Below are 72,089 nucleotides of genomic sequence, written 5' to 3'. Positions count from 1 at the left end.
CTTCCTGCCATTAAGTTAAAAATCCTGGATATACAAGAGTTTCATGCATTTAGTAGAGTGGTTTCCAAACATTTTTCATTAGGTGCTGCCATCCTAAAAAATGTTGAAGTACACACCCCTAACATTTGAATATTTATTTAGAAATAAAGTGCAGTCAGAACGATAGAAAAATTAAAGGAAGAAACGGCAAACATTTTACTTACTAATGGTACATTGTTAATTATAGTGGATGTCAATTTCCAATAGATAGTTTTTTTTTTTTTTGCCTCTGCCTTCTTATCAGCTGTTGTTCTAATGACAGTGTGGCAGACAAGGAGATCATGTAAAGAATGGGGGGTGTGCCAGTGCTGTCATTTTCTTGAAATTGTGCGTTTTTAATACCAAATTCAAATCATAGTTTCTTTGCAGGAATTATCTCAAGCCACTTGTTTGTTCTGTGAGTCACTTGTTTGTTTTGTGAGTTGTTCTTGAAAATGAAACAGCTTAATTCATAAATAATGGCAATACATAGCTGGCAAACAAGAGAGGTGCCGTGTCAACCCTTCCACACTGTGAGCCCCCCATTCTGTCCCAGGATACACAGGGTGATTTTTCCTATGTGGTGAGTGAACAGCAATGCAGAGATTAAGGAAGAACATGAGTGTCAGTCCATACTTTAAATATTATTAAAGCTTAATTTCTTCTCTTTTTAAAGGTTTTATGTGTATATACACATTTATTAATGTAAGTTCATATATTTCCGTCCCACCTCTCAACACACACACCCACTCTGAGTTTCAGATATCCCACTTTGGCGATCACTCACCAAATGTAACAGAAGTAATGACATCAGTAGTAGTGTAAATTAAAAATGATAACTACCGTTTAATGAGCACTTACTAACCGCCAAGCCCTGAGCTAGGCAATTACAGATATTCAATTCTTACAACATCCCCAAGCAGTGTATTTTTTTTTAAACTACATTTTATAGAGTAAGAGAAACGGAGGCTTAAAAAGAGGAGAATTAGGCCTAGAGTAGTTGAGTGTTTTATCCAAGATCACATAGTATTTAGTGGCAAAGCAGAACCAAAATATTCTGTCCGCCATGATACCATGTTCTTTCTGTGCAAAGGAGAATTTAGCAGAGAATATGCCGCTTCCCTACGTAGAATTCTCTTCAGTGGAGGGTCAGCTTTACACAATGTCTGAATCAGGAATCCTGATCCTTCGAAGTCTGCCCAGTCACCTGTTGCTTTTGCAATTTTTTTAACAGAGATTAAACTTTTCCTTTCACAATTAAAGAAATGGTAACATCCAGACTGACTCATTTGTATTTGCATGTAAATGAGAGATACCTGATCCCATCTTCCATTGAGAAAAGGGGGAAAATAGGGGAGCAGAAGGCTATTGGGTACTGAAGTTTGGAGAAAGTGTCAGAGCCCAAGAGGGCACAAAATGGGAGATTTGGATGCTTGAATACAATCTATGTCTAATTTTCACTTTTGCCTCAAGCCAGGTCTACAAAGCAAATATGTCATAAATTTGATGTCCTTTTATATCCATTCTCTTGACCTGTGTTATTCGTCTTTCTGTGTAAACCTCTGATCGCCCTGGACATTTGACTCTTCTATTTCCTTTATCAAAAGGCCATCAGCCTGCTAGGTTTTGTGGTTCTGTGGTTTCTCCACTGTGTTTTCATCAGATTCCTCTTGTCCTTTTTGTCCCCTTGTCATCTGTCCATGGGAGGGAAGGTTTCTTCTAATTTTAGATTGAAATTAATTTACATCTCCCACAAACCCGATATTTGCCTCACTTCTCTTATAAATTATTTACACTGGAAAGGCTGAATCATGAAACTGAAGCTAAAAATAATGTCATTTTCATGTGCTGATTTTAAAATGGATGCATAGATCATATTCTACTCCCTACATTTTTTTTTTTTTTTTTTTTTTTTTGGCCTCAGTTTGCCTTTGCGCATGTGGCTCCCTGGTCTTTGTATATGATAGGAGAGGATATGACACTCTTCACATTCATTGACCAGTCATAGTTACTTTTTAAACTCAACAACTGGTCTTTAAATGGTCTATGGGCCAGTACCTAGTAGATTCAGTGGGGAATATATAAAAGAAAGGCAAAACTCCCTGCATTCTAGAACTTTTCTAGAGGTGATAATAGACAAGGCCATCACTATAACACAAAGCAAAGTTTCCTGAGGGCCGTAAAAGGGGACAGAGTTCTGGGTTTCTGGGAAGGGAACAATCACATTTGACTGGGAAGATTGGATGAATGCGCTAGAGGTACCTCTTGGCCTGCCGAGCTCTTCACAGCTCCCCCAAAACACAAAGGGCCACCTTCTTCTACATAGTAACCTTGGCCATTAGTCTGAGGAAGTCGATCCAAATGTGGACACCTGATCCAAGCTAGAGCCGTAAGCATCGCTTTTTCGAAATTTTGTAATTTTGAAGTGAACCACAGAACCTGGGGGTTGTTTGAAGGGGAACCATGTGATCCTGTGGTTGCTTAAGTACTTGGGCTCTCATACCTGCTTGACTGAATTCAGTGCCGTGTTCTACCACTGACTAGCACAGTAGTCTTGGGAAATCTATTTAGACTCTTTGTCTTTAGTTTTGTTATTTGCAAAACAGGAAAAAGTAATGTGAGCTTTCTCATACAACTACAGTGAAATGTACATAAGGGAATTTATTTAAGATGTAACATACTGCGTATTCAATAGTTATGGAGCTCTTAAGATGATTATGATTGCCATTGTTATTATTATCTCATGAATACCACTGGTAGGTCCCTGAAGCAACCCTGGGGCCTCCCCTCATCAGGGATTGGTTAATTATCAGCTCCTTTTAGGGTCTCTTAATATCCTTTTCCATGGACAGAAAAAACGAAACACTTTTTCAGAAAAAAAGCACTTTTTTTTTTTTTGCTAAAGTTTATTCTGAGTTGTCTTTTGTTGTTTCAAACTAAAAAAAAAAAATCTGATAAGGTAGTATAGCTTGAATTCTTTTTCTCCTTTCTTATTTTCTTTCTGTCATTATTGTTATTCCTTGTGGTCATTTTCATGACATTAAGATTTTTTTTTTAATTCAACTTTCTCCACATTTTGGTTGTATATCCATATGCATTAACAAAATCTGTTAGCTCTGTAAATTTTCTAACACAGATGGCAAAATAAAATAAAAACCAAACCAAAACAAACAGATGGCTGCAGATGACCTAAATCTGTAATGGAAATTTATATATATATATATATATATATATATATATATATAAATGACCACATTCTATATATCATTCAAAATTAGAAGCTTCCTTGTGCTACCCATCCATAGAAGCCTTACATTATTCAGAAAGGGAAATACACATAGTGTTTGGCATCATCCACATATGACTGCCTTTGAAAAGGGGTGAGGAGGTACAGCTATATGATGAAAAGTACCAGATTACATACACAGGCACACGCATGGACACATGCACAGGTCATCAAATTAAATCAACCTCATGGCTGTAACTGAGGCATTATTTTGGAATCAGTGGTTATTATGCTCCCACAGAATTTTTGCCCTAGAAAACCCACCCTTAAGAGTTACAATAGATACATAGAATCGTATACCCAGAAACCATACTCTGGTTGGATTTATATGAAATAACTGAATCAATCACATTTTATAATTTTCATTATGTATTACATAATCCTTCATGAGGGAATTACCTCCTTACTTTATGAAGTAATCCAGTTCTGGCTTTATCATACCCTGGCCTAAGTGTTTATCTTTTCCCTGTTTATTTGTCTAGACCTGGCTTCAGTCTTTACCAAAGAACAAAATAACAAGGAAAACAAAATAAGAAACTAAAAGCATGGGATTTACATTTATCGATAGATAATTCTTATTAGATAAATACTCCAGAAGAGATAGTGCATTTTAAGAATTCTGGCTGTTTGAAAAACAAACAATAAAAACCAAAACCAATATCAACAATTACAGTTGTGTTAGGACTTTTTCTGTGGTAAAGGAAAGAGACCCAACTTAGAGTAATATTTAAAATAAAAATGAGGGCTTCCCTGGTGGCGCAGTTGTTGAGAGTCCGCCTGCCGATGGAGGGGACACGGGTTTGTGCCCCGGTCTGGGAGGATTCCGCATGCCGCGGGGCGGCTGGGCCCGTGAGCCATGGCCGCTGAGCCTGCGCGTCCGGAGCCTGTGCTCCGCAACGGGAGAGGCCACAACAGTGAGAGGCCCAAGTACTGCAAAAAAAAAAAAAAAAAAAAAGAGAGATTTGCTGGTATTAGTGATTATAAAGTCCATATGGCAGCTGCCTTAAGCTCCAGCTGGATTCAGGTGGCGCACAAAGTCCCCAGGGCTACCTTACACCTCAGCTCTGTCTCCCCATCTCCAGAGTTACCTTGACTCCAGGTGGTTATTTCAGCTCCTTGGGTTCCTGCTGCATGGGACACAGTGAAATGTTGTCCAAGGGCAGGGAGAAAGTTAAGGGGGTGAAATGCTCTGACAGCGATAAATGGATGATACTTCACGTTTCCTTTTTTGTTGTTGTTGTTCCATAAATATGTGGATATCGTGCAATGAAAATAGCTGCCATTTGTCAAAAGCTTACTCACCCCCAGCATGATGCTAGGTCTGTGGGGTGCATGTCGGAGTTCATGAAGATGACAAGGGGATCAGAGCCATTAGAGGAATTCGAGAGGAGAAGCCAGAGGCAGGGTCCTTCCTTTGGATCTGGAGCATTGGCTTTAGAAGGGCCGGTGAAGATTAGCCAGGTTTCAGCCTGTGGCCGTGTTTCCATCACACTGTCTCCACATCTCCCCATCTTTTCTCCAGACTTCTCCCCAGGAAACTCAAGCCATATTCTTCTTAATGTAGCCACAAGTTTCTATAGAAATACTGGATATAAAAACCAATTAACTAGGTATTGAGCAAAATAATAATAATAATAATTTATTAACAATTTAAATTCCCACCCGAAAAGGGGAATTTTTTTGATGTACTCTATTTAGATTGCACAGCTTTTTATTCCTTTACAATTTTTCAAAATTTCATGTTCTTCTTTCAAACAAGTGAGAATATATATTTTAAAACTACAAATTTATTTTATATTGGCTGAACATGCAACTTGTTGCATTCAAACTTCCACAAGTTATGTGTAAATCTAAAAGAAAATATATCCGTCCATAATGCATTTTAAATAGAATGTTAAAACAATTTCAGCAGATACGAAGTAGCATGTTTTTGCTAGAAAATAAAAGTATTTTCACTCTGTAAGTATGTGGTTACCCTGGAATACACAAAAGTCCCATCTTAGACAATAACTTAGTCATAAAGACAATTTAGAAAGAGATTTTTTATTCCATGAGAAAAATATCCAGATTTAAATTACTTCAACCAAAGGAATTTCTTCAAGTTCGCCAAACTCAAGGCATTTACTTCACAAGGTGGTTAATTTTCTGAAGGAAACCACTTCTCTATATGGAATTTCTTTTGCATATACATTCAGGGCTTCAGAGGAACAATTCTGACTATATGAACTGATCAGAAGCATTTTTTCTGTCTGAAAATATTTTTATGCTGGAGAAAAAAACCTTATTTTTTCCCCTTTAAAGAATTTGGAACTACATTAAAATTTTAAATTCTTGATTCAGGACTGTCAGCCTTTTTTGATAAAGCTGTCAAGTATTTCTTACCTTAAAAGAACAATGAGATTTATGAGGAAGATGAAAGCCAGACCATGGGCAACCTTGCTATGCAGAAATTTAAATATTCACCACCATGACATGGTTGGAATCTATCTAGCGGGTACACTGTCCTATATATTAGGGCCATTCCTTTCAGCCTCTTGTGATCAGCTGCACAGTTACATAGAGTGGAGCATTGGTCGGCTGATATTCCTGCAAGGGAGTGTCAGCTCACTGAGGTATCAATATATTGTACAGTCGGAGAGACTGCAGGAAACTAGTTGAACGTAAGTCATGTTATAACCCGATAGTGATTTTTAAAATATTATATTAGATACATATAATCATGAATTTCCTAAATTTACTTCTTGGTTATAAATTTCATGTGCTAGATTGTCAGAATAATTCCATTTGTAACTTATTCTGGCCTCATTCTGTACTCCTCCCTCCTGACCAAGCCCCCAAAACTCCCAACAAACTGACCATAATGGGGGCTTGGATTTGTTATAAATATAATACTGATCATAGTCAAATCCTTAAACTGCTTGTTGGTTATCCTTTGTTATCATGTTGTGTAATACTGAGTGTGCACTAACCATGTGTCAGATTAACATTTTTGTAGGTTATATTTGGGTACAAAATGAAAATTGTTCATGCATGCTCTGACCTGGAAGTTCCTCATTTGGATGGCTTTGGTAATGGGTGGCCACTTTAATGAATTAGAAGCGGCCAATATAACCTCAAATATCAATTGGTTCCGCTTTCCCAACTTCATGAGCGTTAGAATGTAAGTTCCCACAGACGAGGAAATTTTTGTCTGCTTTGCTCTTGCCATGTTCTCAAAACTGAACAGTCAGTAAATGCAGGTTGAATGAATAAATGAATGAGTGAACTACATAAAAGAATCATTTTGTTTTAGCAAGATCTGTATGGAAAGGAATTATGAGAAGATGCTAGGAAAGTGTCTTCCCTAAAGGTTCACCAAATGTGCTAAAGTAAAGGTAAAAGATGGGTTTCATTTTGTTTAACAACCTGAATGATTAATGGTGACTTTCTTGGATGTTATGCTGAGAAGAATCGTGTGACTCATCCAAGCTCAGTGGAAAAGAGTGCCGTAATCAATTGATGATGTCTGCTGTGGGACCATGGTGGCCCACATGATAAATACTTGCTGTTCCTGGGATAGTTTCCCACCTTGCTGGGTGAATACTATCCAGACTCTGCCATTCTGAGGATAGTTTCTTATCTGATTGAATGAATCCCATCCATTATAGATGTATGTTGATCCAAAAGTTTTATACAGAAATTATTTTAATTTTCTTTTCCCTATAAGATTCTGTCACGTTGACATAGTACCAGAAGAAAAATCTCTTGAAGAAACCCTGTCTGCTATAGAAACCTGCATTCTACTTGAGGGTGCAAGGGGGTGTAAGATTCTTTTCTGTGCTGCAAGTTCTGTGAGGATATTAATGTAACACACAGGGCTCCAGCCTCATTTCAGCATTATTCCCAGGTTCCAGGAGAGTTATCCAAGTCTGTTGAAACCTGCTTTCTTACAATACATTTTCCCTATTTTCATTGTTCTTTGCCAGAATGAACAAAACTGATTTTTATCATCTGTCAAATGGAGCAAGATATTATGGTGGGGGAAGGTTTTCCATACTTTCCATTTCTGTAACAAAAACAATTAGGCCAGTGGTTGTCTGCTGTGGGGGAGGTTTATGTTTCTAATATCGAGTAGCACACTCCTATCTAAGCAGATTAGAAACAGGGCTAAGGTCAACTCCACGGTTGGCAATTTTGCTTAATTCAGATGGAGCCAATAAGCTATTGGAACCTTGGGAACAGCACTCTGAAAATCCTGACTCCTTTAGAAGTGTGGCCTCCCTTTTAGGTGGTATTGAGTGATTCTAAGAGGCTTTCTTGGCATTTTCAGACACATTGAAGGATGTGCTGTTGTTCAGTTCTCAGGTCATGTGTGTGAATATGCAAGGCAGCGACAGCCCATGTATTCCACTGCAGATGTGCTTTGGCAACATCTTAGCTTTGCTAAGTGATTCAGACTATTTATTCAGTCACAAAGTTGAGTCTTCTCTAAGTTAGAAAACTACCACTAAGGCAAAATATGGCAGTTCACAGAGTGGTTTATAACCATCTTAGCCTATAAATTCAAACCAATATTTTTTTTATCAGAATTAGATCAGTCCTGCCCCCTCAACTTTCCCTTAGCGAATGTTATTTCTATGACACTCTGTTTTTATTTCCACTGAAATTGACTCAGACTACATAAAGCTGCAGAACATTTGCACACTTTTGATATGAAGAGTATTTTTCCTATCTTTTTTAGGACGTGTATTTAATTTGTGTTTTAATTAGACCATGTATAAATGTGGCTGCAGTCTCCAGGATGGTCTCCTTCCCTTCACAAAAATGGCCTGCGGGAAATTGAATGCATCCTCCTAGGGAAAAGATTAACCTAGAAACAAAGGCAGCCTCATCTATTGCTGTTTCACTGGCTTGTATTTGCAATAATACAATGTTTATCTCACAAAAATGGGCTCCCTCGGTCCCACCAATCAGATATTTTGATTGTGAAACTCATGCCTTTTATTGTCCTAGTAAGGTATCCCTTATTGGGGCTTGTGGCGTATAAGTAAATACTCCTTATGGGCTGACCTGTATTCAGATGTTGTTTGATTGGCATCAGAAAGTGTATCTTTATTCTGCTCTGCTCCCACAGGTAAAAGCAGCACCCAGGTAACTTTCCCAGTTGCTGCTAACATGTTGCTATGCTTCAACGTCATCTGGGATGCTTGTTGGAAATGCAAATTCTTGATCTTACGTGATAAATACTTAACTGCTGCTTTCAGCAGTAGAAATCTCTTAATTGTAGAAATCCCAGAGAGAATGACCCGGATGTGCCTTTACTTGGTCTAGATTAATTTTCAATCTTGTTTTATACTTGGGATTGACATTCAGCCTTCACAGACAGATATAGCTAAACAGATTGTTAAAATATCAAACTATTTCCAATCAGGTTTCTAAACAGCACTTCCTGGAGTCCTGAGTAGCCTGTTTCCACACCAGTGTCTCCACTGGAATCCCTCTCTCCAGCTCACACTCCACCAACAAAAGGCTTCATGCGAGGCACAGCAGTTCCCTCTTAACTCTTGGCTTTTCTCAGCGTGCCCTCTTGGGAGATTTTAATCTCATTTCTATAACAATCAAATATTTGGTGACTAATCATCAATTTCCATCTTCTGGTCACGTCTTCTTCTGAGCTTAGAGCTCAGCTCCAAATATCTGTCTGCCTGGTGGGCGTTTCATTGGCACGTTCATAGCTAACAAAACCACAACTGTGTCAAAAAACAAATTCATCATCTTTCTGCCTGAATTCAGCTCCTCCTCCCAATTTCTATCCTCATCCTTGGTTCTCATTCATTCTGTCACCATTTGCCCTGTCAACTAAGCATGAAACTGAGTCATGCTTGACTCCTTGCTCTCTCTATCCAGTTAGTCATCCAATTAGTTGAATTTTACTCTAAAATTTATCTTGCCTCCATCATTTCCTTTCCATTCCCACTGCCACCACTTCACTGCAGACTCATTGCCTCACTTCTAGATAAACAGTCGTTTCCTTACTTACCACAGTCTTTTCCTTCATGCCACCTCCAGGTGAATCCTCTGTAAACATCATTTGACCATGTCAAATTTCTATTCGAATCCCTTCAATGGCTCACTTCCTAAAAAGAAAAAGCCGGTTGTCTTAGACTGGCATGTAAAAATTGTGTGATTCCCACAAAACTCTTTCAGACCTCTCTAGCCTAGTGCTTTGTGGCAGATGTTTTATTAAATACTATGCAGTTTAACTACAACTCTTATTCTCCGTAGAAGAAGTTTAACTCCAGCAAAAAGTACTGAGTGGTGCGGGCATGATAATAATCCAGTTTTTCTGACTCACCTACTACACCATGTTCCCGCCAAGCCCCCTACAGAAGCTCCAGACCTAGCTTTGTCACACATCCCCTTTGGTTTCTACTCCTTTACTATGTTTCTCTTATGGATGCTGCCTTCACCTTTCTCTTCCCTTCCCCCCATTGCTTGTTCTGATGCAGTTCTGCCTGAATCTTTCTCTCATTGCATCAGGGACCTCATATCACTCTTAGTTGCCTGGTTGAAATTGGATTTGTGTCTCTTGTATATCACCTGAAATCACAATACTTCCTCTTAGCTGCAGACTTTGCTTCCGACTTCATGGAAAAGCACTGGGGCGATCATGATAGGATTTCTATGTTACAGTGGTTCTCAATCTGGAAGGCACCCTAGAATCTCCTGCATACTAAAAACACAAAGACAAAAAAACCCAACCCAAGCTAACTAAATAAGAAACTCAGGGTGTTTCTAGTGGGAATTTAGGCGTTAGTATTTTAGAATACTATACACGTGCTTCCAATGTACAAAGATGAGAACCACTGTTCTACAGATCACCATCACCATATTTATCTACCTATCTGTATCTATTCTCATATACTCTGCCTTCTCTTTTGATGAACTCTGAGCTTATAGTTGATGTCATCCCTTCCCTGTGTACACAAGATTCATACCCTCTCATCTGCTCACAGATATCGCCTCAATATCTATCCACCCTCCCTCATTCTTATCAACATACAAATATGCTATGGTTTCTCCTCTTTGGAAGAATAATAAATGAACTAATTCAACTTCTCTTGACACCCACGTCCCTCAGCTATCATCCTATTCCTCTGCTCTCCTTTACCACGAAACTCCTCCACTCTCCTACGTGAATTACTTTTCTCATTGTCTGCATCCATTTCCATGTTGGTAAATCCCATGGTAACGTTCAGTCCTTATCTTACTCGACTCAGCATCGGTATTTGCTTCAGTTGATCACACCTTTTGCTTTGATACACTTGCTACCCTTGAGTTACAAACCCTTCACTCATTCCCAGATTTCCTCTTACCTTATTGGCCGTTCCTCTTCCGTCCCCTTTGGTTGTCATTCCTCATCTCCCCATCTCTGAACATTGCAGTTTGCCTGGAACCAGTCTTGGACCTTTGCTCCTCTTTTACTACACTCATTCCCTTGGTGATCACATCGAAGTTTTTAAAAACTTTTTTGAAGTTCAATTAAACTGCAGGTATTTAAACTGTACAATTCGATCAGTTTTGACATATGTATACACCCATGAAAGGATCACCACCACATCTAAGATTACAGACATTTCCATTCCTTCTCAAAAATTTTATTTCTCTTTATAATCTTTGCATTCTTCCACTCCCATTCACAGGCAACTATTGGTGTGATTTCTGTTCCTAGAGATTAGTTTGCATCTTCTAGAGTTTTATATGCAAAGGGAACTATACAGTAAGTACTTGTTTTTTTTTGGCTTGGCTTCTTCCACTCAGAATTATAATTTTGAGACCCACCCATGTTGTTGTAGTCATCAATAGGTTTTTGCCACTTATTACTGAGTAATAATTTATACCCATACTATTGCATGATAATGCCATAATTTATCCACTTAACTGTTGCACCTTTAGGTTGTTTCTAGTTTAGGGCTATTACAAATAAAGCTGTTACAAATATTTGCGTACAAGTCTTTGTGTAAACATATGTTTTAATTTCTCTCGGGTAAATTCCTAGAAGTGGAATGATTGGCTTTTATGTTAGATATATGCTTAACTTTTTAAGAAACTGACCAACTATTTTCCAAAATGATAGTACCATTTTATATTCCCATCAGCAGTGTGTAGGAATTCCAGTTGCTTATATCTGTGCGGAGACTTTATATTAAGGCAAACTGTGCTCCGAGATCTCAATCTGGCTTGCCACTTGTGTTTGTAAACAGTAGCGCTATGCCCATTCATTTTCTTATCATCTATGGTTGCTTTCATGCTATGACTGCAATGTTGAACAGTTTTGACAGAGACCATACGGCCAGTGAAGACTAAAATATCTGGAATCTTCATGCAAAAAGAAAAAAAAAAGAAAAAAAACAAAAATGTTTACCGACCCCTGCTTTATACAGTCATTTTTTTTCTAATTTAACTATTCTAATAGGTTATAGTGATTTCTAATTGTGGTTTTAATTTGTATTTCCCTGATGATTAATGAGATTTAACATCTTTTCATGTGCCTATTTGCCATTCACTTATGTGAATCTCTGTTTAAATCTTCTTTCAATTTGCATTTTTTTGTTTGTTGCTTTGTTTGGTTTACTTCTTATTGAAGTATGAGTCTCTTGTGTACTCATGAAACAAATCTTTTATCTGATATAAGTGATAGGAATATTTTTCCCCATTTGGTGGCTGGTATTTTAATTTTCTTCATGACATTTTTTCATATGATAAAGCTTTTAATATTAAGGAAGTCCAATTTATCAGTTTTCTTCTTTATGATTAATGTTTTATATTTCTATCTAAAAAAATCTCTTACTATGCTAAGGTTACAAAGATTATATCCTGTGTTTTCTTTTATTTGTTTTATCTGTTTAGGCTTTACTTTAGGCCTAATGTCCATTTGGAGTAAATTTTTGCGTATGTGAGATAAGGGTCAATGTTCATCTTTTTCCCATATGGATAGCCAGTTGATCCAGCAAGATTTGTGGAAAAGTCGTTTTCTTCCCCCAATTGAATTGACTTAGCAACTCTAACAAAACTCAATAGATATAAGTGTAACTGTTTTTCTGGATTTTATTCCATTCCATTGATACTTATGTCTATCTCTTGGCCATTACAAAACTGTCATAATAGCTTCATAATAATCCTTGAAATCAAGTAGGGTCCTTTTTTCCTAAACTTACTTTCTCAGAAGGCTTTGGGTTTTCATATATATTTTAAAATATTTTGTCATTTTTTACAAAAAAAGCATGCTGTGGTTCTGACTGGTATTATGTTGACTCCACATACAAATTTCAAGGGAATTGTCATCTTAACAATTTTGAATCTTCCACTTTGCGAACATGGTATATATTTCCACTTATTTAAGCCATCATTAATTTTAATTTTTCTAGCATCGTTTTTTCAAAGTAGAGAACACAGAGCTCTTTTATTAGACTTATTCCTAAGTATATAGCAAAAGCGTATTTTTTTGGCATAACTGTAAATTATATTATTTTTATAATTATATTTCCCAATTGTTCATTGCTAATATGTAAAAATATAATTTATTTTTGTATATAACCTTGTGTCTTGTGAATTTTCTGTTTTCACTTCCTAGTCTAGTTTTTGTTTTGAAGATTCCTTAGGATTTTCTATTTAAAAGATTATATCATCTGCAGATAAAATTTTACATCTTAATTTCTGATCTTTATGATTTAAATTTTCTTATTTTCTTGCATTGGCTAGGACTGCCAGTACAGTGTTGAATAGAAGTGTTAAAGTGAGCATCCATTCTTTGTTCTTGATATTAAGGAGGAAAATATTCAATTCTTTACCATTAGCTATGACATTAGCTGTAAATTTTTTCTAGCTTCCCCTTAACTACTTTGAAAGTGTTCCCTGGTATTCCTAGTTTATTTATTTCTTAGCCTTTGATTTTTAACAGTTTGCTTGTGATGTATCCCAGCATAGTTTTCTTTGAGTTTATACTGTTTGAGATTTGCTGAACTTTTAAAATCTGTAAATGTATGTGTTTTACTAAACTTGGGGAGTTTTCCACCATTATTTGTTCAAATAATTTTCCTTCCTTCATCTCTTTCTCCTTTCTCTATGACATTTTATCACACATCTTCGATTGATAACTATTGTCACACAGATCCCTTAGGCTCTTGTTTAGTTTTGTTCATTTCCATATATTTGTTTCTCCGACTTTTGAGGTCTTTGCATATTCTGCCTGCTTTTGTGTACTTTTCATTGTTCTCAGGTGGTTGTCTGCAGCACTTTTTAAAAGAGTTTTTAGTTGTTATCAGAAGAAAGGTTGAATTGTAGTAGATTTATCCTGCCGTAGGAGAATCAGACCCCCATTATCCAGTTTTATGGCCTTAGATGCCATCCTGTATCTGATGACTTCCAAATGAATATATCCAATTCAGACCTCTCCCTTTCCCTCCAGATATTTGTGTCCAACTATCTTCCTTCCATCTCTAACTTTAATGCCTAATAAGCATTTTAAAAATAAGTAAAAATGGGCTTCCCTGGTGGTGCAGTGGTTGAGAGTCTGCCTGCTGATGCAGGGGACGCAGGTTCGTGCCCCGGTCCGGGAAGATCCCACGTGCTGCGGAGCGGCTGGGCCCGTGAGCCATGGCCGCTGAGCCTGCGCGTCCGGAGCCTGTGCTCCGCAACGGGAGGGGCCAAAACAGTGAGAGGCCCGCGTAACGAAAAACAAAAAAAGTAAAAATAAGACTGAGCCCCTGATCCACCTAAATTCCTAAAACCTGCTCCTTCATCCTTTCAATTTCTTTGGAGTCATCCTTAACTCTTTTCTCTAATGTGCCACATCTGACCATTAGCAAATCCTGTTGTCTCTATTTTCAAAATTTTTGAGTATTTCTGTCACCTTCCTCACATCACCACCCTTGCTCATGCCATTACCATATCTCACCTGCATTATCGCCATTGTAGTTGAACTAATCTCCTGTTTATAAATGTTTGTTGCATTAATGGTCTACCAGCCCTAGATGCCTGAGATATTTGCACAATATTTAATTGCCAGGACTTGCCTTACAGTGTTGACAAGTAAATGATGGAAAAGGTGAATATCACTTACAGCTAATTGGATCTGTAATTATAAATCAGGAAGCTAAAATCCACAAATCTTACTAAAGTGGGTGGGACTCTCTCCTAGGGCTCAGCCTAAGTGATACTCCTGAATTTAAAAATTGCTTAGGAAGGTTGTATTCATATAAATCATTCATTGTATTTGCTCTACTTAGAATTGGGTCACACACCCATAAACTGGGAGTGTGTGCTATCCTTAAATGTTTAAGATCATATAATCAGAGTCTCATTATCAAATCTCCTTCAACTTTGTATGGTGTTTGAGAGGCCTTGAACTATTTGATTGACTAGTGGATTTATTAGTGACTCTTCATAAGACTGTCTACCAGTAATATCAATTAGAAGTTATAAGAATCACTTGAGGAATTTTCTGAACTTACTCATGCCCCTTTCCTACTCTCTCCCTCTCCACTTTTACCAGCATTCTGGCATGTTCCCTAGAGGGTATCTCCTAATCTCTGAGAGAGAGGAAAGTTTGGAAAACTTCCCTAAATAGTTTTTTATAACTGCAAAACCCTTCTTCCCTCACCCCAACCACATTAAGTACCACTGGTGACAATGCTGTTTCTTTAATGGCCCTTGTTAAAACTTCAGATAGGTAGACAGATAGATAAATAGATAGATAGATATCTGTATATATGCAGTTAAAGTATGCATGTATGTGTACCAAAAGATACACAAAGCTATACACACGTTATAAGATTATCTTTTTTAACATTAAACCATGGAATCCATAAGAAAAAAACACATGAAATTATTCATGTGCAGAGAGACTGTAAATACTGGGAAATTTTACAATCCATTATACTTGTTAATAATACTTCTTATTCTTTCTGTAGAAAAAATATTGCTTCACTTTTTCCATTTTATTTCTTGGTCTCTGTGAAGGGATTTAAGTTTATCACGTTTATACTAGAATCTTTTGCCTTCATTTATATATATATTTATATATTTATTCGATCATTTGCAAATATATTACTGAGCAGTTCCTTTTAAAAGGTCTAAAATAAAGATCATAATAATCAAAAGTAAAGATAAAAGCTGATTATTTACTCCCACCTCCAGTTACAGTTTTTCCTAAGGGTATATTTCTATTACATGAAGTCACTGCTTCAAAAATTTTAATTAAATCAGCTGACCTTTTAAAAATTTATTTTTGGAGGAGGGGGATGAAGTAGGGTCATCTTCTTAAAGTGAAAAATAACCTAAGTGCAAACCAGAGATTCAGCACAAGATCATGTGATATATTTTCTACGGAGGAACATTAATGCACACAAAAACTGGGAAAGAATGTATGTAAGAAGCATCATTTGATTTTAAGTTTGAAGGACAAGAGAAAAAAAATGAAAAAGCTAATATAATTTTCTAAGCCTAAAACTAGGATTATAAAACTTTCTTTTCAACCAATATAAAATGTGTGCATTTCAAAGAGGGAAACACATGAAGTGACAAGGGGAATAAGGAAAAGCCAAATTAAGAATATCAGAAACTGATAAGATCAGAGGAAAAAAATCCTAAAGATTAAAAGAAAGCGGCATCAGTGTCAAGAGGGAATAACATGGACAAAGCAAGAGATGGGGAGATGTTGATGGCAAAGAAAGAAGGAACAAGAGACATGCCATTTCTAGACAGTTCTTCTTCCAACTTTCACTAAACCTCCTCTGGAAGAACTCTTTTTCTCCAGTTCCTCTTCCTACTCTTCATCCTGCTATCATTTCCCACCAATTCTCTAAACTAACTTATTCTATCAAAACAAACTCAGTCCAGACCTTTAGACTGCCTATTCACGTTTCAGCCAGCAACTTTTAGGATCCAAATTAAGTATAATTTTGTCTCCTCTAGAAGCTTAACCACTCCAGTGACTCGGTTAGTTTAAGGCTTTTGTTGTACTAGATTATCCCACATAAAGAGTGTACTGTAACTAAATCAACAAAGACTTCTTTGAAGTTTGTGGGGGAATTTGATGGGAAACCATAACTCTTCCATTCCTAGGAAGAGTTCTATATAATAAAGCTTCTCTTAAAATCTATTATATCATCACTTTGTTCTAGTTACAAACATTTCTCATTTCTTTACCACTTAGCTATTCTAGGCTTATAACTTCCAGAAAGACCAACATCAGATGTTCCAAAGTACTGTGTTTATAAGATCTGTATTCACAAGAGCTCCTTTTAGTTGTTTAAATGTATTTCGAATTTGATTTTCATACGTGTAAATAAGCTCTAGTTAGTAAGAACCTATGAGAATTCAGGAACAAGGAAAAGCAGTAAAAATCCTATGGCTACCTTAACTGATCCTTCCATTTTTAAGAACAGATTGTAGAATTGGGGATTAAGATGAAAGATGAACCATCATTTGGGTTGGTTTCTTTTGATTGTAGAATTGTGGATTCCTCCGTTCTGAAATCTGCAGATCATTTAGAACCCTTATATAAATACAGTGCATGTTATAGTAATTAAATGCACTTTTGATAGATGCTTAAAGACCAAAAGCATGGCTACTGAAAACAATTCAGTCTAAGATTTTTGCTTTATTTAAGGTTAAGTGCTTAAAAAATTAAGCACTATACAGTTTCATTTAAGTAGATTATAATCAAGATTCTATATGTCTGTGTGATGCCTAATATATTTAAAAGGGATTTAACTTTATATATGTGTGTGTGTGTGTGTGTGTGTATATATATATATATAAGTTTTCATTTTGAAACATTTACCTTGAAACTATAAGAGATGACTATGCAGATCTCTGAATATTTAGAAAAATAGCATATATTAGGCACACTATTAGGTATAATTTTGATATTATTAACTTTTAATGTTTTATAAAAAACCTTTATTGAAATATTGCTATTTCATTTGGTGATGGCAATGGAGATGGATACATGTAAATGGAATCAGTTACATTTTGGAGACAGAATTACAGGATTCGTGATAGATTTTATCTAGAAGGTGGTGATAGAGAGTGTTTATAAAGAATGACTAAGTTCTGGCTTGAACATTCTAGTGGATGGTGATACCATTTAATTAGATGGGAAGAACCAAGGAAGAATAGGTTAATACTAAGGAAAATGGAGAATAACTTAATGAAACTAAAGAGAGATCAAAAATGAATTTACATATAATGATTTTAATGATCAGGCTGTCTACCATTTGTCATGTACAGTACCGAGCATTTTTACGTCCATCATCTTTTTCAGTGACGTCAATAATCCTATGAGCGTGATGATGCTCATTTTATAAAAGAGGACATCAGGACTCAGAGAGGTAAAATAACTTGCCTGAGACTAGTAAATGGTGGAGCAGAATTCACATTCAATTTTTTTTTTTTTTTTTTTTTTTTTTTTTTTTTGCGGTACGCGGGCCTCTCACTGCTGTGGCCTCTCCCATTGCGGAGCACAGGCTCCGGACGCGCAGGCTCAGCGGCCATGGCTCACGGGCCCAGCCACTCCACGGCATGTGGGATCTTCCCGGACCGGGGCACGAACCTGTGTCCCCTGCATCAGCAGGCGGACTCTCAACCACTGCGCCACCAGGGAAGCCCTCACATTCAAATTTGGGTGAAACCAAAAACCAGCTTCTTCATGATAAATCTATCACAAATATCACATGACAAAAAAGGTAATGTGTTACCTATATTATTTTAGTTTAGAGATTATGAAGATAAATATAGTAACTAATTTATGGAAAGGAAAGAAATTTATTTCATAACCAACAAGAATTTTCATGGTAATTCTGAGCAGTGAGGTACCACCCATTATTATTTCAATACATAAAGAAAAGTTGATTGATGCCAGTTGCAGATCCTGTGTTACAACTAGTGAAAAAAATAGAACATAAAGTCAGAGGATTAGCTTGGCTATCCTTGATTAGATCAACCCTCACAGTGATGTTTTAAAATTATTCACCAGAAATTAATTTGAATGTATCAATTAATAAAGCTCTAAGTATTTTGAGTAAAATTCAGAAATATTCAGAAAATAATCATTTCAGAATTCACTGGAATAGAGTCATAAAGCCAGATTGACAAAGCTCTGGCCAACAGATCTGACATTCAGCTCTTTGTAAAACTAATAAACAAATTTGCTGAAACTAATAAAGCAACATGGAACATTGAAAATCATCTTGGCCTGGTAAAATGATAGACCTGAGTTTGCCCCTGAATTTATTCATTGTTGGCTGTGAGACTTTGAGCAACTAACTTTACTTCTTTGAACACCTACTAAGCTGTTGGTGAAATAGTATGATAACTCTTACAGGTACCCCTGAGCATTAGAGAGAGCATGTATACAGTGGCCGGCAATATAATTTTAATTAACTCATTTTTATGACAATTATGATAATAATGGCAATGATTATTATTATATCTTAGAAGAAATGTGGTTAGGAACATGGAGTCTTTCATTCACAACTCATTTTGGTCACTTACTAGAGCATCTATAAAATGGTAATAATAGCCATTCACAGGATTTTCATAAAGATGTGAATTAATTAATATACAGTGATTAACTTTGTGCCTGGTGTTAAAAAAAGTGCTTAGTAAGTGTTGCTATTGGTATTTATTGTCATATTAGAGTCAGTGTAATAATGTTAACAATTATACATCTCAATAGAAAATAGTAAGTACTGTATAAAGAGCTCTGTTAATGGTAAGTAGTAAATTTCTTAAAGAAAGATCTTAGAATTACCTCTTAAACATACTTCACAAGTCTTGGTGAATCTGCCTCAATTTCTATGAGAGTAACTAACTTTATTTCTATGTTTCTTAGTTTCCACATTTACTTTATTTATCTTTAATGAATTTATGTTAAGAAATACATGTGAATATGGTTCTAGTGCCGTCAAGGACAAATTAATCATCTATCACCTATCACCAGTCTATTTACCTACCCACCTATCTTATCCATCATGTTTTTTTCTTTTCATCTTTAAAAGCAGTTTCATGTAGTGTATTATTTTGTACTTAAAATAATGCTATAAAATAAGTAGGTAATAATTATTATCTCCTTTTTATAGATAAAAGATGAAGCACAAGAGATTAATTAAAATACCCACATTTACAAAGCTTATTTCATGGCAGAATGTTACCTGCAAATCCAGATCTCTCCCTTGCTTTTTATCAGAATAAACCTGCTTTAATCCATATTTTACAACTGCTTTGAGCCTTCCATCATATTCTATTCATTCACGCATTCATTTATTTAATTCTTCTATTCTTTTATTCACTTTGCTCATTCAACGAACAAGCGCAGACAGCACTTGGTATACCCAAATCGTAATAGTTAAGGAAACACTTATCAAGAACGATGGAATAGAAATCAGAAGACCTGGGTATAATTCCTGTCTACCATTAACCGTCTGTCTAATATGGGTCTTCTCCATGTAGATGGCCCACCAGCATCTTCTAGCTTAAATGCCATCTCCTCTTTTGTGAAACCTTTTAAGATCATCCCATATACACAGTTCTTCTGTGCTCCCGTGGCACATTATTTCTATCTCCTATCTCATCACCCATTTAATGCTGTCTTGCATAATGTAGTATTTGTTGTAAGTAAGTTAGATTTTCACAGTAGAGGATTAGGAGAGTGAGAGGGAACTAAATAGGCAAGAGGGAAAAAAGGCAAGCCAAGAAGGAGAATAATATGAGTATTAATTATGTGGAATTGAAATCCTATAAGCAAGACATTTTTTAGCTGCAACAGAAGCCCTAGTCAAACTGGCAAAATATTATCTAGTGGTTACAAAAAGCAGAGACTCACTCAAGGTTTCTCAAGTAATATCAAGTTTATTCTAGGCAGATAGGGTGTGTGGTAGGCATAATAATTTCCCTTCCCTTATGGATGTCTACATACCCAACAGCAGAAACTGTGAAGATGTGGTATTGCGTGGCACCGGAGATTTAAGTATGCCTTCTTAATAAAGAGGAATTAAAGGGGATTTAAATAGAGTAAAATTGCTAATCAGTTGACCTTGAGATGGGGAGATCGTTTACAAGTTTCTTTATGGGCTCAAATGTACAATAGTCACAAGGGTTCTTATAAGTGCAAGAGAGAAGCAGAAGAGTCAGTGTCAGTCAGAGAGATTTGAAGATGCTTTCCTGCTGGCTTTGAAGAAATAAGAAGAGGTCATAAGCCAAGGAATGTGAGCTACCTCCAGAAGCTGGAAAAGTCAAGGAAACAAAATTTTCCCTAGAGCCTCTGCGGAAGGAACACAACCTTGCTGACACCTTGATTTTCACCCACTGAGACCCATGTTCTTCTTCTGACCTCCAGAACTCTAAGATTATAAATTTGTGTTGTTTTAAACAATTAAGTTAGTTGTAGTTTGTTACAGTAGCAACAGGAAATAAACACAGGTAATAATAAGGCTATAGACAACTAAGTCATACATCTAAGCATTATAGAAACCCAAGGGCAATGTTATGGCCCAGCCCCAAAGAAAGACCAGTTTCCCTGGGGCTTGAATGTGGAACAGTTTCCTCAGTGACTAGGAGATTCTTTAAGATCCACAGTTGCTCTAGTTTTCAGTTTATCTATAGTCTTTGCTATAGGAGGATTTTGTGGATACTTACTCATATTTTATCAATAATATGAGTCAGCCTTTCTGTGTTTTGCTTTTCTGTCTATGTCTTTCCAATTCTAGTCTCAGTGCCAACCAGCTACCTCACCCTCTCCTCTACTTGCTCATTGATCCTGTTGGCTACAGGCCTTTGCTGCCTGCTTTCCTCAGTGTGTTTTCAATTTTTGCCTTCTTCTACCAGTAGCTCTGTCTCCCGTATGACTATTACCAAATGAACTTCATTGATTTAATTAATTAATATTGGCCATAGAGATCGGAGTTCTGGTACCAGGCAACTTCAGTAGTTGTTGGCTAGACTATACTGACTGCTGTTGGATCAGGCATCTACTGCTGGTGCAATAATCTTAGCAGATGGGGAAGTGAAATGAGTTACAAAACATGGTCACAGAGGGAGCTTACTCAACAGGGACTCTGTGTGAATGTGTGTGTGTGTGTGTGTGTGTGTGTGTGTGTGTGTGTGTGTGTGTGTGTGTTCAACACTTGGAGCAAAACAGACCCTCTTTTCCAGAGGTTAAAAACATGGTTCTAGAATCAAACACCCTCTTTCAAATCTTGGCTCAGCTATGAGACAAGTTACTTAACTACTCTAAGTCCATGTTTCTGCACTTACAGAATAGAGATAGTTTTAGTGTCTACACCATAACTGTTGTGAGGATTAAATGAAATAATCCAATTAAGATGCTGGACATAAAATAAGCCTTCAACAAATGCCAGATGCTATTGTTATTGTTTTTGTGGCCTTATAATTCTTGTGAGGATGAAATGAACAAGTTTATATTCTTTACTGCTGTGTGTGAGAAGGCTTTGTCTCCCAAATAGAGCAGATGATACTTGGAGATGGTATCTCATATTGCTTTGGAATCACTCAAAGAAACACACAGTTTTTTTGTTGTATAGATGTTACCCAATTAATTCCCTCATTTAGCCAATAGTCATTGAGCATCTATTCTGTACCAGAATCTGTTTCTAGACACTGAGATACAAAGATTAATAGGATAAAGTATCTGGCCTCAAGGGACACCTCAGTGTTCAGAATGATAGGGAGAAAAATAAAAGAAGGGATTATGGAGACATATGGAAGGTAGATTCAATCACCCCAATTCATTGACCCTCGAACTTTGAGAGAAAAGAAAGGGGAGCAAAAAAGCTGTAGTGACCTTACAGATCATGGAATTCAACTCTTTCATTTTATAGATGATGAATCTGAGTTTATGTATACAAGCATCTTTCCCTCAAGGAACCTCTGGGCCACTTTACCACAGTGAATTCAGCAGTGTATGAGTTCCTTGGATTGGCTTAGAAGCAATCGCCTGAGTTCTTCTTGTGAGAATCTGTCAGTGCTCAGTTCATGGTACCATTTATTTTTTAAAATTTTTATTGAAGTATAATTGATTTACAATGTTGTGTTAGTTTCAGGTGTACAGCAAAGTGAATCAGTTATACATATACATATATCCACTCTTTTTTAAAAACAATTCTTTTCCCTTATAGCCATTACAGAGTATTGAGTTGAATTCCCTGTGCTATACAGCAGGTTCTTATTAGTTATCTATTTTATATGTAGTAGTGTGTATATGTCAATCCCACTCTCCCAATTTATCCCTCCCCCCATCTCCTGATAACCATAAGTTTGTGTTCCACCTCTGTGACTCTATTTCTGTTTTTGTAAATAAGTTCATTTATATGCTTTTTTTAGATTCCACATATAAGCGATATCACATATTTGTCTTTCTCTGTCTGACTTACTTCACTCAGTATGACAGTCTCTAGGTCCATCCATGTTGCTGCAAATGGCATTATTTTGTTCTTTTTTATGTCTGAGTAATATTACATTGTACATATGTACCATGTCTTCTTCAGCCATTCCTCTATCAGGTTGACACTTAGGTTGCTTCCATGTCTTGCTTATTGTAAATAGTGCTGCAATGAACATTGGGGTGCATGTATCTTTTCGAATTATGTTTTTCTCCATGTACCTTTTAAAATATCTATTCGCCAGATAATGCAGCATGGGTCTTCTTGCCATTGGCTGAAATTGTGAGTATCCAATGCTTTGGAAGGTGTGAGATCAAATTTGATGCATTGTTGTCATTTCTGTGAGAAGAAGATGCTATAAATCATAAATGTTCCCCAAGTCTGACTAAAGAAATCCATACATAACCATCATGGCTTTCCCCAGTTTGGCACATGTACCTTCTAGCATCATAATTCTTTATTCTATGTCCAAGGTATCCATCTATCATGCTCCCAAAGAGTTCATAAGAGTCTAGTAGTTTTTTGGTATTGTGTAGTTAAAGTCTTCATTCATTCTTTTATTTTTTTTTCACATTCACAAAATTTTAATGAGCAAAAGTATAACTGTGGTGGACAGATTCTAGTAAGCCCAAGAACCTTCCCCACCCCCCACCCCACAGTGTGGGTGAGACCTGTGATGTGCTTCTAACCTATAGACTATTGCAAAGGTGATGAGACATCATGTCTGTAACCACATTGTTATATGAGACTGCATCTTGCTGGAAGGCTTGCTCTGCAGACTGTCTCCCTGGCTGGGTATAAAGACCATGGGCTGGGACCCATGTGGCAAGGAGCTGAGGGAAGCCTCTGGGGGCTTAGGGAAGCTGATCACCAACAGCCAGAAAGAAGCTGGGGCCCTCAGTCCCATGGCTGCAAGGAAATGAGTTCTACCATCAACCTGCATGAGCTTGGAAAGTGGATTCTTCTCCCCAGTCAAGCCTCCAGATGAGAATGCAGCCGAGTTGCCTCCTTGATTGCAGCCTTGTGAGACCCTGAGCAGAGGACTAAGCTGTACCTGGGTCCTAACCACAGAAACTGTGAGACAGTAAATGTGTGTGGCTTTGAGCAATTAAGTTTGTGTTAATTTGTTACATAGAGAGAGTTAACTGACACAGTGGCCTTTTCTGCTTTTTTTCCTACTTTACAAAGCTGAGGTAATTACATAAAGGCATAAATATGTACAGCCTGGTGAATTTTGATCTATATGTACACCCATGTGACCATCACTCATATCAAGACAGAGCATTTCCCATGCCCCAGAGGCTGCCCATGGCTCACTCAGTCAGGGCTGCTGCTCTCTAGAGCAAAACCACTGTGCTGACTTCTGTCTTTATGTTGCCTGTCCTTGAAATTTTTGTCAGTGGCGTAATACAGTATGCCCTTCTTTCACTCACAGATTTATCTGCATGTTAGATGATGTATCAGTAGTTTGTTCTTTTTCATTTATTCATTTTTTATGGTAAATATTATCTTGATTTTTTTTTTTTTTTTTTTTTTGCTGTACGCGGGCCTCTCACTGTTGTGGCCTCTCCCGTTGCGGAGCACAGGCTCCGGATGTGCTGGCTCAGCGGCCATGGCTCACGGGCCCAGCCGCTCCGCGGCATGTGGGATCTTCCCGGACCGGGGCACGAACCCGCATCCCCTGCATCGGCAGGCGGACTCTCAACCACTGCGCCACCAGGGAAGCCCAATCTTGATTATTTTTTAATTTTTATTTTATGTATTTTATTTTTGGCTGCGTTGGGTCTTTGTACCTGTGTGTGGGCTTTCTCTAGTTGCAGTGAGCAGGGGCTACTCTTCGTTGTGGTGTGCAGGCTTCTTGTTGTGGTGGCTTCTCTTATTGCAGAGCACGGGCTCTAGGTGTGCAGGCTTCAGTAGTTGTGGCTCACGGATATACCACAATTTACTTACCTGTTCTATTGTGGATGAGAATTTGAGATGTTTCAAGTTTTTGCCTTTTATGAGCAAAGCTGTCATAACAAACTCGTGTACATGTCTTTGGTGGACATATTCACTCATTTCTGTTGGGTGCACATCCAGGAATAGAATTGTTGGGTTATGCCATATGCTTTAAAACATCCTGTGAAACAGTTTTTCCAAAGTGGTTATATCAAAATATACTCCCACCAGCGATGTATAGGATGAGCTCCCCAAATTCATCAACATTTGTATAGTCAGTCTTTTTTTTTATAACAACTTTATTGGTGTATAATTGCTTTACAATGTTGTCTTAGTTGCTGCTGTATAACAAAGTGAATCAACTATATGTGTGCATATATCCCCATATCTCCTCCCTCTTGCGTCTCCCTCCCACCCTCCCTATCCAACCCCTTTAGATGGACACAAAGCACCAAGCTGATCGCCCTGTGCTATGTGGCTGCTTCCCACTAGCTATCTATTTTACATTTGGTAGTGTATATATGTCCATGACACTCTCTCACTTCATCCCAGCTTACCCTTCCGCCTCCCGGTGTCTGCAGGTCCATTCTCTATGTCTGCATCTTTATTCCTGTCCTGCACCTAGGTTCCTCAGAACCATTTTTCTTTTTAAGAGTCCATATATATGTGTTAGCGTACAGTATTTGTTTTTGTTTTCTGACTTACTTCACTCTGTATGACAGTCTCTAGGTCCATCCACCTCACCACAAGTAACTCAATTTTGTTTCTTTCTATGGCTGAGTAATATTCCATTGTATATATGTGCCACATCTTCTTTATCCATTCATCTGTCGATGGGCACTTAGGTTGCTGCCATGTCCTGGCTATTGTAACTAGAGCTGCAATGAACATTGTGGTACATGACTCTTTTTGAATTATGGTTTTGTCAGGGTATATGCCCAGTAGTGAGATTCCTGGGTTGTATGGTAGTCCTATTTTTAGTTTCTTAAGAAACCTCCATACTGTTCTCCGTACTGGCTGTATCAATTTACATTTCCACCAACAGTGTAAGAGGGTTCCCTTTTCTCCACAAACTATCCAGCATTTATTGTTTGTAGATTTTTTGATGATGGCCATTCTGACCCATGAGAGGTAATAACCTCATTGTAGTTTTGATTTGCATTTCTCTAATGATTAGTGATGTTGAGCATCCTTTCATGTGTTTGTTGGCAATCTGTATATTTTCTTTGGAGAAATGTCTATTCAGGTCTTCGGCCCATATTTGGATTGGGTTGTTTGTTTTTTTGATACTGAGCTGCATGAGCTGCTTGTATATTTTGGAAATTAATCCTTTGTGTGTTGCTTCTGTAGCAAATATTTTCTCCCATTCTAAGGGTTGTATTTTCATCTTGTTTATGGTTTCCTTTGCTGTGCAAAAGCTTTTAAGTTTCATTATGTCCCATTTGTTGTTTTAAGTTTTTATTTCCATTTCTATAGGAGGTGGGTCAAAAAGGAGCTTGCTGTGATTTATGTCATAGAGTGTTCTGCCTGTGTTTTCCTCTAAGAGTTTGATAGTGTCTGGCCTTACATTTAGGTCTTTAACCATTTTGAGTTTATTTCCCTGTATGGTGTTAGGGAGTGTTCTAATTTCATTCTTTCACATGCAGCTGTCCAGTTTTCCCAGCACTACTTATTTAAGAGTCTGTCTTTTCTCCATTATATATTCTTGCCTCCTTTTTCAAAGATAAGATGACCATATGTGTGTGGGTTTATCTCTAGGCTTTCTATCCTGTTCCATTGATCTATATTTCTGTTTTTGTGCCAGTACCATACTGTCTTGATTACTGTAGCTTTGTATTATAGTCTGAACTCAGAGAGCCTGATTCCTCCAGCTCCATTTTTCTTCCTCAAGATGGCTTTGGCTACATTAAAAGGATCATACAACATGATCAAGTGGGGTTTATCCCAGGAATGCAAGGATTCTTCAATATACACAGATCAATCAATGTGATACATCATATTAACTAAATGAAGAATAAAAACGATATCACCTCAGTCAATGCACAAAAAGCTTTCGACCAAATTCAACACCCATTTATGATTTAAAAAAAAAAAAAAAAAAAACGCCCAGAAAGTACGCATAGAAGGAACTTACCTCAACAAAATAAAGGCCATATATGACAAACCCATGGCCAACATCATCCTCAGTGGTGAAAAACTGAAACCATTTTCACTAAGATCAGGAACAAGACAAGGTTGCCCACTCTCACCACTGTTATTCAACATCATTTTGGAAGTTTTATCCACAGCAATCAGAGAAGAAAGCGAAATAAAAGGAATCCAAATCAGAAAAGAAGAAGTAAAGCTGTCATTGTTTGCAGATGACATGATACAATACACAGAGAATCCTAAATATGCTACCAGAAAACTGCCAGAGCTAATCAATGAATTTGGTAAAGTAGCAGGATAAAAAATTAATGCACAGAAATCTCTTGCATTCCTATACACTAATGATGAAAAGTCTGAAACAGAAATTAAGGAAACACTCCCATTTACCATTGCAACAAAAAGAATAAAATAACTAGAAATAAACCTACCTAAGGAGACAAAAACCTGTATGCAGAAAACTATAAGACACTGATGAAAGAAATTAAAGATGATACAAACAGATGGAGAGATTTACCATGTTCTTGGATTGGAAGGATGAACACTGTGAAAATGACTCTACTACCCAAAGCAATCTACAGATTCAATGCAATCCCTATCAAACTACCACTGGCATTATTCACAGAACTAGAAGAAAATTTTTCAGAATTTGTATGGAAACATAAAAGACCCCGAATAGCCAAAGCAATCTTGAGAAAGAAAACCGGAGCTGGAAGAATCAGGCTTCCTGACTTCAGACTATACTACAGTGCTATAGTAATCAAGAAAGTATGGTACTGGCACAAAAACAGAAATAGAGATCATTGGAACAGGATAGAAAGCCCAGAGATAAACCCACGCACATATGGTCACCTTACCTCTGATAAAGAAGGCAAGAATATACAATGGAGAAAAGACAGCCTCTTCAATAAGTGGTGCTGGGAAAACTGGACAGCTACATATAAAAGAATGAAATTAGAGCACTCCCTAACACCATACACAAAAATTAACTCAAAATGGATTAAAGACCTAAATGTAAGGCCAGACACTATCAAACTCTTAGAGGAAAACATAGGCAGAACACTCTATGACATAAATCACAGCAGGATCCTTTTTGATCCACCTCCTAGAGAAATGGAAATAAAAACAAAAATAAACAAATGGGATGTAAGGAAACTTAAAAGCTTTTGCACAGCAAAGGAAACCTTAAACAAGACCAAAAGACGACCCTCAGACTGGGAGAAAATATTTGCGTATGAAGCAACTGACAAAGGATTAATCTCCAAAATTTACAAGCAGCTCATGCAGCTCAATATCAAAAAAAAAAAAAAAGAAAAAAAGAAACCCAATCCAAAAATGGGCAGAAGACCTAATTAGACATTTCTCCAAAAAAATATAGATTGAAAAACAAACACATGAAAGGATGCTCAACATCATTAATCATTAGAGAAATGCAAATCAAAAGCACAATGAGGTATCACCTCACAGCAGTTAAAATGGCCATCATCAAAAAAATCTACAAACAATAAATGCTGGAGAGGGTGTGGAGAAAAGGGAACCCTCTTGCACTGTTGGTGGGAACAGTATGGAGGCACTGTTGGTGGGAATGTAAATTACCAAATTCATTGATTAGCTCTGGTAGTTTTCTGGTAGCATCTTTAGGATTCTCTATGTATAGTATCATGTCTTCTGCAAACAGTGAGTTTTATTTCTTCTTTTCCAATTTGGATTCCTTTAATTTCTTTTTCTTCTCTGATTGCTATGGCTAAAACGTCCAAAACCATGTTGAATAATACTGGTGAAAGTGGGCAACCTTGTCTTGTTCCTGATCTTAGTGGAAATGCTTTCAGTTTTTCACCATTGAGAGTGATGTTGGCTGCGGGTTTGTCATATATGGCCTTTATTATATTAAGTTCCCTCTATGCCTACTTTCCATTGGGTTTTTATCATAAATGGGTGTTGAATTTTGTTGAAAGCTTTCTCTGCATCTATGGAGATGATCACATGATTTTTCTCCTTCAGTGTGTTAATATGGTTTATCTCACTGATTAATTTGTGTATATTGAAGAATCCTTGCTTTCCTGCAATAAACCCCACTTGATCATGCTGTATGATCCTCTTAATGTGCTGTTGGATTCTGTTTGCTAGTATTTTGTTGAAGATTTTACATCTATGTTCCTCAGTGATATTGGCCTCTACTTTTCTTTTTTTGTGACATCTTTGTCTGGTTTTGGTATCAGGGTGATGGTGGCCTCGTAGAATGAGTTTGGGAGTGTTCCTCCCTCTGCTATCTTTTGGAAGAGTTTCAGAAGGATATGTGTTAGCTCTTCTCTAAATATTTGATAAAATTTGCCTGTGAAGCCATCTGCTTCTGGGCTTGTGTTTGTTGGAAAATTTTAAATCACAGTTTCAATTTCAGTACTTGTGATTGGTCTTTTTATAGTTTCTATTTCTTCCTGGTTCAGTCTGAGAAGGTTGTGCTTTGATAAGAATTTGTCCATTTTTTCCAGGTTGTCCATTTTGTTGACGTATAGTTGCTTGTAGTAATCTCCCATGATCCTTTGTATTTCTGCAGTGCCAGTTGTTACTTCTCCTTTTTCTTTTCTAATTCTATTGGTTTGAGTCTTCTCCCTTTTTTTCTTGATGAATCTGGCTAATGGTTTATCAATTTAATTTATCTTCTCAAAGAACCAGCTTTTAATATTATTGATCTTTGCTATTGTTTCCTTCATTTCTTTTTCATTTTTTTCTGATCTGATCTTTATGATTTCTTTCCTTCTGATCACTTTGGGGGTTTTCTGTTCTTCTTTCTCTAATTGGTTAGGTTGTTTACTTGAGATGTTTCTTGTTTCTTCAGGTAGGATTGTATTGCTATAAACGTCCCTCTTAGAACTGCTTTTGCTGCATCCCACAGGTTTTGGGTCATTGTGTTTTCACTGTCATTTGTTTCTGGGTATTTTTTGATTTCTTCTTTGATTTCTTCAGTGATTCCTTGGTTATTAAGTAGTGTGTTGTTTAGCCTCCATGTGTTTGTATTTCTTACAGATTTTTTCCTGTAATTGATACCTAGTCTCAGAGCGCTGTGGTCGGAAAAGATACTTGATACGATTTCAGTTTTCTTAAATTTACCAAGGCTTGATTTGTGACCCAAGGTATGACCTATGCTGGAGAATGTTCTATGAGCACTTGAGAAGAATGTGTATTCTGTTGTTTTTGGGTGGAATGTCCTATAAATATCAATTAAGTCCATCTTGTTTAAAGTATCATTATTTTGATCTTGGATGATCTGTCCATTGGTGAAAGTGGGGTGTTAAAGTCCCCTACTATGATTGTGTTACTGTCGATTTCCCCTTTTATGGCTGTTAGTATTTTCCTTATGTATTGTGGTGCTCCTGTGTTGGGTGAATAAAGGTTTACAATTGTTATATCTTCTTCTTGGATTGATCCCTTGATCATTATGTAGTGTCCTTCCTTGTCTCTTGTAATAGTCTTTGTTTTAATGTCTATTTTGTCTGATATGAGAATTGCTACTCCAGCTTTCTTTTGATTTCCTTTTGCATGGAATATCTTTTTCCATCCCCTCACTTTCAGTCTGTATTTTTCCCTAGGTCTGAAGTCGTCTCTTGTAGACAGCATATAAACAGGTCTTGTTTTTGTATCCTGATTCATCCAGTCTATGTCTTTTATTTGGAGCATTTAATCCATTTACATTTAAGGTAGTTATTGATATGTATGTGCCTATGACCATTCTCTTAATTGTTTTGGGTTTGCTATTGTAGGTCTTTTCCTTCTCTTGTGTTTCCTGCCTAGAGAAGTTCCTTTAGCGTTTGTTGTAAAGCTGGATTGGTGGTGCTGAATTCTCTTAGCTTTTGCTTGTCTGTAAAGGTTTCAATCTCTCCATCAAATCTGAATGAGATGTTTGCTGGGTAGAGTAATCTTGGTTGTAGGTTTTTCCCTTTCATCACTTTAAATATGTCCTGCCACTCCCTTCTGGCTTGCAGAGTTTCTTTTTAAAGATCAGCTGTTACCCTTATGGGGATTCCCTTATATGTTATTTGTTGCTTTTCCCTTGCTGCTTTTAATATTTTTTCTTTGTATTTAATTTTTGATAGTTTGATTAATGTGTGTCTTGGCATGTTTCTTCTTGAATTTATCCTGTATGGGACTCTCTGTGCTTCCTGGACTTGATTAACTATTTTCTTTCCCATATTACAGAAGTTTTCAACTATAGTCTCTTCAAATATTTTCTCAGTACTTTTTTTCTCTTTTTCGTCTGGGACCCCTGTAATTCGATTGTTGGTGCATTTAATGTTGTCCCAGAGGTCTCTGAGACTGTCTTCAATTCTTTTCATTCTTTTTTCTTTATTCTGCTCTGCAGTAGTTATTTCCACTCTTTTATCTTCCAGGTCACTTATCTGTTCTTCTGCCTCCATTATTCTGGTATTGATTCCTTCCAGAGAATTTTTAATTTCATTTATTGCGTTGTTCATCACTGTTTGCTCTTTAGTTCTTGTAGGTCCTTGTTAAGTGTTTCTTGTATTTTCTCCATTCTATTTCCAAGATTTTGGATCATCTTTACTATCATTACTATGAATTATTTTTCAGGTAGACTGCCCATTTCCTCTTCATTTGTTTGGTCTTGTGGGTTTTTACCTTGCTCCTTCATCTGCTGTGTATTTCTCTGTCTTCCCATTTTGCTTAACTTACTGTGTTTGGGGTTTCCTTTTTGCAGACTGCAGGTTTGTAGTTCCCATTGTTTTTGGTGTCTACTGCCAGTGGCCAAGGTTGGTTCAATGTGTTGTGTAGGCTTCCTGGTGGAGGGAACTTGTGCCTGTGTTCTGGTGGATGAGGCTGGATCTTGTGTTTCTCGGGGGCAGGACCATGTCCGGTGGTGTGTTTTGGGGTGTCTGTGGACTTATTATGATTTTAGGCAGCCTCTCTGCTAATGGGTGGGGTTGTGTTCCTGTCTTGCTAGTTGTTTGGCATAGGGTGTCCAGCACTGTAGCTTGCTGGTCATTGATTGGAGCTGGGTCTTAGCGTTGAGATGGAGATCTCTGGGAGAGCTTTTGCCATCTTATATTATGTGGGGCCAGGAGGTCTCTGGTGGACCAGTGTCCTGAACTTGACTCTCCCACCTCAGAGGCTCAGGCCTGATGGCGCCTGGAGCACAAAGACCCTGTCAGCCACGCGGCTTAGAGAAATGGGAGAAAAAAGAAAGAAAGAAGGGGCTTTCCTGGTGGCGCAGTGGTTGAGAGTCCGCCTGCCGATGCAGGGGACACAGGATCGTGCCCCGGTCCGGGAAGGTCCCACATGCCGTGGAGCGGCTGGGCCCGTGAGCCATGGCCGTTGAGCCTGCGCGTCCGGAGCCTGTGCTCTGCAACAGGAGAGGCCACAACACAACAGTGAGAGGCCCATGTACCGCAAAAAGAAAAAAAAAAGAAAGAAGGAAAGAAAAAAATAAAATAAAATAAAGTTATAAAAATAAGAAATTTAAAAAAATATTAAAAATAAAATAATAAAAAAGTAGTAAAAAAAAGAAAGAAAGAAGAGAGCAACCAAACCAAAAAACAAATTCAGCAATGATAACAAGCACTAAAAGCATACTAAAAAACCCCACAAAGACAGACAGAACCCTAGGACAAATGGTAAAAGCAAAGCTATACAGACAAAATCACATAAAGACGCATACCCATACACATTCACAAAAAGAGAGAAAGAAAAAAATATATATGTATATTTTTTAAAAAAAGGAAGGCAACAACCAAATCAATAAACAAGTCTACCAATGATTATAAGCTGTAAATATTAAACTAAGATAAGCATAAAACCAGAAACAAATTAGATGCAGAAAGCAAACCTCAAGTCCACAGTTGCTCCCAAAATCCACTGCCTCAATTTTGGGATGATGTGTTGTCTGTTCAGGTGTTCCACAGATGCAGGGTACATCAATTTGATTGTGGAGATTTAATCTGCTGCTCCTGATGCTGCTGGGAGAGATTTCCCTTTCTCTTCTTTGTTTGCACAGCTCCTGGGGTTCAGCTGTGGATTTGGCCCTGCCTCTGCATATAGGTCACCCTCTGGCCTCTGTTCTTCACCCAGACTGAAGGGGGTTAAAGGAGTGGCTGATTAGGGGGCTCTGGCTCACTCAGGCCGGGGGTAGGGAGGGGTTCAGAATGCAGAGTGAACCTGCGGCGGCAGAGGCCAGGGTGACTTTGCGACAGCCTGAGGCGCGCCGTGTCCCGGGAATGTTGTCTCTGGATCACGGGACCCTGGCAGTGGCGGGCTGCACAGGCTCTTGGGGTGAGAGGTGTGGATAGTGACCTGTGCTTGCACACAGGCTTCTTGGTGGCTGCAGCAGCAGCCTTAGTGTCTCATGCCCAGCTCTGGTGTCCGTGCTGATTACCATGGCTCGTGCCTGTCTCTGGAGCTCGTTTAGGGGGTGCTCTGAATCCCTTCTCCTCACGCACCCTGAAACAATGGTCTCTTGCCTCTTTGGCAGGTCCAGACTTTTTCCCAGACTCCCTCTTGGGCAGCTGTGGTGCACTAGCCCACTTCAGGCTGTGTTCACGCAGCCAACCCCAGTCCTCTCCCTGGGATCTCACCTCCGAAGCCTGAGCCTCAGCTTCCAGCCCCCATCCATCACTGTGGGTGGGCAGATAAGCTTCTCAGGCTGGTGAGTGATGGTTGGCACCAGTCCTCCGTGTGGGAATCTCTCTGCTTTGCCCTCTGCACCCCTGTTGCTGCGCTCTCCTCCATGGCTCTGAAGCTTCCCCCCACCACCCCTTGTGTCCACCAGTGAAGGGCCTTCCCTAGTGTGTGAAACTTTTCCTCCTTCACAGCTCCCTCCTAGTGGTGCAGGTCCCGTCCCTATTCTTTTGTCTCTGTTTTTCCTTTTTTCTTTTGCCCTATCCAGGTATGTGGGGAGTTTTTTGCCATTTGGGAAGTTTGAGGTCTTCTGCCAGCATTCAGCAGGTGTTGTGTAGGAGTTGTTCCACACGTAGATGTATTTTTGATGTATTTTGTGGGGAGGAAGGTGATCTCCACATCTTACTCCTCCGCCATCTTGAAGGTCTCTCTCTTCATTCATTCTTCTGAAAATATATTTTTGAAAATTAAGATGGTGATTCTGATTATCATACTTAAGTACATTTTGTATTAATGGTTAATTCAAATTGTCTGAATGATATAAATTTCAACAAAACTATAGCATTTTGTTGCAGACCAAATTAAGATGTCATGTACCATACCTCCCAAAACCCCATGTAAATCTGTGCTCCAATAGCACCCTAAGAATTCTTTTATCATGGCATTGTCCATATTATAAGAAATAAATTATTATAACCAATGAACAAATATATATGCACATACTTTATATGCTCTGTTCCTAGTGGGATCTAGCATCAAGTAAAGTCTCAATAAATGCTTACTGAATTGAAAAGAATGTGTTAATCTTGTTCAGTCATTAATTCAACAAATATCTTGATGTACCTATTATGTCTAGTACTGGTCTTTGTGGTGAGGTTAGATTGATTGATAAGGAATACTTAGTCACTGTTTTTATGGACCTTAAGTCTAGCAATTTATTTTTTAATAAAGCCTGATAAGCATAGTGCCATTTTACAAACAACTCCTACTCAAATGATTTCCTTTGAGTGATGAACAAACCATGAATTCAGAAATTTTCTATTCACGTGATGTTTCCAAGTTAATAATAGTTATTTCAAAGGTGGCTTCCAATTCTTGCAAGGTCAGCTGTAGTCTCTGGAGCTCCATGTCTGCTATTTTTAATGGCTTCTGCCCAAAGCAGCTTAGCCTGATTGAGAAGGGATGCGTCCTTTTCTTGATAAGATACTACTCTCATGAATGATAATGGGAATTATGTGTGAACATGAAGGAAAACTTGACTCTTAATTCTGTGGATTGCATAACAGCTTCTCAGAGACTGCTTTTATGATTGATTGTCTCCCCCTAAATGGCTTCCATCTATCAGTATGATTTGAGGAAAGATTGCTTTTTTATCCTGGATAAGTCTCTCAAAACAAAGACCAGCTAATGATTTGAAAATTCCAAAACACACTTTAGGATAGTGTTATGGAGTGAAAACACTTCCATTTGGATATCCCATAGGAGCTGCCATTCATTAATGTTTAAAACAGATGCTTCAGTGAGCAACACATTTAATTAAATCCAAACCTGTTGTTATTATTCCAGAAAATATTATTATTAGCACACATTCCAAATGGAACTCACAGCAACTTCTGGTTGGAGTTTGGGGAAGATATTTTAATTTCTAAAAGAATTTACTTAAAGTAGAAAACATTGCAGTTATCCAGATACATTTTCTTCAACTCAAGGTCACGATAGTTGTGAGAGTTAGTTAATTGCTTAGAATCTTTGCTACTTTGCTAGAGTGACTGAGCAGACCAGCTGGCTGGACAGGCCACATACATCATTATAAAATGCTGAAACGTGCACATGAAGTGTCTGTCTCTGCTTCTAAAAAAAGGAGAAATGAAAAGGAAAAAAGTATTCAAATTTTATAAGATGGACTTATAAGATTGGCAGATGTGTCACTAATTATATAATTGCAGTCTTATGTGGTTCTAATAAAATTATTTGAAGCCCAAAAAATGTCTAGCAATTATTTAATTTAATACACAGTTATAACAAAATAATTAGTATTTACTTTAAACTCTAAATTGTCAACAAAATACCTCAAGTAATTATTTTTATAATGCTGCATAATGAAATAAATGTGTAATTAGTGACAGATGGGGCTTTTAAAATTTAAAACAGAAGAAAAATCCTATCACCTGTTTTGATTATTTTCTTTACATGAGTGAAATTAGAATTTAAGTTACCAGAACTTACTTGTTTTGTGTGATAATTTCTCCAGTCTTTCCAATGCCTTTTTCTGTGTGGAATGAGGACGCATATCTTTCTGTGGCCTATAAGATGATCTGAGCCATGGTTAAAATAATCAGTATGGTCTCATCTTGACTATAAGATGGGCACAGCTTGCTATGTTTCTGTTGATGTTATAAGCCTCTACTGAATATGAATGTCTGTATACTTCTCATTGGCACTCGCTTTCAGATTGCTATGCATTTTTATCATCTAATTTCTGATGTTAACTAGATTATGATCTGCTCTACCAAAGAGATCTTATTCTCATTTTCTCTGTCTCATTTATCCCCATCTTCTGAATCATGTGACTCTGGAGCTCACCGCAAAGCATGCCCCCAGTGATCATAATTGAGTCTGGCTTTTGATGAGTTGTCTTTTATAGTTTTGGTCTTCTTTTAAAGAACTACACCATGAAACTATACCCCAAACCTGAATTGGAAAGACAAACTTATACTGCTGAGCTGTGAACTCCTGGAAGGCATGGATCACGTTTCTTTTATCTTCTAACTCTAAAACCAGGCAGAGTGGTAAATTAATAGGTGTTCAATAGTGTTGAATTGTATATTAGCCCATGTCATAGATCATGGGGGCAGGGAGAGACGATGGTCTCATATTTCATGTTAAGAAATGTAAATATATGGGAAACTTCGGGCATTTGAAAGGATCCAGTAAGTAACATTGCTTTTTTGGCTGAATTTGGAACCCATTGAAAGAGATATACAAGAATCAGATAAATACTAAGATATAAATTTTATTATTGAGAAACACAATAAAACATGTTACTTGTGTGGCTAAATGGATTTGTTAACACTCTACTGAGATAAACATACACCACAAATTGCAGTCTACTTCAACAAGAACAAACATCTTTCTTTGTGGGGACAGCAAGCTGGAAGATTACAACCCTGCAGGTGGGTGGATTCCAAAGACCCAGAAGGGGCAACACAGTCTATGTCCAATCTGTCCTACCAAACTCACCTAACAGATAAGTAAATCAGTGTTCCTTCCTTGTAGGATAAGGATGTGGAGAAAGATTGGAAGTAACGTGTAAAGGAAGTTTCTCAATTTGGAAACCTGACTAATGTGAAATTAGAATGCCCCTAAATGTTCTCCATTTGTTCTTTTTTTCTACAGATAGAGGTATGGCTTCCCTATCATAGTCGTCAATCTGTTAAGAGTCAGGAGTGAGGACAATGGCAATGAAATTGTTGTCTTTATTATGGACAAAAACTAGTCTGCAGAACGTGATTTAGATTTGTGGTCAATAATCTCCTGAACCAAACTTTCTCCAAAACTGTGACTCTCAGATAAGGTAGTGCCGTATCATGTGGCAGGATAGCAGCTCAGAATGTACCCTCTCCAAAGTCAGAGAAGGATTCAGAAGGTGCTGACTCTTTCAAGACCAGTTCCTTTGTCAAAATTCAGCAGAAAGATTAAATCACCCCTTCTCTTTTACCAATATGTGAGAAAGGGGGTAGAGATTAGCCAGAAATGTTATGCTAGTTTACATTCTGCCCCCCAAGGAAACATGAGGAGTACGATATAAACGTTTGCACCAGGAGCCAAAGAAAGTTTTAAGCATGATCACAGCAGGTTTGTAGAAAGATCACTCTGAAGAATGTAGTCAGAACAGGCAGTACTGAAGGCTGGGGTTCAGGGTAACATGGAAATAGTGACTTAAATCTCAGGATTAGATACGATGAATCTGGGGGATTTGTAGAGAAAGAAGCAAATAAAATAGGAGAGTAAAAGATGAATCCCTAAGAAATGCAAATATTTGCCAGCTAACTAGAGAAAGAGTAGCCCAAGGAAGCTGAGAAAAGGCAGCCAAGAGAATATGAAGAAAAAACTAGAAGGGAGTTGCATAAAGGAGGGAGTGGCCAACAGTGTGAAACTTTCAATGGCAAAGGAGCTAAAGACTAGTGAGTCTCCCTGGGGTTGAGCAATGGGGAGGGAATTGGGAACATCTCTAAGAATAGTGTCACCAGAGTAATTGGATCAGAAGCCACATTGCCTTGAATGGGGAGGTGTCTGGGTGTTGAGGAAGTAGAGATGGTTTCTAGAAACCTGACTACAAAGGAAGAAGAAAATATGATAGATGGAGACTTCAAGCCCAATTGGTCACAGTCCTAAGCTACATTCCCTAACAGTTTGGTCACTAAGTGAGATGATGTTTTGTACTCTGCCTGACTTTTGGGTCTATCTCTCGGTTGGCTCCAAGCTGTGGTGGGGTCCAGGAAGTGGGAGAACAGTGGTGTTATTTATTAGGCACTTCCAAACTCCAACAAAGGAAGGATGGATATGGATTGAAATTTGTATGTGGGAAGGTGTTGAGGAAGGCGAGGGATTCCAGCCTGAAGGTTTCTATCTTTTCTTTGAAGTGAGAGGCAAGGTCAGCTAGTGATTGAGCAGGAGGGAAGCAGTAGGTAGGAGGATAAAGGAAAGTGATAAATGTTCAGAAGAAATTCTGTGTGAAATGGGAATGGGAACTGACCAAGAACAAATAAGTTATTGTAGAATGCCTAATTAAAGTTTTTTTAAAAAGTTGAATTTTTAGTGGAACCTATGTACATAGGTTGGGAAATACCTCAAGTTCAGTCAGCTTTCCAAGAAGAAAATAACTTTGCAGTTGAGACCCTTGACTTCTGAGAAACTAGTTATTCAGTGTTCTTTTACCAAAGTGAACACGATTTTCAGTCCTCTTGTTCCCTAATCTTTAAATATTGATGTGCCTTAGGGACTCATCATTGACCTTCTTTTGCACCTCTACACTGTCTCATTAGTAAATCTCATCACTCCCATGGCCTCAACCAAAATGCAAAGAAACACCATCAAAACTAAAACCTAGCATTCAATCGCACTGATCAGTTGTCACACAGGCACCTGAAACTCAACAATTTAAATGACAAAGCTACCAACACCCTGCTTTTGTTCCCAACTCAGGTACCTTAACCATATGTCTTTTTAATCTCTCATAGCTCAGAGCAGAGTGCTAAATACATCACAATAGACGACTTTCTAAGCCAGGGCAGAACAATAAGTAACAAGCTCTGCCTGGTGTTCTGATGTCAAATATATAAAGATTCACAGTTACCTATTGGGTAGACGATCCATCATCACTGCTCCCCTCCTACTTGCTGGTTTGTCTGTCTACACTATCCATTATGATAGAAACTAGCCACATGTGGCTTTTGAGCACTTGAAATAGAGCTAATAGCCACATTGAGATGTGCTGTAAGTGCAAAATACACACTGAATTCTAAAGACCTAATATGGAAGAATAATGTAAAAATAACTCTAATAATTTTATTTTGGTTAAATGTTGAAATAATATTTTGACTATATTAGGTTAAATATATTATTGATTAATTTTAATTTTCTGTGTACTTTTTTTTTTTTTTTTTTTTTGCGGTACACAGGCCTCTCACTGTTGTGGCCTCTCTCGTTGTGGAGCACAGGCTCCGGACGCACAGGCTCAGCAGCCATGGCTCACGGGCCCAGCCACTCCACGGCATGTGGGATCTTCCCGGACTGGGGCACGAACCCGTGTCCCCTGCATCGGCAGGCGGACTCTCAACCACTGCGCCACCAGGGAAGCCCTTCTGTGTACTTTTTTAACATAGCTACTAGGAAATAGAAAATTACATACATTGCTCACTATTTCTATTGCACAGCTTTGGTCTAGGTGTAGCTACTTACTCTGTATTCCAGTTGAATCCACTTATACATCCAGTATTGCACTGAGCACACTTTATTGATATTATATTGAGCATGTATCATGCTTTTTGGTGAAACATCATCTGAACCCTCTTATAGTGGGTGAATGTTCTTAATTTGACACCTTCCTCCAAAGCAAGTATAATAACTAGATACTCACTTGGTTAGGGAATCAGTAGTTGACCCAGGCTCAGCCAATCAGATGCGTCTTCCCTAGATTTGCAACTGGAAGTTGGTGAGGCAAAGATGCATGGACCACAGGGTCTTCATTCTGGTATTAGAGGGCAGCAACAGCAACATTGAGTTTCCCTTGTCTGTAGCTGGTTGTGGTGTAAGCTGAGGCGTCCATTCTTCAGAAAGGCTGGAGGAGGCCTCACTGGACTCGTATTTCTCCTGAGGTTTGCTGTTTCTGGCTGTTAGTTTCTCTTCTTCCTGCCTGCTTCCTAAGCCTCATCTCACAACTTTCTGTGAACTACTCAAAATTGGTTCCATCAGTCCTACTTCTTGAATAATTGTTCCAGAGTAGATTTATATTCTCTGTAATTTAAAATGCTGACCTATTCTGCTGAGTATATTCTTGAGAGATGAGTAAAAGATAACTAGAGAAAGAAGATAGGCAAGATATTCCTGGGAGAGCACTCAACACAAAGACACGGAGGCTAGAATGCCATGCTGTGGGAACTCCGGAAGATGGGAATGAGCAGTGTAGCATGGAAGGTGAAACATGCAGAGGTGGGGAAACTGTCAAGGGTAAAGGCATAGGAGATGTTCATACTATGCTGGAGGTTCTTCTGTAGATGATGATGAACCACTGGAAAATTTTAAGCAGGAAAATGGCAAGGTTATATTTGCAATAAAGATAGATTACTCCAGTATTTAGGAGTGATTTGGTTGCTGATAATGAAAATCTGATTAATAGAAATTTAAACCTTAAGGGCACTTATTGCATCCCCATCAAGAAGTCTAACTGCAGTCAGTATCAGGCAGTACTGTAGATCAATGATGTCATCAAAGCCCAGACCCTGGCATCCTTCTCCTTTTTGCCATCCTCTGCATGCTGGCTTTTATCCTCAGGTTCATAGTCACAGATTGGTCCCCCCATGCATCATGTACTACCCCAAACATCTAAATTAAGAAGGCAGGGAAAGGGAAACACTGCTATACCAAAGCTGCTATGTCTTTTATCAAGGAGTAAGGCTCTTCCCCAAACTTCTTAGCTGATGTCCTCATATGTTCATTGGAGAAAACTGGATCGCCTAACCACTCCTAGCTGAAAGGGAGGCTGGGAAAATGAATAACTGGCAAGGAAAAAACAAACAAAAAACACCTAGGTATTAAAGATATGAATGAGGTGTGGGGAAACCACAAAGAACAGTCTTCAGTGGGGGCTGGCAAGAGCAGCAGTGGGGGTGGGGCAGTTTCCACTCGTACCTTTCCCTGAAGGAGAAAACAGAGGAAATAGTTATTGAAACTGAAGACAAAGAGAGTCATGTGGAGAGTACCAATTGACTAGAGTTATACCCTTTGGTCACATGATATGGCCACCACAGCAACTCCACAAGGACCAAAAAAGAAAATACCCCAGCCTTACACATCACCCCTGCCTTGACTGCCAGCTAGCTCGTTGACTGAATCAAACTGAAAGCCAGATGATACGAGTCCACTGATATTGCCCCTAGAGGTCAACCTGTGTGGTAGAGAACAGTGTGAGGAAGTAGGGAGAATAGATTTGGAGAGGTAGATGGAAGCTCTCCAGCACAGATTGCCTTGCACGCCTTAATCTTCTGGAGCTGGACAGATTGAGAAACTGCTAGAAGGAAGGACGGAAATATCTGTGTGCAGACAACCAGTACTATCTGCCATATTCACCCTTGTGACAGTTTGGAGATGGATTTAAGGTGGGAAATGGATCACAAACACCCTTGCAAGAGATGCTGGGAAGACTGTTACCTGCCGTGATTCTCTAAGGAGGATTTTAGGTGGCTTATAAGCCTAATTATTTCTTGATTAGGATATACCTTTACAAATTTGAAATATTTGCAAGATTTAGAAACGAATTATATTTCAGATGCATACATTTTGATCTGTTTTAAATAAATTTCATAAAATTTGAAAAACTTTGCATTGCAATAGAGCCCAGTCAATCACATGAATTGTATTAAGTGGTAGAATAAAGAGTGAATTGTAAATAAAATTAATTGGGTATTCCTCAAAGGTAATTTAGTTGTTTAACAGTGGCAAGAGTCTGAATGTACTTTTGTTATATGTAAGTCTAGGACGTTATATTATACCAATCTCCTGGTTTATCTGTATACCTTTAGTTTCTAATTCAACACCTGCATATAATCACACCCACCTTCATCTTTAACCCTTGACAACCCCTAATTCATCCGCCATTTCTAAAATTGTGTTATTTCCAAAATGTTATATAAATGCAATCGTAATATATAACCTTTTGGGATTGGCTTTTTTCACTTAGCATAATTCCCTAGAAATCTATCCAACTTGTGCGTATGGATGGTTCATGCCTTTTTATTGCTGAGTAGTGGCCCATGGTATTGATACGTAGGTACCTTTTTCAGTAACATCACTCTTCAGTCAATTGTTTTCTTTAGTTGATTAAGTATACAGTAGTCCCTCCCTTATCTGTGGTTTCACTTCCCAGGGTTTCAGTTTCTCATGGTTAACCTTGGCCTGAAAATATTAAATGGAAAATTCCAGAAATGAACAATTCAGAAGTTTTAAATTGCATGCTTTTCTGAGTAGTGTGGTGAAATCTCCCACCATCCCCCACCATCCCTTTCCCACTCGTGACATGAATCATCCCTTTGTCTATGTATCCCACCCAGTAATCACTTAGCCATCCCAGTTATCAGATGAACTGTAGAGGTATCTACCACAGTGCTTGTGTTCAAGTAACCCTTATTTTACTCAAGAATGGCCCCAAAGAGCAAGAGTAGTGATACGCTGAAGAGAAGTTGTAAAGTGCTTCCTTTAAGTGAAAAAAGTGAAAGTTATCAACTTAATAAGGAAGGAAAAAAAACATACACTGAGATTGCTAAGATCTCCAGTAAGAAGGAATCTTCTATCCATGATATTGTGAAGAAGGAAAAAGAAATTTGTGCTCGTTTTGCTAGCGCACCTCAAACTGCAAAAGTTACAGCCACGGTGTGTGGGGTTTAGTTAAGATGGAAAAGGCATTAAATTTGAACAATAAGATATTTTGAGACAAAGAGAAAGAGCATGTTCACATAACTTTTATTACCGTATATTGTTATAATTGTTTTATTATTGGTTATTTTGGTTAATCTCTTACTGTGCCTAATTAAACTTTATCAGAGGCATATATAATTAAGAAAAAAACCTAGTATATACTAGGGTATAGGGTTAGGTACTATTTGTGATTTCAGGCATCCACTGGGGGGTCTTGGAACGTATGCCCTGTGGGTATGGAGGGACTGCTGTACTGAATATTTGTCAGCCAGTTGCTTAGGTGAATGATCATATAGTCATCTAAACCCTTGCTACTCAGTGTGGTGGGCATCCGCCGGGCCACCATCACCTGGTGCTTGTTGAAATGTGAAATTTCAGGTCTCTCTCTAGACCTCCAGAATTAGAATCTGAAGTTGAAAAAGACCCTCTGGTAATTCATAGTAGCAATATAGTGAGAGAAGCTATGAGCTGGGTCACCCTGAGGACATTAAACAAATGCAGAGCTTACTGGCGAGTAATTTCCTTCCAGGTTGTAAAGAAAAGTTGTCTCTGCTCTACCCCTTGGAAGTAATTTAATATATTTTCTCTGAGCTTTCGGATCTTCAGTTTTTTTTTTAAAAGTTAACTGGGCTAATTTCCCCCCAGGTTTCATCAGACATATTACCAGTCTGTGTGAAAATATTCTCTCCCTTAGCCAATCTGGCAAATTCACTGGAGAAAACTGGGAACTGGCTGGTGGCCATTCTATGTGGAGAGAGCCACCATTTTCACTACAGAAAGCCCCATTGTCTAGAAATAATAGTGAGGTTTTGCCCACAGCAGAAATCTGCATTCAATCCTGCTGTCCCAGGAGTGGAATTTTGCTTGGAGCCAAATTCTCAAGTCTTCTTAATTTTTGGTGAAGATGTGTGTTTTTGCAAGTGCAAATTCATGAAATTAAAGTTGGACTTTTCCTAGCTTTCCTCTATCCAGTGTTTTATGGCAGGAAGGACCTTTGAGTATTTTCTCAAAATAGCAAATGCCAGCAAAGCTAAGCCAGGTTTGTTGTTAAGCTCACCACCCAAGTCTTTGTGAGAGGTTGGCCTGGAAACATAAGGATATCACTGTGAATTTTGACAGTCGTCCAGAGTGTTCCAGTCAGGTGTAGCCAGTGGTCCAAAGGCACATCACCCTGGAGAGAGTCCTGCACCTGAATCCATGAGCCTGTGGGACCCCCTCCACCTTCTGATCCTCTTAGTTATATCCTCCTAGCTTCTGCTTTCTTGTGTCAATTACAGATACAGCCTTCAAGATAAATAAAAGCACCAGGGAAGTGTGAAGACTGCCAAGTAGATTGATTAAAAAAAAAAAAAAAGATTTCTATGAAAGATGTGTAAAGCAGCTTCAGTGAGAGGAACACAGCTGAAATGATTGCAAATACACGGAGTGGTCTGTACTACAGTTCCATTATTGCAAGCACCAATTCAATTGAAAAGGTTACTTTGACTATTGTTTTAGTTGGAACGATGCTTGTTTTCATATTCCCAGTTGCTAAATGCAGACAGTCAGAATTTCTAACAATAGCCACAGTATGTGGCTGTAACAGCAGTGTTCTTGCCTGATGTAGGTAGCATCAAAATAGTTGCAATCCCAAAGGTAATCAGCCTCTTCCATCACACTCGCTGTGTGTAATGCTCTGATGCACTTTATACAGTTGAGATGTACTACCCTTCGCTACACTGTGCTGTTTAAACTGGAAGTATATTTTAAAGCTATACATTGTTGGACAAGCAATGAGTTTTTTAGTAAAGAAATGAGAAATAACTTTTTTGTTTGTTTTGCAAATCTTTAGTTTGTCTATTGGCTTACGGCAAATTTCTGTTACATTAATTTCATACGTTTTTAAGTAAGAGCCAATTGAAGCTGAACAATCATTTTGTTTTCATAGAGTTATTAAGAAAATGCTCTTGTCTGGCTAAGGGAAAAAATGAGTTAAATGAATCAAATGAATAAAGTAAGTATCTTGGGATTACGGAGCCATCTCTATATCACTTAAGAATTTCAGTATGTAGATTTTTTTTGTATCTAGGATTCATTTCCATTTTAAGTTTTTCCTAGTTCCATCAAAAGAAATTCCTTTAAACCTCTGATGTTGGTGAAGGAAACATCCTAATTCGGTTTTTGAGTGTTTTTTCCCCCCGATACACTCTTGAATCTTCATATTCTAGAACCATTTGCAGTGGTTCTTGGCTTTCTTCTACATCACATCTGGAGAAGCCACATGTTTCCCATGTGTGTCCTCATACCACTTGTAACTTTTAAAAATCATACTAAATTTTTACCTTTTGTGTGGCTGGATTTTATTTGTTTTTTTAACTCTTACTTCAAGGATATTGTTCTATTCATAGGGAAGAGGAGATAATGGCAGAGTTATAACTACAAATTAATGCTGAGCCGTTGGCTAATGCCATTCACAGCATTTCTCAAATTCTTCAAGTTTCAAGTAGAATCTTCAAATAACTCTTAAATAGTAATTAATGTGAAACTTAATTCCATAGAACCCAGATAATTTATTTGTTTAAAGCTGAAAATACTTAAGGTGAATTTTTTTGTATTACACAAAATAAAAAGATAATTCAATACCAAATGGGCAAAAGATTTGAATAGGCATTTTACCAAAAAAGATATATGAATTGCGTGTAAAAAACATTAAAAATGCTTAACATCTTTATTCTTTAAGGAAGTGCATGTTTAAACCACATTGAAATATGACTAAATACTTACTAGAATGATTAAAATTTAAAAGACTGATAAGCCCAAGTACAGGTAAGGATGCAGAACGACTGGAACTCTCTTGCATGGTTTGTGAGACTGCAAAATAGATGTTATCATTCCTCTCGGGAAAACCTTACTAAAGAGATTCATGGATTGTTTGGTAGGTACAAGTTTAAGGTGAATTTTTATTTTGTTTTTATTGTTGACTATTTTATCATTGCGACTTTCCTGCAAAGGAACAGTGAGGTACCTTAAGGGTACTTTTCCACAAGTGTTTTACTTTATAAGACCTAAGTCACTAGGAGGAGTTCAATCTTACAGTCAACCTCCGGAACTATTTTCATAAAATTTGAAGCTGAGTTGTTCCACCAAATCTTTTCCCCAACTTGCTGATACACAGCTTGTTGGGCATCATTCTCAACCCAGATTATTCTATATGGCACATCTATTGAGGCAGGCAACTTCTGTCCGTGTTCATCTCTGGAAGTATCTAGAGAGGTCTTCAGCAGACTGCAGCATCCTGTCTTGCTGCTTTGTTGTTCATTTTGGCAGTCACAGATTTGCATGGGACTTGAGCTTAAGGAATGGAACAAGGCTTCTGATGGTGGGTTGACCAGAAGTATTCTTTTTCTTCTTTCAGGCTTTATGTTCTTAAACCCCTGTATGCTTCCAGAATTAGTTGATGCTGATCTTTAGCCAATCAAACAGGTTTTCCCCCAGTTTTTTCTATTACTTTGTCTCGATTTTAGCCTATTATTATCAGTTGCATGGGCAAGGACTTTTCAAGCTTTAAGTGATTCAATCTGTCCTTTATAATTGTCCCTTTTTTTCCTTGCACGCACTTTCAAAGTTTATTTGTTATTTCATCATTTTATTTTTTCTGTTTATTTCTACATTTATATATTTCTTTTCATTTGCATTTATATCCTATTGAGAGAAGTATCAGTCAGAGATCCGTTGGGAAAACAGGACCAATACCAAGTATCTGAATCAAGAGGATATAATATGGAGATTAGTTCTACAAAGAGGATGGAAGATCAGTAAGGCAAATAGGGGACAATGAGGCAGTCCAGAGATTAGCAACATCTTAAAGCCACTAAAATTTCTTGAGCTGAGACAACAAAGGAAAGAAAAGTGTTATCAGAGTCTTAGTAGAATCTGGGATCACCAAGGTACAAATCCAAAAGAGAGTCAGAGAAGAAGTATTCTGCCTCCTTCTCTTTTTCTGCCTTCCACATTCTTGTCAGTGTCTACCATCTTGAGAACCCAGAGAAGCCACTGGGGAGGGAAGTCTGGGAAATGTAATTGACGGGGGGATCAGCCACCCTCAGGGCAGAAGGAAGCTGGAGGAAGGAACAGGGAGGAATCTGATATTCAACAGGCAGATGATTCTGTTGGTTGGTGGCAGAGTCGATGTGCTTTTTATTCTGGAGCATAGTTTTGTTGACGTTTATGGAGATGTGCAGGTCTCAAGTTTATACCCAGAATATGTTCTGAACATAGAAGGCTGCAGTGAAGTGCAGCTGTAGGCACCTGTAGGAATTAGAAATAAATTTATTTTCTGGAACAAAAACTATTATGAATCAATATGTAATAGAAAAGATTATCCACATGTAAGAGTTATTCCCACCCTGTGATAAACTTTGTAAATATGGGTCAGAGGAGAATTGGGAAATACTTAAGGTTAATTCGAGTGTCTGAGCTATATGTTATTACTGAAATGTGATGGACTTTGAAAGAAATCATCCACTTAGTTAGGATATGTGTGCACGGATAAAGAATGTGCTATTGGGATTCCCTGGTGGCACAGTGGTTGAGAGTCCGCCTGCCGATGCAGGGGACACGGGTTCATGCCCCGGTCCGGGAGGATCCCACATGCCGCGGAGTGGCTGGGCCCGTGAGCCATGGCTGCTGAGCCTGCGCGTCCGGAGCCTGTGCTCCGCAACGGGAGAGGCCACAACAGTGAGAGGCCCGTGTACCGCAAAACAAAAACAAAAAAAGAATGTGCTATCAAGAAAGTGTTAGCTACATAATGTCCAGAAAAAAAGAATGATAACATTAGGTCAGTGGACTTTCAAAACTGTCCAGAAAAGAGGGCATAATGACTAAGTACTTGATCTTCAATATTCAGCATTCAAAATTGTCAATCATTCTCACGTGTTTAGTTATCATGAGACAGTCCCCCTGACTTTCTCAATCCTGGATGGAATGACCAGAACCAAATACATCTTAAGATGCATTTGATACACTGTAAAAATCAGATTTGTTGCCATCAGACATGCCTGGCTTGGCATCTTTTTCTGTTACTTATCAGTTGGCAATCTGGGCACAATTTCTTGATCTGACCAAAGTTTGGCATCTACGTTTGCAAATAGAAAGAATAATTTATTCCTTGTAAGGATATTTTGAACTACATGTGTCCTAGATTAATGTCAGCTCTTGATGTTGCCTCGTTGTCTTCAATTTAATGGAGATGGATGTTTAGGATTATCATAACTTTTAGCCATAACAAGGAAAACAATCTTGCCAGTTCATTGATGAGTTTCTAGCAATTCCTGGAGCAACCCATTCTAGTTTTAATAAACTATTATGCATGAAAAAGTTACAGTTGATTTCAGCCACTTGCAGCTAAGAACCCTGGCTGATAGGAAATAATGTGTATATGTTTCAGTTCTCCACTTCATCGATCTCCTAAGTGTACAGTCTTGTTTTATTCATCTTAGTATGCATAGTGGTCAGCAATATCTAGAATATATAGGAGCCAGAACTGGACTGAACCAAGCTTCACTTTTTCCTTTCCCTTGCTCACCAACCTTCTAGTATAATTTAACTTTTCTTGCAGATTTCCTTCTAGGGAGAGTGATATATTGAGCCACTGACATAACTGCTCATACTCATACTTTGTAAAGAATTCAGTGACATTCTGGTCAGATCTGATGGCTGTGCTTAGTGTGAATCAATTCCCAGAAGCCTATTCTTTAGCGTCGTAATGATAAAATCACATTTCTGGGGCTGCAAAACTGAGGTCAGCCTTAACCTATGGAACTACCACTTTGCAAGGTATTGCTGAAGTGGCTAGCCAACCTACTTTCATAAAATTTCCAAATTAGGAAATCTCTAACTTGAGCAATACCATCTGTATCTGCTATATTTCTCATCATTTTCAGCCATTTTCCCACAAATATTTTCCTTTTCACTTTTACCACTCTTTGGCAGAAATAAAGCTGGACGGTTGGAAAGATAAAGCCATATTTATCTTTCGTTGCATAACAAAACGCTGTGCTGTTGCAAACACTTGAACTGTCCCATTGCTTTGATTATAGTTGCAGTTGTCTGCCAGTAGAATTTTAAAGAGAGGTTCAAGAAATAGGAAGGCAGTTATAGACCCTACTCCAAAGTACTGCATAAAAAGTAATAATGAGTTTATGTGCAAATCTGCACATGAGAGGTCACAGAGGAAAGAGGATAGATTATTTGGAATTACTGCCTGTGACTGAAATTGATTTAAAAATTCTGAATGAGACTTGAGACCTTTGTTTAGAATCACTAGTCAAAGAGTTTTATATGTTTATTGAATGTTATATAGATTTTTAAGGTCACCAAAGTCTTTTTATTCATGTTTCAACTCCCTGTATTCTATGAACAAGTACTCATATGGTAAGTACTTTACAGTTTGCAAAGAACTTTCAAGTACATTGGCTCACTTGAGCTTCACAACAACCCTGAATAATAGGAAAGTTTTGGAGCAAGCTCTACCAGGAGCTGAAATTTTATACCTTTTCTCTCTATCCCTTATTCTCATGGTAACCTGATAATTCACATGGGAGTCATTATAACATTCATTCACAGTTTCATATTTTTCTCTATCCACTTGAAAATATTCTTAAGGTTTCTGAGAAGAAATTGATTTTTTTTATTGTATGCACATCTGCTATAGCATGCTCAGGATAAATCTCTCCATTTTGAAGGAAGATTTTAATTATTTTTCACTCCCACTAAGATATGCGGCTACCCCTAAGTTAGAATCATGAGTTACAGCTTCTGTTATTTTCTGTTCAGAGCTATGTTTTCAACATGTTCCAGGGCAGATAGCAACTATCATGAGTGCTTAAAAATAGCCAGTATGTTGGGCTGTTCTTAAACCACAAAGGAAAGCTCTCTACAGGTTTAATACAGAATGGAAGATTTCTCTCTTACTGTCAGATGAGAGCCTAAGAAAACAGTAAAGTGCTGAGTAATAATTAAGTAAGGTGGTAGAAAATGTGACAAAAAGTCTTAAATTCAACAGGTGCAGTTGCACAAATAATGTCTATTTTAAAGGATCTGAACTTCAGTTATAAAATCTGGACACTTTAGTTATAAAATTGTGTGATTACCGTCTTACAATGTGGAGATAGAAGATAATAACCAGTACGTATTGAGGATCTTGTAACTGACAGTGTGACAGGGGCTCTACACTTTTATTAAGATTAGACCTGACTCCAACAACCATAGTAAATATAAGAGATGGGGGAATCGAAATGTTTGGCCACATGTCAGAAAATGTCCATATCCTAAGAAGGAGCCCATAGTGTTTAAGATGACATTTGTTAGAATGGTGTTTCTGACCAGGGAAGACTCCTTCATTCAACCAAGGTCTGTTTCCTAGTTGAATAAAAGCAAATAACTGTGATATTTATGTCGTCACCCATATAACATAGCCTACTAAGATCGTATGATGAGGAACTAGTAAACAGAAGCCTAGAATTTATCCTCTCCTTTTATGATCTTGGGAAAAAATTATGGTTTCTGTTTTAGCCTATTTTTGCCTGATGAAACAAGAATATTTTCCCTAAAAGAGAAGTTATTTATGAAAACAAGTTAAATCACTACCAGGCATGTTAACTTAGAAAAGGAAGCCAACTTCACCATTATTTGCCTTTGGGAGACCCTGGGCCTCATAATGGAAAACCAACTAACTTAATTTTAAACTAAATTTCAGTCGTTGCAGCTTAAAATATCTCAAGCCTTATAGAGCTTATGAAAATGAATATAAGGCTAGTGAACATATGAAATGCTCCAAAGAAATTCAGTATGGAATGAAACTCATTTGGACATAGAACAAAGAAAAATTGAAGCTCTGGTATTAAAATATCAAATTATTAATATTTTAAGGATAACTTTAAAGGCATAGCCCACTTGAAGGTAATAAAAAATAAATGTAACCTTATTATGCCTGTCCCTAAGAGTGTACACATATGTTGTATATGAGTTATCCCCAGTAGAGAAATTCAAGGATTGGATTTGTGAACGGTATTCTATTCATATTTAATAGAAAAGTAAAATAATTTATAAAATTAAACCCATATCTGTATTATAGAAATCCAGTCTAGTCTTGTGCCATTTAAAAAAAATAATTCATTATGTGAATAACTCAGAGACACAGGACTAAGATCACTGGCATTAACAATATAAATGTAAATTTAATTTAACTACTTATTAACATTCTGTTGGTGCAACGTTGGTGTCTCTCACATCCTTTTCTGTTGCTAAGCAGCCAGAGAGGAGTTTATGTATGTGGTTTTGACCATAAAAGACAAAGGATCTAGAAGGAGGGAGTTCATTGCCTATGGGAGGGAAAATAGAGAGGACTACAAGATAGCTATCAAATATTGGTCTTCTGGTCTACCTCTGGGAGCTGTAGCCTTAGCTTATGGGAAGAGCTGTTTCCATGAAGGTCTTCATAATATAGTAGAATGAAAAATAATGCCACTGTTGTGCCCAAGAGGAGGTTCTTTCTTCAGCCTCTAAATACTTTGGTACTTCAAGTTCTCAGAGAAACACACAACATAACAGCATGACAGATATCCCTAGGGAATCCCAGAAATTAATGGGTGAGATTTTGCATGAAGCTGAATGCTTTATGTTAACAAGTAAGGAGAATAGACTCATGACTCCTTTACCCGCCGTAAACTTGGGAAGTCTGAGGGGACACAAATTAAATTAGAATACTTAAGGCAGAACCCTGTCTTTCAGGAGATTATCACTTACTAGAAAAAGACAAATATGAAAGCATGAGAATAAGTTCAATCCATCTTCCAATTAATAAAATTGTTTTAGATATTTGCCATTTATCAACAAAGTTGAAGGTATGTATAAGATAGTTTTCTTAAAAGGCGATAAATGTGAAATTCACATTTGGGGGTCCTATGAGAGGTGCATTGCAGAGGCAGGTGGTCATCCTCAAGAGTTTTGCAAGTATTGATTTGACATGGAGTTGCTTCACACATGGGCAACTCCTTGTATCTGTGCACAAATGGGGAAAAGGATGAAGATTTATTCATTTAAAATAGTTGACTATTCCAAGCAATAATGAAAAGAACAAAAACAATGAAATATGAAAACCTTTAGATTTCTTCTATGCCAGAATTTTCCAAATCTGAGTGTATATCAGCATCATCTGGAGAGCTTTTAAAAATGCATATTCACAGGTTGTATCATCAGAGAATCTAAATCATGAGGTCAAGTGATGCTTAAGTGTTTTTTCTAAAAATTTACCAAGATGATTTCAATATCTTTCCAGGTTTGACAACCACTGGGATATAGGATAGACAGTACAGGGGAAATCAGGGAAAGGAAAAATCAGTATAAGTTGGAACCATCAGATAACTCTTCTTTGAAGAACAGAGGCTTGAACATGGTGTAACAGAAAGGGTGCGATTTGAACCAGGAATGAAATCCTAAACTATATGGAAAAAAGCATGTATTAGGTTAGTACTGGCAGTTATAAGAAATAAACCCCCAAGTTGCAGTAGCTTAAAGCAGGAGAAGTATATTTTTCCTTCAAGTAATGATTCAGTGAGGGTGTTCCTGGTTGGCTGCTGGTTTTTCACATGGTAGTTCAGGGGGTTCCTGGGCCAACCTTATTGTAATTCCACTATCCCTTAGGACCTTATCATCTTTTGTAAACAGCCAGTGAGTGGAAGGTCCACCTGCTTCTTAAACCCCCTGACCCGGAAGAGATCCATATTACTTCTGCACACACTTCATTGCTGAGAAATAGTGATATGACCACACCTAGATACAAGAGGAGAGGGAGGCTACAAATCACAGTCCCTCTCTGAGCAGCTGAATCTCAATACCATAGCAGCATATCATAAATTTGTATGTATAGTAAACTACTTCTGTGAAGTGAGCAGCGAATCCTAAATAAAAGTAAATTCTCTCAGAGTTGTTCTGCTTCAGATAATCTTTTTATTTATTTATTTATTTATTTAACTTTTTTACATCTTTATTGGAGTAAAATTGCTTTACAATGGTGTGTTAGTTTCTGCTTTATAACAAAGTGAATCAGTTATACATATACATATGTCCCCATATCTCTTCCCTCTTACGTCTCCCTCCCTATCCCACCCCTCCAGGCGGTCACAAAGCACCAAGCTGATCTCCCTGTGCTATGCGGCTGCTTCCCACTAGCTATCTACCTTATGTTTGTTAGTGTATATATGTCCATGCCTCTCTCTCGCTTTGTCACAGATTACCCTTCCGCCTCCCCATATCCTCAAGTCCATTCTCTAGTAGGTCTGTGTCTTTATTCCTGTCTTACCCCTAGGTTCTTCATGACATTTTTTTTTCTTAAATTCCATATATATGTGTTAGCATACGGTATTTGTCTTCCTCTTTCTTACTTACTTCACTCTGTATGACAGACTCTAGGTCTATCCACCTCATTACAAATAGCTCAATTTTGTTTCTTTTTATGACTGAGTAATATTCCATTGTATATATGTGCCACATCTTCTTTATCCATTCATCTGTCGATGGACACCTAGGTTGTTTCCATCTCCGGGCTATTGTAAATAGAGCTGCAATGAACATTTTGGTGCATGACTCTTTTTGAATTATGGTTTTCTCAGGGTATATGCCCAGTAGTGGGATTCCTGGGTCATATGGTAGTTCTATTTGTAGTTTTTTAAGGAACCTCCATACTGTTCTCCACAGTGGCTGTATCAATTTACATTCCCACCAACAGAGAAGAGCGTTCCCTTTTCTCCACACACTCTCCAACATTTATTTTTTTCTAGATTTTTTGATGATGGCCATTCTGACTGGTGTGAGATGATATCTCATTGTAGTTTTGATTTGCATTTCTCTGATGATTAATGATGTTGAGCATTCTTTCATGTGTTTGTTGGCAGTCTGTATATCTTCTTTGGAGAAATGTCTATTTAGGTCTTCTGCCCATTTTTGGATTGGGTTGTTTGTTTTTTTCTTATTGAGCTCCATGAGCTGCTTATAAATTTTGGAGATTAATCCTTTGTCAGTTGCTTCATTTGCAAATATTTTCTCCCATTCTGAGGGTTGGCTTTTGGTCTTGTTTATGGTTTCCTTTGCTGTGCAAAAGCTTTGAAGTTTCATTAGGTCCCATTTGTTTATTTTTGTTTTTATTTCCATTTCTCTGGGAGGTGGCTCAGAAAGGATCTTGCTGTGATTTATGTCATAGAGTGTCCTGCCTATGTTCTCTTCTAAGAGTTTGATAGTTTCTGGCCTTACATTTAGGTCTTTAATCCATTTTGAGCTTATTTTTGTGTATGGTGTTAGGGAGTGATCTAATCTCATACTTTTACATGTACCTGTCCAGTTTTCCCAGCACCACTTATTGAAGAGGCTGTCCTTTCTCCACTGTACATTCCTGCCTCCTTTATCAAAGATAAGGTGACCATATGTGCGTGGGTTTATCTCTGGGCTTTCTATCCTATTCCATTGATCTATCTTTCTGTTTTTGTGCCAGTACCATACTGTCTTGATTACCGTAGCTTTGTAGTATAGTGTGAAGTCAGGGAGCCTGATTCCTCCAGCTCCGTTTTTCATCCTCAAGATTGCCTTGGCTATTCGGGGTCTTTTGTGTTTCCATACAAATTGTGAAATTTTTGGTTCTAGTTCTGTGAAAAATACCAGTGGTAGTTTGATAGGGATTGCATTGAATCTGTAGATTGCTTTGGGTAGTAGAGTCATTTTCACAATGTTGATTCTTCCAATCCAAGAACATGGTATATCTCTCCATCTATTTATATCATCTGTAATTTCTTTCATCAGTGTCTTATAATTTTCTGCATACACGTCTTTTGTCTCCTTAGGTAGGTTTATTCCTAGATATTTTATTCTTTTTGTTGCAGTGGTAAATGGGAGTGTTTTCTTGATTCCACTTTCAGATTTTTCATCATTATTGTATAGGAATGCCAGAGATTTCTGTGCATTAATTTTGTATCCTGCTACTTTACCAAATTCATTGATTAGCTCTAGTAGTTTTCTGGTAGCATCTTTAGGATTCTCTATGTATAGTATCATGTCATCTGGAAACAGTGACAGCTTTACTTCTTCTTTTCCGATTTGGATTCCTTTTATTTCCTTTTCTTCTCTGATTGCTGTGGCTAAAACTTCCAAAAGTATGTTGAATAAGAGTGGTGAGAGTGGGCAACCTTGTCTTGTTCCTGATCTTAGTGGAAATGCTTTCAGTTTTTCACCATTGAGGACGATGTTGGCTGTGGGTTTGTCATATATGGCCTTTATTATGTTAAGTTCCCTCTATGCCTACTTTCTGGAGGGTGTTTATCATAAATGGGTGTTGATTTTGTCGAAAGTGTTCTCTGCATCTATTGAGAGGATCATATGGTTTTTCTCCTTCAATTTGTTAATATGGTGTATCACATTGATTGTTTTGCGTATATTGAAGAATCCTTGCATTCCTGGAATAAACCCCACTTGATCATGGTGTATGATCCTTTTAATGTGCTGTTGGATTGTGTTTGCTAGTATTTTGTTGAGGAGTTTTGCATCTATGTTCATCAGTGATATTGGCATGTAGTTTTCTATCTTTGTGACAGCCTTGTCTGGTTTTGGTATCAAGGTGATGGTGGCCTTGTAGAATGAGTTTGGGAGTGTTCCTCCCTCTGCTATATTTTGGGAGAGTTTGAGAAGGATAGGTGTTAGCTCTTCTTAAATGTTTGATAGAATTCACCTGTGAAGCCATCTGGTCCTGGGCTTTTGTTTGTTGGAAGATTTTTTTTTTTTTTTTTTTAGCGGTACGCAGGCCTCTCACTGTTGTGGCCTCTCCCGTTTCAGAGCACAGGCTCTGGACGCACAGGCTCAGTGGCCATGGCTCACGGACCCAGCCGCTCCGCGGCATGTGGGATCTTCCCGGACCAGGGCACGAACCCATGACCCCTGCATCGGCAGGCGGACTCTCAACCACTGCGCCACCAGGGAAGCCCTGTTGGAAGATTTTTAATCACAGTTTCCATTTCAGTGCTTGTGCTTGGTCTGTTCATATTTTCTATTTTTCCCTGATTCAGTCTTGGCAGGTTGTGCATTACTAAGAATTTGTCCATTTCTTCCAGGTTGTCCATTTTATTGGCATAGAGTTGCTTGTAGTAATCTCTCATGATCTTTTGTATTTCTGCTGTTTCAGTTGTACTTCTTTTTCATTTCTAATTCTATTGATTTGAGTCTTCTCCCCTTTTTTCTTGATGAGTCTGGCTAATGGTTTATCAATTTTGTTTATCTTCTCAAAGAACCAGCTTTTAGTTTTATTGCTCTTTGCTATCGTTTCCTTCATTTCTTCTTCATTTATTTCTGATTTGATTTTTATGATTTCTTTCCTTCTGCTAACTCTGGGGGTTTTTTGTTCTTCTTTCTCTAATTGCTTTAGGTGCAAGGTTTGGTTGTTTATTCGAGATGTTTCCTGTTTCTTAAGGTAGGATTGTATTACTGTAAACCTCCCTCTTAGAACTGCTTTTTCTGCATCCCATCGATTTTGGGTCGTCGTGTCTCCATTGTCATTTGTTTCTAGGTATTTTTTTATTTCCTCTTTGATTTCTTCAGTGATCACTTCGTTATTAAGTAGTGTATTGTTTAGCCTCCATGTGTTTGTATTTTTTACAGATCTTTTCCTGTAATTGATATCTAGTCTCATAGCATTGTGGTCGGAAAAGATACTTGAAACAATTTCAGTTTTCTTAAATTTACCAAGGCTTGACTTGTGACCCAAAATATGATCTATCCTGGAGAATGTTCCATGAGCACTTGAGAAAAATGTGTATTCTGTTGTTTTTGGATGGGATGTTCTATAAATATCAATTAAGTCCATGTTGTTTAATATATCATTTAAAGCTTGTGTTTCCTTATTTATTTTCATTTTGGATGATCTGTCCATTGGTGAAAGTGGGGTGTTAAAGTCCCCTACTATGAATGTGTTACTGTCGATTTCCCCTTTTATGGCTGTTAGTATTTGCCTTATGTATTGAGGTGCTCCTATGTTGGGTGCATAAATATTTACAATTGTTATATCTTCTTCTTGGATCGATCCCTTGATCATTATGTAGTGTCCTTCTTTGTCTCTTCTAATAGTCTTTATTTTAAAGTCTATTCTGTCTGATATGAGAATTGCTACTCCAGCTTTCTTTAGGTTTCCATTTGCATGAAATATCTTTTTCCATCCCCTTACTTTCAGTCTGTATGTGTCTCTAGGTCTGAAGTGGGTCTCTTGTAGACAGCAAATATATGGGTCTTGTTTTTGTATCCATTCAGCCAATCTGTGTCTTTTGGTGGGAGCACTTAGTCCATTTACATTTAAGGTAATTATCGATATGTATGTTCCTATTCCCATTTTCTTAATTGTTTTGGGTTCGTTATTGTAGGTCTTTTCCTTCTCTTGTGTTTCCTGCCTAGAGAAGTTCGTTTAGCAGTTGTTGTAAAGCTGGTTTGGTGGTGCTGAACTCTCTCAGCTTTTGCTTGTCTGTAAAGGTTTTAATTTCTCCATCCAATCTGAATGAGATCCTTGCTGGGTAGAGTAATCTTGGTTGCAGGTTTTTCTCCTTCATCACTTTAAATATGTCCTGCCAGTCCCTTCTGGCTTGCAGAGTTTCTGCTGAAAGATCAGCTGTTAACCTTATGGGGATTCCCTTGTGTGTTATTTGTTGTTTTTCCCTTGCTGCTTTTAATATGTTTTCTTTGTATTTAATTTTTGACAGTTTGATTAATATGTGTCTTGGCATATTTCTCCTTGGATTTGTCCTGTATGGGACTCTCTGTGCTTCCTGGACTTGATTAACTATTTCCTTTCCCATATTAGGGAAGTTTTCAACTATAATCTCTTCAAATATTTTCTCAGTCCCTTTATTTTTCTCTTCTTCTTCTGCAACCCTTATAATTCGAATGTTGGTATATTTAATATTGTCCCAGAGGTCTCTGAGACTGTCCTCAGTTCTTTTCATTCTTTTTTCTTTATTCAGCTCTGCAGTAGTTATTTCCGCTCTTTTATCTTCCAGGTCAATTATCTGTTCTTCTGCCTCAGTTATTCTGCTATCAATCCCATCTAGAGTATTTTTAATTTCATTTATTTTGGTGTTCATCATTGTTTGTTTCATCTTTAGTTCTTCTAGGTCCTTGTTAAATGTTTCTTGTATTTTGTCCATTCTATTTCCAAGATTTTGGATCATCTTTCCTATCATTATTCTGAATTCTTTTACGGTAGGCTGCCTATTTCCTCTTCATTTGTTAGGTCTGGTGGGTTTTTACCTTGCTGCTTCATCTGCTGTGTGTTTTTCTGTCTTCTCATTTTGCTTATCTTACTGTGTTTGGGGTCTCCTTTCTGCAGGCTGCAGGTTCATAGTTCCTGTTGTTTTTGGTGTCTTTCCCCAGTGGCTAAGGTTGGTTCAGTGGGTTGTGTAGGCTTCCTGGTGGAGAGGACTAGTGCCTGTGTTCTGATGGATGTGGCTGGATCTTGTCTTTCTGGTGGGCCGGTCCACGTCTGGTGGTGTGTTTTGGGGTGTCTGTGGACTTATTATGATTTTAGGCAGCCTCTCTGCTAATGGGTGGGGTCGTGTTCCTGTGTTGCTAGTTGTTTGGCATAGGGTGTCCAGCACTGTAGCTTGCTGGTCGTTGAGTGAAGCTGGGTGCTGGCGTTGAGATGGAGATCTCTGGGAGATTTTCACCGTTTGAAATTATGTGGAGCTGGGAGGTCTCTTGTGGACCAGTGTCCTGAAGTTGGCTCTCCCACCTCAGAGGCACAGCACTGACTCCTGACTGCAGCACCAAGAGCCTTTTATCCACACGGCTCAGAATAAAAGGGAGAAAAAGTAGAAAGAAAGAATTAGTAGAAAGAAAGAAAGGAGGGAGGGAGGGAGGGAGGGAGGAAGGAAGGAAGGAGGGAAGGAAGGAAAGAAAGAAAGAAAGAAGATAAAGTAAGATAAAATATAATAAATTTATTAAATAAAAAATAATTATTAAGAAAAACAAAAAAACGGACGGATAGACCCCTAGGACAAATGGTGGAAGCAAAGCTATACAGACAAAATCTCACACAGAAGCATACACGTACTCACAAAAAGAGGAAAAGGGGAAAAAATCATAAATCTTGCTCTCAAAGTTCACCTCCTCAATTTGGGATGATTCATTGTCTATTCAGGTATTCCACAGATGCAGGTACATCAAGTTGATTGTGGAGCTTTAATCCGCTGCTTCTGAGGCTGCTGGGAGAGATTTCCCTTTCTCTTCTTTGTTCTCACGGCTCACAGGTGCTCAGCTTTGGATTGGGCCCCGCCTCTGTGTGTAGGTCGCCAGAGGGCGTCTGTTCTTCGCTCAGACAGGACAGGGTTAAAGGAGCTGCTGATGCGGGGGCTTCAGCTCACTCAGGCCCTGGGGGAGGGAGGGGCATGGAGGGAGGGGCACGGAGGGCGGGGCGAGCCTGCGGCGGCAGAGGCCGGCGTGACGTTGCACCAGCGTGAGGCGCGCTGTGCGTTCTCCCGGGGGAGTTGTCCCTGGATCCCGGGACCCTGGCAGTGGCGGGCTGCACAGGCTCCCCGGAAGGGGGTTGTGGATAGTAACCTGTGCTCGCACACAGGCTTCTTGGTGGCGGCAGCAGCGCCTTAGCGTCTGTCTCATGCCCGTCTCTGGGGTCCGCGCTTGTAGCCACGGCTCGCGCCCGTCTCTGGAGCTCCTTTAGGCGGCACTCTTAATCCGCTCTCCTCGCGCACCAGGAAACAAAGAGGGAAGAAAAAGTCTCTTGCCTCTTCGGCAGCTCCAGACTTTTTCCCCGGACTCCCTCCCGGCTAGCCGCGGCGCACTAACCCCCTGCAGGCTGTGTTCATGCCGCCAACCCCAGTCCTCTCCCGGCGCTCCGACCAAAGCCCTAGCCTCAGCTCCCAGCCCCGCCCGCCCCGGCGGGGGAGCAGACAAACATCTTGGCCTGGTGAGTGCTGGTCGGCATCGATCCTCTGTGCGGGAATCTCCTCGCTTTGCCCTCTGCACCCCTGTTGCTGTGCTCTCCTCCGCGGCTCCGAAGCTTTCCCCCTCCGCCACCCGCAGTCTATACCCGCGAAGGGGCTTCCTAGTGTGTGGACACCTTTCCTCCTTCACAGCTCCCTCCCCCTGGTGCAGGTCCCGTTCCTATCCTTTTGTCTCTGTTTATTCTTTTCTCTTTTGCCCTACCCAGGTATGTGGGGAGGGGGGTTTCTTGTCTTTTGGGAGGTCTGAGGTCTTCTGCCAGCGTTCAGTAGGTGTTCTGTAGGAGTTGTTCCACGTGTGGATGTATTTCTGGTGTATCTGGCTTCTGAATAACTAGGCCTTAAAATGCTTAGCCACTTGATTCTACCTCAGCCCGTTTCTAACTCAGATATTAATCTTTGTTACATGTGTGTTTCATGGTTTTGTGCTGACGTATATTTCTGTATGATCATGTCTTTTCCTTTTCTACTTTCCTTAGGTGCATGAACTGGAATTGAGAATGGCGACGTACTTATAAACATCCTTTGACTTCATCAGACCCATGTTCTGAATCTGAGTATGAGAAGACGACTCCTGTAAGTAATTAACCAAGAGGCACACTGCCATCTTGGGTCACTTCACCCCCACAGGAGGGACTGAGAAGCTAAAGTAAAAGAGGATGCTGCCTGGGCACGTTTGATTTTTTTTATTGTTGTTTTTCCATTATAAATAGAAAGAGACAATAGAACCGGAAGGAATTCAGCTAAGGAAACATTCTGTGTTTATATGACCCACTTTCATGAGAATGGAGTAACATTCATGAGAATAGCCAAATGAGGGCCTTTCCAAAAGGAGAGATGTGAGAAAAACAGCCTTTAAACCTAGAGTGCCAAGGAAAAGAGGGGAATAAAATTAGGAGTTCAAGCCCCCTGAAGATTTAAATTCTGTGAGATAAGTAGGTGTGTGAAGAAGCTAAAAGTAGTTTTGTTTCTTTTGTGTACACATTTGATTTGTGTTAAGAACAATTGGTGCTCTCATATAATTAAAGCAGTTCTGACATTTTGGTGTGTTTCATTGTTGGGCTGTGCACAGAATGTTCCTACTGTCTTTGTTAGTGTATTTTGAATAAAGATGGGTTTTACATTCATTCTGACCTTGTGATACTACCTTGAGTTGCACAGTACTGTATAAAAAGATAAAATTAATTTACAATGATCAGTCTTGGCTATTAATGAAAATATTGCTTTTGCCAAGAGGAAATGCAGTTTGCACTATTTAAACTGAGTGACAGTTTAGCCTGTTAAAATTATTTTTATAGGGGCAATGTGGCCTCAAGAAAAATCTGTTGTCTTGTCGTTCCCATGGATATGGGCATATTACTTATGATCTGAAAATGTTTGGGGGAAATAAAATTAGTGACATTTGTCAATATTAATCTAATCCTCTCTTAATTACAGTCTCTACAGAAGAGGGACACAAATATGTGATTTTTTAAAAAAGAATACTTAGTTTTTAAAATAGCATATATTTGTCTTTGGAATTGATTGTAGTTTTTTCTTCCAAGAATACTTCCTGTACTGTGCATGTTTGGGGGGGGAGTAAATTAAAGTAACAGTTAGTCTTCTGCGATTCATAGCATAACAATTCAGCAACTTCACATAAAACCTCCAGAATGTGGCCAAGAAATTTTTAAGGCATTTGAGTGGCCAACATTGATGTCATAAAGTACATACCCATAGTTCAGATAGTTCCTTATCTGAGATCATCACAGACCATCAACCAGTGTTTATTGAAATCTAATTCATCAGTGGTTATTGTAACTTCTGTGAGTGTGGAGGAAGTTGATTAGACAAAGCAAAGAGACTTCCAAAATTTTTTTAGAAACACACAGGAACACTCTGACCCTAGAAAGTTCAATCTTCATTTATTTAACAAATATTCATTAACTAGGACTATTGTAAGCATGGGGTTTGGAGCAGGGAACTAGAAAGGCATGGTGCCTGCCTTTGTTGAACTTCATTCAAATGGAGAAGATAAACAATAAACAAGTAAACACATAAGCATGTAAATCCAGCTGCAATAAGTGCTACAGAAAATAAATCAGAAGGGCTAGACAGTTATTAGGAGACATTATTTTATATAAAGTCATCAAGAAATGTCTTTCTCATAGGCATTCCCATGGCTCCCCCAGCAGTAGCCCCAGTGGCCCTGACCTGCCTGATTCCCCCTGCTGATGTCTAGTGGTTTAATTTCTGTCTTTCCGTCTAAGGCAGGATACAAGGGCCTCAAGCCCTGTAACTTCCCACATTTGACATCGGGTTTGGATGTTTTGTATAGTGTTTTTTTTGTTTTTGTTTATTTTGTTCTGAAATTAAAGTATGCAAAATAAATAACATGCAGTTTAATAAATGACAAATAGGGCTCAGGAGTTACCAAGGCTACCATAGTGGTATCCCAAAGGTCTGAGATATTATGTCCCTTGCCATGGCTGCAACATGTAGAGGTGAGGAACAGTTATAAGATGCAACGTGGTAGTAATTCTCAGGTCAGGCCAGATAGTTATATCCAGAGCCAGACAAAAAAGTGAGAAGGAACTGTAATAGAAAACCAAAAGAGACCATGGTGATCTAGGGACACATCAAATGTCATGCTCACCAAAAAGAATATATGTGTAAATGCTTTTTTCAAAAAGGGATGCTGCCTCTGTCTTAGAAGTACTTGGAGTTAGGACAATTGGCCCTTAAAAAAAAAAAAATCCCTGTGAATCATCCAACAATTGCTCTTCCTAGAGACCTTGAGTCATCAAGGAAAGATTAAATCAGGTTGAGTGTGTACTGCTTGAAAAGGTGGGGAATCTTATTTTACTAAGACTTCATCCTCTGCAGAATAATCAGTTTCCTGAGAAATCTCAGTTCCCTGGGAGTTCTGATATCTGTGATTATACAGCTGTTTGTGTTCCCTGAACATAAGAGTGATAATACTGGGAAGGGTAGAGAGGAGTCTGTTGAAATTAAGTGGAAGAAGTTTTTTACATTATTGTTAACTGAAGACCGTACTTTACTATGATCTCCGTAGCTTTTACCTAATGTCCTTTTTTTTTTTTTTGTACCAGGATCCTATCCAGAATATTACGTCATATTTATTTATCATGTATTCTTAGGTTCCTGTTGGCTGTGACAGTTACTCAGACTTGCTTTGTTTTTGATGACCTTGACAGTTTTGACAAGGACTGAGCAAGTATTTTGTAGGACACCCTCTTTTGGAATTGGTCTGATGTTTTCTTTATGACCGAACTGGAGTTATGGGATTTGGGGAGAAAAACCACAGAGGTCAAGTGCCATTCTCATCAGATCATATCAGTGGTACATGTTCAACCTGTTGATGTTAATCTTGGTCACCTGGCTGAGATACTACTGGTCTGATGTCTCCATTTTAAAGTTATTCTTTTTCCTCTTTTCCATATTTTACTCTTTGGAAAGAAGTCACTATGTGCAGCTCACACACAAGAAGGAGCAAGTCTTCTTCTACCTTCTTAAGGGTGGGGTATCTACATAAATTATTTGGAATTATTCTATAAGGGGTATTTGTCTATTCTCCTTATTCAGTGAACTACTTGTATCATTATGGACTCATGGTTATTTATTTTATACTCTGAGTTATAATCCAATATCATTTTATTTATCTTTTTGCTCAAATTATTCCAGCTTTGGCCATTTGGAACTCTTTCGGAAGGCTCCAAAATCCCTTTGACATAGCTCTATCAATTAAAAAACAATTTTTTTGGAGTACTTCCTTAGTTTCTGGTAGTATAAATACTGCAGGCTTATCTTGAATATTTCCTATCTCAGTCCTAGAAGCAGCTATTTTTCCAAGGATGCCTGGTTCCTCTTATTTGAGAATGGTATTAGAAACCAAGATCTGAGCCATAGGTGTGCTCCTTGCTACTGAGATATTCTTGGTACAAGGCCCTCTCAACTGAGAGCAACAAAATATATGGGTGTCTATTAACCTGTGTATATACACACATCTGTACATATTCTCTTTGCAGCCATCTGTATATATATTAAGTTAAACGTGTTTCTCACTGATGTCTCCAACTCTAATCCATTACCAGATGGATCATTCTAGCATTCTCCCCTTGCTTTTCTCTAACTTCCCACCCCAATGGTGAAAAACCTGGCCTCCCTGAGTCTGTCATCCATACATTTAATGGTTCATCTCAAATATACATACATAGTGTTTTCAGAATTTTTAACCCATACCCCATTAGGACACAACTTTATCAGCTAGAGTAGAGAGATTATATACAGTTCCTTTGCTTTTAGTTTTACTCCACTCATTTCTAGCATCACTTATGTCAGGCCATTTTCCCATCACCCCCTTCAAAGTTACTTCATACATTTGTAATAAAGTTTGCTTATTTTGTCACATTCTGCATTCTATTTTTTGTATCTCCCTACCCTCCCCGCCACTGCTCAACCTCTTAAATTATGTTTTTTGAATTTCATATATTAAGCTTCACTCCTTGTGCTGTTAAAGTTCTATAGATTTTGACCAGTGGATAAGTTTCATACAGAATGGTTTTATTGCCTTAAAAAAAATTCCTTGTGCTTTACGTGTTCAACTTTCTCCCTACTCGCTGAATGCCTTGCAACCACTGATATCTGTACTTTTGCCCTTTCTACAATGTCATAAAGAAGTATGTGATATGAGGGCTTTTCAGACTAGCGTCTTTCACTTAGCAATATACATTTAAGATTTATCCATATTTTTAAATGACTTGATAGCTCATCCCTTTGTTGTCACAGAAAAAGATTACATTGTCAGGGTGTAGAGTTTGTTCAACCATTCACCTATCCAAGGACATCTTGGTTGTTTCCAGTGTTTGGTGATTACGAATAAGGCTGCTCTAAACATTCGCATGCTGATTTTTGTGTGTATATAAGTTTCAAATCACTTGGATAAATACCGAGGATTTCGGCTGCCAGATTGTACAGTAAGACTATGTTCAGCTTCGTAAAAAACTGCTGTGTCTTCCAAAGTTTCTGTACCGTTTTACATGCCTAACAGCAATGAATGAGAGTTCCTGTCGTTCCACCTCCTCACCAGCAATTGGTATAGTCGCCTTTTCTTAGATTTCAGCCATTCTAATAGGTGTGTAGTGGTATCTCGTTGTTTACATTTGCATTTCTAATGACAAATGATATCGAGCATCTTTTCCTATGCTTATTTGCCATCTGTGTATCTTCTTTGGTGAAATGTGTGTTCAAATATCTTGCTGCCATTTTTCCTCTGGGCTATGTGTTTATTTATTATTGAATTTTAAGGGTTCTTTTTATATTTTATTTTAAAAAATACTTTTATATTTAAAAAGGAAACCTGATTCAGCAAATATTCCCATGTACATAAAAGTAAAATGTACCAGTTAAACAAATCATTGGTTTTATGTGTCAGTGTACACAAGAGGTTGATTTGTGATTCTGGTAGTTGTTCTTCCTTACTGTTTATACATTAACTAAGTATTTTTGTTAATGTCCATTGCAATCCTAAATAACTTTGATTTAAACTTTCCTCCAGTCTTCTTTCATGTAAACTCCATGAGGCCAGACTTGATCTATTTCGTTCCACTCTCTATCTTCAACCGTTTGGAATAATAATCACTCAGTATTGGTTGAATATTGGTTGAATGAATGAATGAATGAATCTGAAAATGGAGTAATATATCAGTTGAGTGTAGAAATAGTTTAACATATTCACTAAATTTTTTCAATTATTTTGAAAAAGTAATTGACATCATATGGAAACACCACTGCCAGCAATTTATAAGATTGCCTATTTCCAAGTAAAGCAAATTCTGTCCTAAGAATTTAAGGCACTGTATTGGTTTTAGATAGGCATGCCCAAAGGAATCTGATTTAACCATGCAATTTAAGACAGTGGACTTTGACAGTACTTTCCTTTTTATATCTTTGTGTGTGCATTCATAAAGATACAACTTATTTAATATGATGAGAAAATGTTTGTCATGTGTGTTACATTTATCAAACAAAGAATACATTTGGAAACACGATCTGGTTAGCATGAAGGTCATTGAAAGAAATATTTACCTGGACCAGCTTTCAAGTGAGTACCATTGTTTTGGTTATTGTATTCAGATACACTTGCATGTTTTAGGTGGTGGCTGAAATTATCTGCAGCAAACCTTGAATCTTCCTGTTTAAGGTAATTTACAATGCATGCTTCAATTTCCAAATCAGGAAGTAGAACATACTTTTGATAAAAAGGAACAAAGACAAATATACTGTGAATTCAAATAGCTAACTGATCTTCATGGGAGAAATACATAGTGAGATCGAAAGATAATATGGGCAGTCATCTATCTAATTTGTATTTATCTGCCAGAATACACATTTGAGTGTTAATCTTTGAAGTAACTGAAAACTCTATCCAATGCTTACTTATTAAAATGCTTTAGCAGATTACGCTGTATGAATCTCTATACACTGCTCTACCCAACTGCAGGCATTTAAACTACTTAGCTCCTTTCATAAGCTTCATGGTAACATTTAACCTGAGCAGACTCAATTGATATTATTTATAGAAGTATCAAAAATTGGTTTTGAAAGATTAGAAGTATCGACTTTACTGTGCTTTTGTTTTCTTATATTCATATAAAAAGATATTCAGACTCAGTAACATAGAAATATGTGACCTATTGATATAGCAAATACACAACATGAGTGAATTTCCCTAGTAACTGCATATTGACAGGACACTGTCCATAATGAAAAGAATTTTGCTTCCCTTCAGTGTATTTGCTTGAGACTGGCGTGGGATGTTGACATACCGTATGTTTCTGGGTTGTAAAAATTTTTAATCGCTTAGTGTGTTCATCCATGAGGTGAAAGCGACCATCTCACTCAAGCCCATTATACAAATTAGAAGCCTTTGTTCCGTTCATGTTTTGTTGGTAGACATTAACACAGGCACTATGAACGTATTGGAGCTGAAAGAAATGGAGTGAAATTGCTCACACCATTACTTTAAATTGAAATGCAGACAGTTCATCTGCATAGAAGTCGTGAGGTCTTTTTACCTGAAAGATTAAAAACACCAAATAGCAAAATGTAAACAATAACAGAAACCCATTAGATTTTACAGCAGCATTTTTCTCCCTCAGACACTGTACCTGTATAATGATTTTTGAAAATCCCTTATATTCGTCTCTAGTTGCTTCAGAACCTAATTGGAGCCTTGGTCTGGAAAACCAGCATTTTGAAATGCAACTCATGTCCCCTTAGAACAGAAGTTGTATTCTTTTTCTATTTTCTTTTGTTACTATAAATTACCTTTTTAGCTCATTATTAAAGGAAAAATAGGTATGCATCATTAGTCAAACACTAATGATCCTACAGTAGGAGAGAAAACTTGAACTAACCAACTTTCTAAATCAAACTACTTCTGTTTCAAGAAAGCTTTTCATGATCCTATATAGGTATTTACTTCAAAAGATGATTTCTTAATAATACTAACTTTTTAATCTGCTTCAGTGTAAGAGAATGTTAGGAGAAAATATGGCATTTTATAACACAAGCTATTTTAAAGCAGATGGGCTATGTCAGTCTCCAAGACAGTTTCTGCACTTGTTCCTGTAGAAATCATAAATGTGCCAGAAACCGTGGGGATGTCATGCTAGCCAAATATAATAAAACATGGGACATTTTTCATTTTCTGAGAATATAATGATAGTAATAGCTATGCTTTATAAGTTCTCTTCTACAAATCAAATATGCAGAGTTGATAGTCAGCTCTTGAATCTTTTTGAGTGTGTACTACCCACTTACAGAATCACAGAAATATTCTAAATCTTATATCTTAGTTTTGCATATGGGGAAACTGAGGCTCAGCTGATGACTAAAAAAACTGAAAGAACTATGGAGGGGGACTTTGACAAATTCCTTCATCACATTTCCTGCCTACGAGCCTTATATCCCTAGATCTGCCTTCCTGTGTTATCATCAGAGGTAATTATGCATACTCCCATCTAAATCTAGTCACTCCACTTGTGTGTCAGATCTTAAACCCTCTTGCCTACTCATGGGAAGCACTGTAGCAATTCTCACCTTCCTTTCTGACATCATTACCCTTTGGTCTCTACTGAACCATTCCCAATTCTCCTATCTTAAAAAAGTAAATAAAAAAGGATCTTCTTCCAAATTCTCTCTTTACTTGCCTTATAGACCACCATATGCTCTCAGTTTTCTTTTCCTTTTGCTTAGTGCTCTACTGCAGTACAGATCATCCTCTGGCTCCCTGACCTCTTAAATGTCAGAGATGTACCGAACTTGGGCACTGGTCCCCTCCTCTCCTACGTTCACTGTCCTGGTACTCTCATCTGGTCTTAGAGCTTTAAAGATCATCTATTTGATGACAACTTCCACATTTACATCTCCCAGCAGCTTCTCTATTGAAATCCATTCTTGCACATCCAACTGACTACCCAATTATCTCCATTTGGATGTCTAATAAATGCCCCAAATCCAACAGACGGTAACTGAACTCTTGTTGGTTTTTGTTTTTCCCTAAAAGCTGTTCCACCACAGTCTTCCCTTTCTCAGTGGATGGCAACTCCATCCTTCCAGGTTCCCAGGACACAAAGTTGGAATCACTTTTGACTCTTCTATTTCACTCACATACTATATCTAATCCATCCAAAAACTGTGGTTTCACCTTCAAAATATATCCATTGTAAATCAACTGTACTCCAATATAAAATAAAAATTAAATTAAAAAAAATATGTCCAGAATCCAACCGTAGATCACAATTATACTGCTGCTACCCCAGTCCAAGTCTCCATCGTCTCTGACCCAGACCTCTGCAATGGCCTTCTAACTGGTCGTGTCAGGTCTAGGGACTTGTCGCCATGGAATTTACTCTCAACACAGCAGCCGGAGTGAGTCTTTAGACACATGTGAATCATGTTATTCCTCTGATGAAAATTCTTCAATAGCATTCCATTTCCCAGAGTCTGTGTAGGGATATACATAAGTAAGGATATGATTAAATTTGAGGACAGTCTACTCAAAATTCCAAGGTATCGTGGAAGGGCATAGGCAGTCACCTAATTGAATGTTGGAGGACCACTGTATCCTTCTCAGAAAAAAAGTAGCATACACTCTGTGAATTGAGGCATAAATAGATGTTATCCCAGAAACTGAATGGTAAGGCATGGAGGCTGAGGGATCAGCACAGAACACTCAAATATTTGAGATTGTATAATGTGTCAGCACTTTAAAAAATGTAAATAGTTTACATCTATTTAATCTTCCCTACAAACCTTCCAAATAAGAAGTCTTATTATGTTTATTTTACAGATGCTGACAGTAACACACAGGTAGAGCAAGGATTCAGATTCACACAGTTCCTCTTTAAGAGTAAGGTACCAACTACCGTAATTGGAGAAGTTAGTGAGACTCAGATCCTAGAGAGCCTCAAGGTCCAAGTTAAAGATTAGACTTTGTCCTAAGAATCATAGGAGATATTTTTCCTACTTTGGACTGATCAGTAAAAATGAACTGGGCAAGAAGAAATTGCAGAGTACTATCTTAGGTTTAATAAACTGCCTAGATTAAAATAAATCTGAACTCCTTTAGTGGACTTTCTGAAGTCCCTTATAAATTCTAGCTCTCTGGCCTCATTTCAAGCCATTTGCCATTTTTCTTTTCCCCTACATCTCTCACCTTTGCATCTCACCTAAACTGTGCTCTAAATATTCTTGCGGGTACCTTCCCAGAAAAGTGTGCCCATGCAGAAAAACTGCATACATTTTCACAGTTTCGACAGATGGAAATCCTCCAGCCTGGGTTAAGAGTTCAAACTCTAAAAACTTATTGTTTCCTGACTCACCGCTTCTGATTGATTAGGTCTCTGGTCTATTTCCTTTTCCTAAATAAAAAAAAGAAAAAAGCAATTCTCTTCTCTACATAGGAGCAAATTACCAAATTACTCAGTACTCAGTTTAAATATCATAGATCTGGGAAATTTCTTCTAAGTCTTACTTTCCTCACCAAATGGGTATAGATAAATAGCCATATGTTATTCAGAATGGGCTAAGTTATGCTATACTGTCGAACCACCTGATCTTGGGGCTTCACGCATCAGAGGATTTATTTTTTTCTTCTGTGCAAAGGCCACTGTGAGGCAAACTACTTGTATCTCATTTTGCTGAAATTTCAACTCGAGGCTTCCAATTTGCCATAACAGGGAAAAAGAGAGATGGGGAATGAAACTCCCGCTTAAAAATGCTTCTGCTTGGACCTGGAACATGTCATTTCTGCTTTCACTGCAATAGCCAGAACTTGCAATATGGTGGTAACAAAATGAGGTTATGAGGAGTATATGGGGCAGTCAGTAGTGCTTCCACAGGTAATGATTAAACATGAAGTAGCAGTCAGTTAATCTCTTTTCCAGCTCTTGGCTCATCTTGTGATACTTACGGGTTTAAGTCTCTGTATCTTCCTTGGAACTATAAGCTCTTTTATTTATTTATTTATTTATGCATTTCATTTAAACAATTAATATTTTATTCTACTATAAGTATTCCTTTTCTTTTTTTAACATCTTTATTAGAGTATAACTGCTTTACAATGGTGTGTTAGTTTCTGCTTTATAACAAAGTGAATCAGTTATACATATACATATGTCCCCATATCTCTTCCCTCTTGCGTCTCCCTCCCTCCCACCCTCCCTATCCTACCCCTCTAGGTGGTCACAAAACACCGACCTGATCTCCCTCTGCTATGCGGCTGCTTCCCACTAGCTATCTATTTTACATTTGGTAGTGTATATATGTCCATGCCACTCTCTCACTTCGTCCCAGCTTACCCTTCCCCCTCTCCATATCTTCAGCTCCATTCTCTAGTAGGTCTGCAACTTAATTCCCATCTTGCCCCTAGGTTCTTCTGGCCATTTTTTTTCCTTATTTTTTTTTTATTTTTTAATTTTTTTAGATTCCATATGTATGTGTTAGCATACGGTATTTGTTTCGCTCTTTCTGACTTACTTCACTCTGTATGACAGACTCTAGGTCCCTCCACCTCACTACAAATAACTCAGTTTTGTTCCTTTTTATGGCTGAGTAATATTCCGTTGTATATATGTGCCACATCTTCTTTATCCATTCATCTGTCGATGGACACTTAGGTTGCTGCCATGTCCTGGCTATTGTAACTAGAGCTGCAATAAACATTGTGGTACATGACTCTTTTTGAATTATGGTATTCTTAGGGTATATGCCCAGTAGTGGGATTGCTCGGTCATATGGTAGTTCTATTTGTAGTTTTTTAAGGAAACTCCATACTGTTCTCCATAGTGACTGTATCAATTTACATTCCCACCAACAGTGTAAGGGGGGTTCCCTTTTCTCCACACCAGCATTTATTGTTTGTAGATTTTTTTTTTTTTCTTTGCGGTACGCGGGCCTCTCACTGTTGTGGCCTCTCCCGTTGCAGAGCACAGGCTCCGGACGCGCAGGCTCAGCGGCCATGGCTCACGGGCCCAGCTGCTCCGCGGCATGTGGGATCTTCCCGGACCGGGGCACGAACCCACGTCCCCTGCATCGGCAGGAGGACTCTCAACCACTGCGCCACCAGGGAAGCCCCCAGCTTTCTTTTGATTTCCATTTGCATGGAGTACCTTTTTCCATCCCCTTACTTTCAGTCTGTATATGTCCCTAGGTCTGAAGTGGGTGTCTTGTAGACAGTATATATACAGGTCTTGTTTTTTTATCCATTCAGCCAGTCTATGTCTTTTGGTTGGAGCATTTAATCCATTTACATTTAAGATAATTATCTATATGTATGTTCCTATTACCATTTTCTTAATTGTTTTGGGTTTATTATTGTAGGTCTTTTCCTTCTCTTGTGTTTCGTGCCTAGAGAAGTTCCTTTAGCATTTGTTGTAAAGCTGGTTTGGTGGTGCTGAATTCTGTCAGCTTTTGCTTGTCTGTAAAGTTTTTAATTTCTCCATCAAATCTGAATGAGATCCTTGCTGGGTAGAGTAATCTTGGTTGTAGGTTTTTCTCCTTTATCACTTTAAATATGTCCTGCCACTCCCTTCTGGCTTGCAGAGTTTCTGCTGAAAGATCAGCTGTTAACCTTATGGTTATTTTTTGTTTTTCCCTTGCTGCTTTTAATATTTGTTCTTTGTATTTAATTTTTGATAGTTTGTTTAATACGTGTCTTGACGTGTTTCTCCTTCCTGGACTTGATTAACTATTTCCTTTCCCTTATTAGGGAAGTTTTAAACTATAATCTCTTCAAATATTTTCTCAGTCCCTTTCTTTTTCTCTTCTTCTGGGACCCCTATAATTCGAATGTTGGTGCATTTATTGTTGTCCCAGAGGTCTCTGAGACTGTCCTCAATTCGTTTCATTCTTTTTTCTTTATTC

Source organism: Orcinus orca, chromosome 17 (genome assembly GCF_937001465.1).
Source record: "Orcinus orca chromosome 17, mOrcOrc1.1, whole genome shotgun sequence".
In the NCBI taxonomy this organism is placed as follows: Eukaryota; Metazoa; Chordata; class Mammalia; order Artiodactyla; family Delphinidae; genus Orcinus; species Orcinus orca.
This window is presented reverse-complemented; position numbering follows the sequence as displayed.